General features: G+C 39.3%; 1 non-coding gene and 1 pseudogene across 1 annotated transcript; one reads left to right on the top strand and one right to left on the bottom strand.

The window, feature by feature from the left end:
- Positions 1–21,336: 21,336 nt before the first annotated feature.
- LOC138069490 (placental prolactin-related protein 3-like) lies at positions 21,337–62,728 on the top strand (annotated as a pseudogene).
- LOC138069856 (U6 spliceosomal RNA) lies at positions 28,290–28,400 on the bottom strand. Its single transcript, XR_011144123.1, has one exon. It is a non-coding gene; the product is annotated as a U6 spliceosomal RNA (small nuclear RNA).
- Positions 62,729–72,089: the final 9,361 nt, after the last annotated feature.

Raw genomic sequence — 72,089 nt, 5'->3', positions numbered from 1 at the left:
ATCTCTTATACCTCCTAGTGCATAGAAGAAACTAAAAAAATGAAAACGGCTATCTTTTGAGTGAAATAACAATTCACACTTCTTACAAGTGATGTGAGGTTGAATTTTTTTCTGAGTCAAATCCCTTATTTTGCACTCTACCATTGGATGCAAAGACTCCAGTTCACCAATGCAAATGGAAAAGAATGTGGCAGGAAGCTGTGTATGTGGAAAGAGTCTACACTGTGATCTCCAGATTATGAATGTTCCACCTTTAATGGTTGCAGCCAATGAAAAATGTTATTTGAAAATATATATCAGTCTGTTAGGTGAGATTTTTCTCTTAAATTTATGAAGATGATCAAGAGCATGATCTTGATCATGGTTTGCGTTCTCTTCCAGAGAGTCTGTTTTCACTCCTATGGGTTATACCTTTCTGATGAAACCCTTTGGGATGGAATAAAATCTTGAGACTCTGAAGTTTGCATCTCCAGTGGCCAAGACAAAGTTCTTGGCAGGGGTGCTATAGAACTGCGGTTGACAAACAGACAAAGTATGCATAGATGGTGATGGCCACACACAGACCTTTCTGATGGGCAGGGCACAGTAGAGCCATCCACAACAGAAGAAGCCTGTTTTACTTACCTAGCTATAGACACAATCATCACTATCACCAAGGAGGAGGGTGGTGTTTCTGTATTATAGGTTAACATACATACATTTAGACTTCATATCTACAACATAAGAAAGAGAGTTGAACAAGCTTTCTTTCTAAATTTGTAAGACCTCCATATTGATACAGAATTATTCCCTCTGAATATTCTGAAAGACTGGGAAGTCTGCGTGCTACAGTATGTAGAGTTGCGAATAGTGGGACACGACTTAGGAGTGAACAACAACAACTCTAAATATTCTGTTGTGCCATTACAATGGAGCTCTGTTATTCAGGAATTAAATAAGTGGGGACAATTTGTATGGAGAAAAACTTACTCTTGAACTTTCTTTAAATCACCCACAAAGAATGGTATATGTGGTTTTATACGTACTTTGTGGTCTTGCAATAAGCCTAACATGGTCAGACTTTCTCAAGCATTTAGACAAATTCCTACCTCTTTAGAGAAACCGGATGAAACACTAGGCCTCCATTTAGTGGTTAGTTTTTAAAAATAAATGTTTGTCTGTCTTCTGCTCTTTTAAAACAATATATATACAATGTTTAAAGTTTGCTTTCTACTTATATTTACTACAAAACGTTGGCTATATTACCCATGTTGTACAAAACATCCTTCAGCCTATCTTATATCCAATAGTTTGGACACTCCCCAGCATTAAATAACCCCCCACCCACTACTAACCACAAGTCCATTCTACACATTTGTGGGTCTACATTTCTGATTTATTTTCAAGCACACGTTAATTGAGTAAGTTCAGCTCATTTCAGTTCAGTCACTCAGTTGTTTCCGACTCTGTGACTCATTGAACTGCAGCACGCCAGGCCTCCCTGACCATCACCAACTTCCGGAGCTCACTCAAACCCACATCCATAAAGTTGGTGATGCCATCCAGCCAGCTCATCCTCTGTCGTCCCCTCCTCCTGCCCCCAATCCCTCCAGGCATCAGAGTCTTTTCCAATGAGTCAACTCTTTGCATGAGGTGGCCAAAGTACTGGAGTTTCAGCTTTACCATCATTCTTTCCAAAGAACACCCAGGACTGATCTCCTTCAGAATGGACTGGTTGGATCTCCTTGCAGTCCAAGGGACTCTCAAAAGTCTTCTCCTACACCACAGTTGAAAAGGATCAATTCTTTGGCAGTCAGCTTTCTTCACAGTCCAACTCTCACATCCATACGTGACTACTGGAAAAACAACAGCTTGACTAGAAAGACCTTTGTTGGCAAAGTACTATCTCTGCTTTTGAATATGCTATCTAGGTTGGGCATAACTTTTCTTCCAAGGAGTAAGCGTCTTTTAATTTCATGGCTGTAATCACCATCTGCAGTGATTTTGGAGCTAGAAAAATAAAGTATGACACTGTTTCCTCTGTTTCCCCATCTATTTTCCAAGAAGTGATTGGACCAGATTACATGATTTTCGTTTTCTGAATGTTGAGCTATAAACCAACTTTTTCACTCTCCTCTTTCACTGTCATCAAGAGGCTTTTTAGTTCCTCTTCATTTTCTGCCATAAGGGTGGTGTCATCTGCATATCTGAGGTTATTGATATTTTTCCCGGCAATCTTGATTCCAGCTGTGCTTCTTCCAGTCCAGCATTTCTCATGATGTACTCTGCATAGAAGTTAAATAAGCAGGGTGACAATATACAGCCTTGATGTACTCCTTTTCCTATTTGGAACCAGTCTGTTGTTCCATGTCCAGTTCTAACTGTTGCTTCCTGACCTGCATACAGATTTCTCAAGAGGCAGGTCAGGTGGTCTGGTATTCCCATCTCTTTCAGAATTTTCCTCAGTTTATTGTGATCCACATAGTCAAAGGCTTTGGAATAGTCAATAAAGCAGAAATAGATGTTTTTCTAGAACTCTCTTTCTTTTTTGATGATCCAGCGGATGTTGGCAATTTGATCTCTGGTTCCTCTGCCTTTTCTAAAACCAGCTTGAACATCTGGAAGTTCATGGTTCATGTATTGCTGAAGCCTGGCTTGGAGAATTTTGAGCATTAATTTACTAGCATGTGAGATGAGTGCAATTGTGTGGTAGTTTGAGCATTCTTTGGCATTGCCTTTCTTTGGAATTGGAGTGAAAACTGACCTTTTCCAGTCCTGTGGCCATTGCTGAGTTTTCCAGATTTGCTGGCATATTGAGTGCAGCACTTTCACAGCATCATCTTTCAGGATTTGAATTAGCTCTACTGAAATTCCATCACCTCCACTAGCTTTGTTCATAGTGATACTAAGGCCCACTTGACTTCACATTCCAGGATGTCTGGCTCTAGGTGAGTGATCACACCATTGTGATTATTTTGGTCATAAAGATCTTTTTTTACAGTTCTTCTGTGTATTCTTGTTCCCTCTTCTTAATATCTTCTGCTTCTGTTAGGCCCATACCATTTCTGTCTTTTATTGAGCCCATCTTTGCATGAAATGTTCCCTTGGTATCTCTAATTTTTTTGAAGAGATATCTAGTCTTTCCCATTCTATTGTTTTCCTCTATTTCTTTGCATTGATCTCTGAGGAAGGCTTTCCTATCTCTTCTTGCTATTCTTCGGAACTCTGCATTCAGATGCTTAAATCTTTCCTTTTCTCCTTTGCTTGGAGCTTCTCTTCTTTTCACAGCTATTTGTAAGGCCTCCTCAGACAGCCATTTTGCTTTTTTCGCATTTCTTTTCCATGGGGATGGTCTTGATCCCTGTCTCCTGTACAATGTCACAAACCTTCATCTATAGTTCATCAGGCACTCTATCTATCAGATCTAGGCCCTTAAATCTATTTCTCACTTCTACTGTATAATCATAAGGGATTTGATTTAGGTCATACTTGAATGGTCTAGTGTTTTTCCCTACTTTTTTCAATTTACATCTGAATTTGGCAATAAGGAGTTCATGATCTGAGCCACAGTCAGCTCCCGATGTTGTTTTTGCTGATTGTATAGAGCTTCTTCATCTTTGGCTGCAAAGAATATAATCTATCTGATTTTGGTGTTGACTATCTGGTTATGTTCATTTGTAGAGACTTCTCTTACATTGTTCGAAGAAGGTGTTTGCTATGACCAGTGCCTTTTCTTGGCAAGACTCTACCAGCCTTTGCCCTCCTTCATTCTGTATTCCAAGGCCAAATTTGCCTGCTACTCCCGGTGTTTCTTGACTTCCTACTTTTGTATTCCAGTCCCCTATAATGAAAAGAACATCATTTTTGGGTGTTAGTTCTAAAAGGTCTTGTAGGTCTTCATAGAACCATTCAACTTCAGCTTCTTCAGCAATACTGGTTGGGGCATAGACTTGGATTACTGTGATACTGCATGGTTTGCCTTGGAAACGAACAGAGATCATTCTGTCTTTTTTGAGATTACATCCAAGTACTGCATTTTGGACTCTTGTTGACCATGATGGCTACTCCATTTCTTTTAAGGGATTCCTGCCCACAGTAGTAGATACAGTGGTCATTCCAGTCCAGTTTAGTTTGCTGATTCCTAGAATGTCGACATTTACTCTTGCCATCTCCTGTTTGACCACTTCCAATTTCCTTGATTCATGGACCTGACATTCCAGGTTCCTATACAATATTGCTCTTTAGAGCATTGGACTTTGCTTCTGTCACCAGTCACATCCATAGCTGGGTATTGTTTTGCTTTGGCTCCATCCCTTCATTCTTTCTGGAGTTTTTTCTCTGCTGATCTCCAGTAGCATATTGGGCACCTACTGATCTGGGGAGTTCCTCTTTCAGTATCCTATCATTTTGCCTTTTCATACTGTTCATGGGGTTCTCAAGGGAAGAATACTGAAGTGGCTTGTCATTCCCTTCTCCAGTGGATCACATTCTGTCAGTCCTCTCCACCATGTCCCGCCTGTCTTGGGTGGCCCCACAGGGCATGGCTTAGTTTCATTGAGTTAGACCAGGCTGTGGTCCATGTGATTAGATTGACTAGTTTTCTGTGATTATGATTTCAGTGTGTCTCCCTCTGATGCCCTCTCGCAACACTTGCCATCTTACTTGGGTTTCTCTTACCTTGGATGTGTGGTATCTCTTCACGGCTGCTCCAGCAAAGAGCAGCCACTGCTCCCTACCTTGGACAAGGAGTATCTCCTCACCGCCGCCCCTCCTAACCTTGAACATGGAGTGGCTCCTCTTGGCCCTCCTGCAACCGCGCAGCAACTGCTCCTTGTATGTGGGGTTACCCCTTGGGCCACCGCCCCCGACCTTGGGCATAGGGTAGCTCCTTCCTGGCCTCTGCCCCTAGCCTCGGGCATGAGGTAGCTCCTCCTGGCCACCTCCCCTGGCCTTGGGCGTGGGGTAGCTCCTCCTAGCCGCTGCCTCTGACCTCGGATGTGGGGTAGCTCATTTGGGCCATGCTTCTGCAAGGTCTGTCAAAGCCGGCACACTTCTGCCGCGTGGTTAAAGCTATTCAACTTGGCTGCATAAAAAAGAAAAGGACTTTTCTAAATCTATTTTCAAAATCAACACTAAAAGTTGTATTCTATTTTTTTAAATCAGCTTTCAAGAATAATTTGAATTAATTTTCTGTCTAATTTAACTGGTAAGTTACCTAACTCTTTGCCATGTCATTGTAACAATAAAACATCATTGGCTTAATTAACCATCCTTTTAATGAACTGGAATATTAAATGTGCAGAAAACGGGGGGGGGGCAACGTAAGATTTTCCTCCTCTTTTCTCACTCATATGTGTACATTAATCCAAACGAATCCCAATGTCATGTCGTTCTAGATTTTTATTCATTCTCATTTAATTTTAGAACTGAAAGACAAGTCCAAGATTATCTGCCTTGCCAGATACCTTCTTTTTGCCCTTCTGGATATACTTTCTTCCTTCTCCACCATGTTTATGGCCTCTGTGGGATGGCCTAGGGACCACATCAACAGGCCCTCTTACTTTCTGTCTTCCTGTTGGGATCAAAAAATGGGAATCCCTGGCAAGAGATGGATGGAAGGAAACAGAATGAGATCCCTGAACTTATTCCCCTGGCTCCCTCCTCTTAAATTTTCCCAGATACAATCACAGTTTCTTCAAGGTGTCCTCCTCTGCAGGACTCTGCTTAAGTTCCACAGATGCTCCCTTCTCCCATTTCTTTGGATCTAGGCTGATAACAACTCATTTAATAGGACCCAACTTCCATAACTTGATAACACTCCTGAAATATTTTCACTTCTGTATACTGTTTGTTCGATTTCTAAATGCTGCAATTTAACTTTACACATGAAAACACTGAACCTGAGGAAACATGGCTTCCCAGTTCCAGGTAACACAACCACTAGGGAGCCAGTGAATGATGTGGGAAGAAAACAGAAAATTCCATTGCCAGGAACAGAAGCTTCTCTGAAGCAAATTAAACAGACAAAAAGATGGAGATGTTCTTTAGACCATAAAGCAGGGAGTTCAGTGAGACTGACTTAGAGAATGGGAGGAGGCAGAGTCCAGCCTTTATTATCAGGAATGTGTCTCTTTTATCCATCCCTCTCCTTAGCTCCTGGTTGACAGGCAGGCTGTCTCAACAGAACAGAAAATGCAACTACTAGATGCTGTATCTTTACTCATCCCAAAAGTTCTAGCAAATCCCAGAGGCAAGTATGGTTAAATTTGCACTACTCACAAACCCACCATGAACAAACTAAGTGAATCCTGAGTGGTCAGATCAAGACAGCTGGCCATCCCTGGAGTGAGGAAATAGGGTTAGCCCCATCCCCAAAACATAGACTCAGGTGGGGAATAGATTTCTAAGAGAAAGAAAGCAGAGGGAAGAAACAGTCCCTAGAAATACAAATAGAAGAGGTGTAGAACTACAGATAACTGGTATACCAAAGCAAGAAACGAATCAGTTATCTGAACCTAATTCAATTTATGTTTCACTATGACACACACAGAAACCAAATAATCTGACCTAACATAAATCTTATTCCATGGAACCTAAAAAAAATAATCAAACTGTACATACCAATGATCAACATTAGTCTTGTAGTTTACAAGTCACAGAGAATTATCACATACATTATCTCATTTAATTCAGTTATTCTGGATTCCAAATTCCATATAATTTGCCTGTGGCCTTTTTCAAGGTTAGACAAATGTTTGTGAACTTTGAGAATCCAAAGATTATTTATAAATGCTTCAGTGGTGTTCACATGTGGTTAAGAAACTACAGTATAAACATTTCAGAAAAACTCATGGTTGTCAGTTTTACTGTGCTAAGAATCACTGTGGAAATTCAGCCAGAGACCCATTAGGATATATTTCTGGGTCAAAGGCCAAAGTTCTTGGAATGGTCATGTCTTCTTTTCTGCAATCTGCATTTTGCCCAGGCCCCAGGGGTCACTCTAATACTAAAAATATAGCTTCCCCACTCCCTATGAAAACCACTGACCAAGGCTTTTGCCATAATATTGCAGAAAAGCATGGATATGTGTGGCTACCTACCCAGAAATGAGTGGTTAGTATAAAAATCTCACACAAATGATCAAGAGGCCAAGGCTGGCAGACTCTCACAATGGTTTTGAGGCAAACTGTGGGTTTGCTCTGGTGAAATTTAGAGGTCAGAAAATACATAAAGACGACCCATGATGAAGTATTTAGTAAGCTTAGGGAGAAAGCAAATTTGGTGTGGATTCCACTCAATTTAGAGTGAAAACTAGAACTTGATTCAGAAGGTTAAGAGGAAAGACCAAACACAATAACATGAAAGACTGAATTCGTTTTGCCCTTTCTTGATAAAGGTAAAAAGTATTTAATACAAATAACCTTTGCAGCATATATATATATATATATATGTATATATATATATACATATATATATATATATATATGCATATTCACAGAAAAGGCATTGGCACCCCAATCCAGTACTCTTGCCTGGAAAATCCTATGGATGAAGAAGTCTGGTAGGCTGCAGTCCATGGGGTCGCTAAGGGTCGACACGACTGAGTGACTTCACTTTCACTTTTCACTTTCATGTATTGGAGAAGGAAATGGCAACCCATTCCAGTGTTCTTTCCTGGAGAATCCCAGGGATGGGGAAGCCTGGTGGGCTGCCGTCTATGGGGTCACACAGATTCGGACACACTGAAGCAACTTAGCAGCATGCATATTTAAGTATATATGCATAAATTATATCGATATATAAAACAGTATATAAAATTGTATATATACAGTTTCAGACATTTTCTAAATTTTTCAGTTATGACAATAGATGGATTGAAGATTCCCAAAATTTGCAACTGAAACTCATATCATGTGATATTTTCAAATGTATTTTTCTAAATGGTGATGGCAACCATGGATCAACCTGTTGGCAGACATGAGGTTAGTAATCCCCATGTCAGAGTTTATTTGGTGTTGCTAGTTAGAAAAACTGAAGCTGAAATGTCTGTCAAGGTTCAAAACCATTTTCAGTGCATTTCACATCAGAGGCAGGTGGAAAGGCCCACTCTCTGGAGGAAACATCTCAGAAAACTGGTGACAGAAGTGATATGAGGATAGGAAAGGAGAAGTGAGTAAGCAAAAGGTGACTCTAAAATCTTGAGCCTCTAGCTGTGTATTCATTCAACTATGCTTACAGACCCCTTTGCTTTTCTACTGACTACAAAACAGTAGGAAAGAAAACAGCCCAAGTCAGCCTGCTTTCTTACACCAATCAGTCACTGAGCAATACAAGGAGGAACCATTTTAGGGGATGCAATTTCATTCTGCAAAGTGTTGGGAGGTTCCCCTTAGTCTATAAACTGTGTTTAAGAGGATTAACTAAAAGTAAATTCAAAAGAACCTGATCAAAATCTCCGAAGCACTTTCGGAGTTTAAATAGAAATGAAATGCACGTCTGGTAACCAAGATTCAGTCACAGATGAGTCAGATCCAGAACCAGTTTAGACAAATATCTGTGTATCATATCTGCTCAATCTGGAGTCTCTCCATTTTCCAAACAAATGACTGTGTAGTATCATTTAAGATCCACAATTCAGTTTTCATCTCAGTCTACATATGAACTTTGACATGTTAGCACTGTGTTGGAAAGAGAATGCAAACAAGTAGATTTATCAGAGGTTGGGAAGCAAAATAAGAGCTACTCTTGTGGAAGGAAACATATTGCCTTGCCTAACTGCTGACATAATGTCTAACGGGTTAAGGCAAAGTTGAGGAACAGATCAGACCTCAAGATTCAATCTCTGAGTCTCACGTTTTGAGCTTTACATTCTGAACATAGACTTCCACAATATTATAGTTCACCATCATCATTTCAGGAAAGAAGATGGGGAAAGAAAGAGCTGTCAGGAGAGTTAATTTTCATCACAAAATGGTTATTATTTAGTTTCTAGCAAATCAGATAATGTATGCAAGACACATATGTCAAGTAAGCACCAATATAATATGTTAAAACATTTGCATGTGTGGATGCACACAGAAGACTTTTTCTATTGTTATCATAAAGCATGTTGAACATGCAAAGAAAAAAATAAAGAGCCCTATCCCTAAAATGTTGGGAAATCTGAAGATACAATTATACTCTACCTAGGAGAATGACAGACACCCATAAAATGGGTACTCAACAAATACTATAACAACAACAGTAAAAAATCCTACAAATACAACTAATTTTCTGGGACTAAAGGTATCTAAAGGGTGAATCCACATTATCTCTGTTTCTCATTTTATATTCTTCCCTAAAATGATATTCCTTCAATAAAGTGTAACTAATTTGCATTCCAAAAGTGTGAAGTGGATAGAAGTTTGTCACCCTTGTAATCTAAATGTACAAGATTATCACAGGTACAGGCAATTAATAAGCAGATTGCCCTACACCCAGGGTCCTTGGGGACCCGTCACTAGCAGTAAAGGCATAGTTGAGATTTCAGCTCAGTTACAAATTGAATTAGGCAGAGAAAACTTATACACCCTGTTCTCATTTTGTCCATTTTCTTTTGAAATTGAGAACTAACTTGAGTCAGTTTGAGGTGATATTATTGACTTGCATAACATTTGCATTTGTTTGCTCTGCAATGTGAATGTGCATTTTTCAAATATCAAGCCTTTAATCTGAGTTGCTCCACTAGAACACTCTATAGAGGCTGGAAACCATTTCTATATAAGGGTTTGCTATGGTGAGAGGAAGACTACTCTAAGAAATATCCCATCTGAAAGTTTTCTTCAGTTCTCCTCAGCTTAAAGACTTTACTGAGAGGGGTCAAAGATCACCAACTGCTAAAACAAAACAAAAATTATGCAGTGCTTCCACAAGGAAGCTAAGTGGAAACTCAGAGGTCACCATCTGGACTCCTAAATGCAGCAAGGGTCACACAGTAAAAATGCTTTTAAAAAGCAACAGGTACCTTCTCCTAAATCCTACTGATTTTTACAAGTTGCCCAATAGTTTAAAAGACTAGCTTCATAAGTATTTATGTAGAAATTAAATTGAACTACTCAAGAAGGAGGGACTTGTAACAATAGTGGTGTGGTCAGTCCAAACTTTGAACTCTCAAAGCAACCGGCCTGGAAACTATGAAGCATCAGATGGTTTTATAAATATGAAAGTCCATAAATCTTTCCTTAAAATTTAAAAAAAAAAAAAAAAGGAAGAAGGTTTGTTTTCTTTGTGGGATTGGGGAAATTTTTTGACATTGTGTATCTGAGCCCCTCAAACCCTAATAGCTTTTAAAGTTTTCTTGCTCTGCATGCAGGAGACAAGCAGAACAGAGGCCAAGAGAACAAGCTCAGAGCACAGTGTCATCTGGCAGCTGTCTTGCTGTGGAGAAAAGGCTGAGCTTCTATTTCTCACTGTAGTCATCACAACTTAATGAAGTGCTAAGATTTTAAACATTTATGGACTGAGTTTACAGATTCCTCCTTCAGTTGGAAAAGTAATGTATGTTTCTGATTTTCAACTACAACTCCAAATCTCCTGTTTTTAAATCATGTTCAGTAGTGGTCAGAAGGAGGAAATGATGGGGAAAAGACTTCCTTGATTTTGTTATTTAGTCACTAATTTGTGTCTGATTCTTTTGCAACCCCATGGACGGTAACCAACCAGTCTCTTCTGTCTATGGGATTTCCCTGGCATGAATACTGGAGTGGGTTGCCATTTCCTTCTCCAGGGGATCTTCACTACTCAGGAAATTGAACCCATGTCCCCTGCATTGGCAGGTGGGTTCTTTACTGCTGAACCAGCAGTGTAACTTTAATTTGTAATGGAGTCAACTTTATCCCCACAACTTTTAATGTGTGTGTTGGAGTTACCCATTTCCCACATCCTACCTGGTAGAACATGCAAGAAGAGTACAGAAAATGGAGGGAAAGAGGGGCAGACCGAAGAGCAACTGGTAGCTAGAATGCAAATCGGCTCATTTCACCTGTCAAGGTCTGTGTACACACCTGTGTGCGGAGGAGTGTGTCAACTTTGTCAGGATGGGATTCAATCAGGCAAGAGTCTGCAAAAAATATGAGGCTTTGATCTTGCTACAAAAATTAGTGAATCAGAAAATGGCAACTGTTCTTGGCAGACTCATCTATCTTACATAGTTTGGCCACTGAAATATTATCATATTTATCCCGTTATATTATATATATTATAATATTATCATAAGCATCCCATTATTTCATGTTCTTACATCCATTTCCTGCTCTATTCAACCCTTCATTACACATCACATTAACTTTCTTCCTTCCCAGGTTTCTTTCTTCCTTAGGTGCATGAAACCCTTGTCTCCTTGTTTATCACAATGAGACTAAGACCAGCATGGGTAAAAAATTGCTTGGTAAATTATGAAGCTTTGAAACAATTTCAATCATGATTATTTATTCATATGCCAAAATATACAAAGGATTGAGTGGAAAGGAAGACATGAGAAATGCTAAATGCTGAAGATGGCTTACCCTTAGAAAATTATTATTTAAAAAAATTATTTAATAATCACATCAAAGTTATTAAGAATTATTAGATGGGAGATGTTTCAAATTCCATGGAAAATGGAAAAGAAAACACGGAATGACTTCATGCTTCAAGGTATGTATAACAAGAAATTTCAGCAACCTGGGCTGTTGAGTCCTGGGGTGGATCATTAAAGGAGACTGTGCACTGACTTCCCAGAAATTGTGTGAGGAGCAGAATGGTCACCACCTTATGTGGTTCACACTCTGTAACCAAGCATAAGGACTGAGAGAAATCAGGTCACCCCAATCTTATTTTCTAGTTCCAAATATTGATCAAAGCTTTAATTTTTTAAAACTTTTATGCAAAGTGAAAGTGAAGTCACTCAGCCATGCCCAGCTCTTTGCAACCCCATGGACACTAGCCTGCACCAAGCTCCTCTGTCCCTGAGATTTTCAAGGCAAGAGTACTGGAGTGGGTTGCTGTTTCCTTCTCAAGTCCCTATAAATTTATTATAAACACTCATACTTTAAAATGTAAAATTTCCTACAGAATGGAAAAGTAGTCAAAAATTCCAGCTTTATGGTAACAAATAATAAAAATATCTTTTCAAATGCAACACATGTTCATTTTAACAGCAGCCATTTCAGATGAGACTTCTGTTGATAAGACACCCCCAGAGGTTAAAAAATCAGAGGTGGTGATAGCAAAACAAGAGCAGGTTTCTTGGTTTTTGCTGTAGCCCACAAAGGCTTTATGATCTGAAGTGTCCAAAAGGAAAACAATATTCAGCCACAAGAAAAACATCAAACCTTTCGGTGACTGGTCATCATAACACTGTCAGAGACCTTCCACACCAAAGTTAATGACATTCTGGTTAGAAGATCCTTCAGCTACCCTTTATGTGTATCTGTATGAATATATGATATCTATGCATTTATATTTGTTGAATGTTTTTATTTTAAGATAATGAAGGAGGAACGTTAAAATTCTCTTCTGATTTGAAGATTTTGTGTGGGATTTTCATATTTTTTATTCACATTTTACTCTGAAGAGAAGAGAATTAGGGCATAAGATCAGTCTAAATTTTTTATCTTCAGTCACTGGAAAATGGGAACCTAACTTTCCTCTGTATTCCAGTCATTTATTATGTGTGTGTGTGCGTGTGTGTGTGTGTGATGGGCATATGTGTGCAAGCACAAGAGAGCCACTGCTGCTCAAGCAGCCTGAAAAATTTCACACACCACCAATCTAGTCCTGACAAGAGGATCCAGCTTGGAAAACAAAACCTCCCCCTCAGTGCTGCCCTCAGCCTCTTGGATCTCTTTAAAAACACGAATGATTCTGGGAGGCTTTTATTTCACACAGGCAGGTTCAAATATAAGGGACTTTGTCACCTCTGGGGACTAAGCACCCAGTTATAACATTTGTATGGAAGCTGACTTGTTAAATTTGCTCTCAAAGATAAGGAACTTACCAAAGCACTAGAAAGAGGAGAAGAGGGTCCAGTTAAAAGTGAGGCCAGAGGCTGAGGGGCTATTTTTCCACTGGTAACTATTTAATTATTAATCCTTTTGCTTAAGTGATATTTAAGCATTGAAAAAGTCTCCATTTTGCCATTCTCAGTAGATACTGCAAAGTTTTTCTTTTTCCTATGTAGACATTGACATATGCAAGCAGAGTATTTTTTGAGACAGAATTGGCAGATAAAACTGTAAGATATTTAAAGTATATAACATGATGATTTGATATATGTATATATTATTTTTTTAATTTACTTTTAATTGGAGTGTAATTTCTTTACAATGTGTTGGTTTGTGCTGTACAATGATGTGAATCAGCCATAAGTATACATGTATTCCCTCCCTCTTGAATCCCCCCACCACGCACCCCATCCCATTTCTCTTGGTTATCGCAGAGCACTGGGTAAGCTTCCTGTGTCCCACAGCCACTTCCCACTAGCTGTCTATTAATATTTTACATATGGTAATGTAGTCGGCAAAGTAACATCTCTGCTTTTGAATATGCTATCTAGGCTGGTTATAACTTTTTTTCCAAGGAGTAAGTGTCTTTTAATTTCATGGCTGCAGTCACCATCTGCAGTGATTTTGGAGCCCCCCAAAATAAAGTCTGACACTGTTTCCACTGTTTCCCCATCTATTTCCCATGAAGTGATGGGACCGGATGCCATGATCTTCATTTTCTGAATGTTGAGCTTTAAGCCAACTTTTTCACTCTCCTCTTTCACTATCATCAAGAGGCTTTTTAGTTCCTCTTCAGTTTCTGCCATAAGGGTGGTGTCATCTGCATATCCAAGGTTATTGATATTTCTCCCAGCAATCTTGACTCCAGCTTCTGTTTCTTCCAGTCCAGTGTTTCTCATGATGTACTCTACATATAGGTTAAATAAGTAGGGTGACAATATACAGCTTTGGAAGAAAAGTTATGACCTACCTAGATAGCATATTCAAAAGCAGAGACATTACTTTGCCGACTAAGGTCCGTCTAGTCAAGGCTAGGGTTTTTCCAGTAGTCATGTATGGATGTGAGAGTTGGACTGTGAAGAAGGTTGAGCGCTGAAGAATTGATGCTTTTGACTGTGGTGTTGGAGAAGACTCTTGAGAGTCCCTTGGACTGCAAGGAGATCCAACCAGTCCATTCTGAAGGAGATCAGCCCTGGGATTTCTTTGGAAGGAATGATGCTAAAGCTGAAACTCCAGTACTTTGGCCACCTCATGCGAACAGTTGAATCATTTGAAAAGACTCTGATGCTGGGAGGGATTGGGGGAAGGAGGAGAAAGGGACGACCGAGGATGAGATAGCTGGATGGCATCATGGACTCGATGGACGTTAGTCTGAGTGAACTCCAGGAGTTGGTGAGGGACAGGGAGGCCTGGCATGCTGCGATTCATGGGGTCGCAAAGAGTCAGACATGACTGAGTGACTGAACTGAACTAAACTGAACTGAAATGTACTATGTGTCAATGCTACTTTCTCCATTCAACTCACCCTCTCCTTCCGCGTTGTGTCCACAAACATGTTCATTGCCTGTCTCTCTCTTCCTGCCCTGAAAATAGGTTAACCAGTGCCATTTTTCTAGATTCCATATATACATTAATATACAATATTTGGTTTTCTCTTTCTGACTTACTTCACTCTATATAACAGGCTGTAGTGTCATCCACCTCAGCTCAAGTGGCCCAAATTCACTTCCTTTTAAGGTTAAATAAAATTCCCTTGCATAAATATACCACAACTTCTTTATCCATTCCTCTCTCAATGCACATCTAGATTTCTTCCATGTCCTAGCTATTGTAAACACTGTTGCAATGAATTTTGGGTACATGTGTCTTTATGGATTATGGTTTTCTCAGGGTATATGCCCAATAGTAGAATTTCTAGGACATATGATAGGTTTGTTAGGACTTCCCTGATGGCTCAGCAGCTAAAGAATCTGCTTGCAATGCAGGAGACACGGGAGACGGTTCAATCCCTAGGTCGGGAAGCTCCTCCGGAGAAGGAAATGGCAACCCACTCCAGTATACTTGCAATTTCCACCTACCCCTCGGCCATAGTGCTGACCCTCATTTACATATATATCAGAAAAGATTTTCCCTGTTTATTAATAAGTCACATTCCTGTCATCTGACATGTTTACCTTTTATTTTTTGAAGAGAACACAGGTAAGTCCACTCTCTTAGACAGCAACAATTATACAACACAATTTTATCAGTTATAGTCATCATGCTATTCATTAGATCCTCAGACCTTATAATTTTCATATGTTAAAATGTATGCCCTTTTATGAACCCATTCCGATTTCCCCCACTCTCCAAGCCTTGGCAATCACTTAACTACACTCTTTCTGAGTTCCACTTTTTCTTTTTTAGATACCTTAAAATTGAGATCATACAGTAACTGTCTTTCTCTAACATGTTTCACTTAGCATTAGGCCCTCTAATTTCATCCATGCTGCCACAAATGGAAGAATTTCTTTCTTTTTTAATGGCTAAATAAAATTTACATATATATATATATATATATATATATATATATATATATATATATATATATATATATATATATATCACATTGTATTGTTTTAATCTCTTCACCTCCTGACAGATACTTAGATTGTTCATATAATAGGTTGTTTCTAGGGTACTGTGAATACTGATGCAATGAACATGGGAGTACAGATTTCTCTTGGAGATGATTATTTCATTTCCTTTAAATATAAATACAGAAAAGAATAGATATCCAGAAGTGGGATTACTGGCCACATAACAGTTCTTTGTGAAATTTCGTAAGAAAATTCCAGGAAGTATTCCATGGGATTGCATCAATTTACATTCCTACCAATAATCCATTCAGTTCAGTTCACTTCATTCGCTCAGTCGTGTCTCACTCTTTACGATCCCATGAATTGCAGCACGCCAGGCCTCCCTGTCCATCACCAACTCCCGGAGTTCACCCAAACTCATGTCCATTGAGTCAGTGATGCCATCCAGCCATCTCATCCTCTGTTGTACCCTTCTCCTCCTGCCCCCAATCCCTCCCAGCATCAGGGTCTTTTCACATGAGATGGCCAAAGTATTGGAGTTTCAGCTTTAGCATCAGTCCTTCCAAAGAACACCCAGGACTGATCTCCTTTAGAATGGATTGTTTGGATCTCCTCGCAGTCCAAGGGACTCTCAAGGGTCTTCTCCAACAGCAGAGTTCAAAAACATCAGTTCTTTATTGCTCAGCTCTCTTCACAGTCCAACTCTCAGATCCATACATGACCACTGGAAAAACCATAGCCTTGACTTATCGGACCATTGGTGGCAAAGTAGTGTCTCTGCTTTTCAATATGCTATCTAGGTTGGTCATAACTTTCCTTCCAGTGAGTAAGTGTCTTTTAATTTCATGGCTGCAATCACCATCTGCAGTGATTTTGGAGCAAAAAAAAAAAAAAAAAAAAAAGTCTGACACTGTTTCCATTGTTTCCCCATCTATTTCCCATGAACTGATGAGGCCAGATGTCATGATCTTCATTTTGGGAATGTTGAGCTTTAAGCCAACTTTTTCACTCTCCTCTTTCACTATCATCAAGAGGCTTTTTAGTTCCTCTTCAGTTTCTGCCATACGGGTGGTGTCATCTGCATATCCGAGGTTATTGATATTTCTCCCGGCAGTCTTGATTCCAGCCTGTGCTTCTTCCAGCCCAGCGTTTCTCATGATGTATTCTGCATAGAAGTTAAATAAGCAGGATGACAATATACAGCCTTGATGTTCTCCTTTTCCTATTTGGAACCAGTCTGTTGTTCCATATCCAGTTCTAACTGTGGCTTCCTGACCTGCAGATAGGTTTCTCAAGAGGCAGGTCAGGTGCTCTGGTATTCCCATCTCTTTCAGAATTTTCCTCAGTTGGTTGTGATCCACACAGTCAAAGGCTTTGGCATAGTGAATAAAGCAGAAATAGATGTTTTTCTGGAACTCTCTTGCTTTTTCGATGATCCAGCTGTTGTTGGCAATTTGATCTCTGGTTCCTCTGCCTTTTCTAAAACCAGCTTGAACATCTGGATGTTCACGGTTCACATATTGCTGAAGCCTGGCTTGGAGAATATTGAGCATTGGTTTACTAGTGTGTGAGATGAGTGCAGTTGAGTAGTAGTTCAAGCATTCTTTGGCATTGCCTTTTTTGGGATTGGAATGAAAACTGACCTTTTCCAGTCCATTAAGACCTCCATTTTCTACACATCCTCAACCACACTTATTTCTTACTTTTTGGTAAAAGCCATTTAAAGAAGAATGAGGTGGTGTATGTTGTACTTTTGATTTCCACTTCCCTGATAGTGATGTTGAGCATTTTGTCGTATACTTCTTGGGCATTCTGTATGTCTTATTTGGGGGAAAATTTGTCTATTCTGTAAAAAGTAGCATGCATTTTGTATGCCGTATTTGAATATACAAAACTCAGTTACCTATCCATACACCAAAACAAATTACAGAAACACAAATAATTCCATTTAGAATTGCATAAAAATATAATACTTAGAAATATATTTAAGCAAGGTGTTGAAAGATCTATGTATGAAAACATTCAAGGCACACATGAAAGAAATGTTTAAAAGACACAAAAGGAAATATATTTCATATTTATTGACTGGAAGAATTAATATTGTTAATACATCCATACTACCCAAAGCTTTACATATTCACTGCAGTCTCTTTCAAAATTCCAAGGCATTTTTCACAAAACAGAAAAAAAAATTCTACAACTTGTATAAAAATGTTGTTGTTCAGTTGCCAGGTCATGTCTGACTTTTTGTGACTCCACAGACTATAACACACCAGACTTCCCTATCCCTTACCATGTCCTAGAATTTGCCCAAGTTCATGCCCGTTGAATTGATGATGGCATCCAACCATCTCATCCTCTGTCACCCTCTTTTTCTTCTGCCTCAATCTATCCCAGTGTCAGGGTCTTTTCCAATCAGACAGCTATTCACATTAGGTGGCCAAAGTATTGGAGCTTCAGCTTCAGCATCAGTCCTTCTGAAGAATATATGGGGTTGATTTCCTTTAATGTTGACTGGTTTGATCTCCTTGGTGCCCAGGGACTCTCAAGAGTCTTCTACAGCACCACAGTTCAAAAACATCAGTTCTTCAGCACTCTGCCTTCTTTATTGTCTGTCCAGCTTTTACATGCGTACATGACTACTGGAAAGAGCTTAGCCTTGACTATACAGACCTCTGTCAGCAAAGTGATGTTTTTGCTCTTAACACATTGTCTAGGTTTGTCACAGCTTTCCTGCCAAGAAGCAGTCGTCTTCTAATTTCATAGCTGCAGTCACCATCCACAGTGATTTTAGAGCCCAAGAAGAGGAAACCTGTCACTGCTTCCACCTTTTCCCCTTCTATTTTCATGTAAGTGATGGGACGAGATGCCATGATCTTAGATTTTTTGATATTGAGTTTTAAGCCAGCTTTTTCACTCTCCTTTTTCACCCTCATCAAGAGGCTCTTTAGTTCCTCTTCACTTTCTGCCATTATAGTTGTGTCATTCACATATCTGAGGTTGTTGATATTTCTCCCAGCAATCTTGATTCCAGCCTTTAAGTACCCATCGAGTCCAGCATTTCTCATGACATGGTCTGCATATGAGTTAAATAAGCAGAGTGACAATATTCAGCCTTGACGGACTCCTTCACTAATTCTGAACCAGTTTATTGTTCATTGTCTGCTTCTAACTGTTGCTTTTTGAACTGCATACAAGTTTCTCAGAAAATGGGTAAGGTTGGTCTGGTATGCCCATCTCCTAAAGAATTTTCCACTTTGTTGTGATGGACACAGTTTGGTGAGATCAATAAAGCAGATGTTTTTCTGGAATTCCCTTGCTTTCTCTATGTTCCAGCAAATGTTGGCAATTTGATCTCTGGTTCCTCTGACTTTTCTAAATGCAGCATGAACATCTGCAATTTCTGGGTTCACATAATGCTGAAGCATAGCCTGGAGGAATTGAGCATAATCTTACTAGCATGGGAGATGAGTGCAACTGTTCAGTGGCTTGAGCTTTCTTTAGTACTGCCCTTCTTGGGAACTGGGATGAGGATTGACCTCTTCCTATCCTCTGGCAACTGCTGGCTTTTCCAAATTTTCTGACACATTGTGTGCTGCACTTTCTTAGCATCATCTTTTAGGAATTTAAGTAGCTTTGCTGGCCTTCTATCACCTCCACTAGGTTATGGGCATCTGTGCTTCTTAAGACTCACTTGACTTCACATTGCAGATTGTCTGGCTCTGAGGGAGAAACTACACCATTGTCATTATCCAGGTCATTAAGATATTGTTTTGTATATTTTTTGTGTGTACTTTTTCCATCTCTTCTTGGTTTATTCTGCTGTATTAAATCACAAAGCACCAAAGAGTCAAAGTGATCTTGGGAAAAAAGAACAAAGTTTTATACTAGGGTTGCTGATTTCAGATTATATTAGAAAGCTATAGCAATCAAAACAGAATGATTTGCTGCTGGCATGAAAACAGATACATTGATCAACAGAGCAGAACAGAGAAGCTAGAAAGAAAAGCACACCCACATACTGTCGGTTAGCTTAGGAAAAAGGAGCCAAGAATATCCAGTGGGGAAAGGACAAGCTTTTCAAAAATGGCACTGGGAAAACTGGAGAGTCCTATGAAAAAATGAAACTGTGCCCCTGTGTTTTACCATACACAAAAATCAGCTAAAAAGGGATTAAAAAGTTGAACATAAGACTTTAAGCGATTAAACCCCTAGAAGAATACATTGAGATAAACTTCTTGCCATCTGTCTTTGCAATGAGTTTTTGGGTTTCAAACCAAAACAAAAGCAACAACTGCAAAAACAAACAAGTGGGACCACATCCAACTCCAAACAAAGAAACATCAACAAAATCAAATTGTAATTTACAGACTGACAAAAGATATTTCCAAGTCATATATTTGATAAGGGCTTAATATCCAAAAATACATGAGACATACAACTCAAGGGCAAAAATACCCAAAAAATCCAAATTTTTAATGGAGCATAAGAAAAGTAACACTTTCACAAAATCTGAAGATTAGACTGTAGACGAGAGATACAGCAAGGTTTTCTTTCTAGAACAACAAAAGCCTGTGCCTGCCTGGCATTACTTTCTTCATCTCCACTTACTTGTTTTACAATTACAGTTCACAGTGTACGTTCTTCAGTCAATAGCAATCATCCCACAGTGAGCTATAATATGTACTAAGAGCAGCCCCACTGGGGGCAAAAATACCCTAATATTTGCATACTTACTAATGAGACATATCAAAAGGAAGGTAATTTCTGGAGTTTACCTCTCCATTGTTTTCTATATTTCATATAGTATTCTGTACAACATATCAAATATGTTTATCACATAATATATATCAAATGTATAATATATAATAATATATTAATATATTATAATATACTATAATTTATCATATTATATATAATGTGTTAATTATATAATTAATATATAATATATAATATAATATATCAAATATATTCTAGTCTATATAATATATCAAATATATTTCTATATTTGATATTTCATTTCAAAATTGAGCCATCTGGTAAGGAAAATGAGTTAAGAGACCTCAATAATATATAGATAGAAAATCAGTTTTAAATGGGAGCATTAATGGATTATAATTTGGGGTAATTTATTACTACTGTTGTAACTGTAGTCGTTTTGATTCTCTACTGCATCAGGTTAATAATTTATTATAAAAATTAATAGCAACACAGAGACACATACTACTAAAGTTAAAGTGAATGGAGAAATACATAGAATATATTAGGCAAGAAGTCAAAGTATGGGAAGTCAGCAATGGCAGTAAACTAAAGGGCAGTATTACCTCGACAGGAAGGAAGGTTCTCAAAGTTTCTTGAAACACCAAGAATGAACCAGATGTGAGGAATTAGCTTAATTTGTAAACCAGAAACCCTACCAGAAGAAATTTAAGTTCATAAAAATATTACGATGCTAAAACCCAAAATTTAGACAGAGAATAGTGTAGGGTAGGGTATATATACATTCAAAATTCTCCATTGCTTAGTGCCTCATGCACTCAAGGACCACTCTCACTGAAATCTTTCTCTATTGCTCAACCTACAGGTACCCGCATTGAGAAAGAGATAGCTCTACTCCACAGGCAATTGAACCCTACTTTTATGGCCTCACAGCTTTAAGAAGCATTCCATGAAACAGATTTCCACCATCCCATCCCATCTGGCTGACTGCCCAAGGTCAGCAGGAGTCCTCACCCAGGGATCATTCTGCAATCCCCATGGGTCCAGCTCCCAGCTTCTTGGACACCAGCGGACTTACAACCATGTCCGAGGTATGCAAGGCTGCAGCATGGCTTGTCTGTGTGGTTCTCACTCCGTTGAGACTGTCACAGATTAGTGAGTTCACTCCCCAACTGCTTCAAATGCACCCCCCGTCCCAGTGGATGGCCATGGAGGCAGGGATCTCTCCCGTGCACTTTAGCTCCTCCTCCCCCAGGTGCAGGCTGGTCCCACTTGCTCTGCTCCTTCTTTCCCTTTCTTCCTTGTCCCATTTTTCCTTTGTCCTGCTGAATTCTATATGGATCCGGATATTCCTTCTCAGTAGTCAGGGAGTCCTGCCAGTATTCACCTGGTCTTCTGTGAGAATTGCTGTGTCTTTAGATGTTCTTGATGCATGGATGGAGATGGTGTACCCCACTTCCACCTACCCCTCTGTCATCTTGTCCACCCCCATTTGTGCATGTATTAGAAATGAGTTTCCCTTTCTGTTAAGTTAGAGAAGGCAGTGGCACCCCACTCCAATATTCCTGCCTGGAAAATCCCATGGATGGAGGAGCATGGTGGGCTGCAGTCCATGGGGTCACTAAGAGTTGGACACGACTGAGTGACTTCACTTTCACTTTTCACTTTCATACATTGGAGGAGGAAATGGCAACCCACTCCAGTGTTCTTGCCTGGAGAATCCCAGGGACAGGGGAGCCTGGTAGGCTGCCATCTATGGGGTAACACAGAGTTGGACATGACTGAAACAACTTAGCTGCAGCAGCAACAGTAGCACACATGTTTATCTTTGACTTTTTGAGGAGAACACAGGTAAGTTTGGAAAAGGCAATGGCAGCCCTGCTCCAGTACTCTTGCCTGGAAAATCCATGGACGGAGGAGCCTGGTTGGCTGCAGTCCAAGGGTTTGCTAAGAGTCGGACATGACTGAATGACTTCACTTTCACTTATCTCTTCCATGTATTGGAGAAGGAAATGGCAACCCACTCCAATATTCTTGCCTGGAGAATCCCAGGGCTGGGAGAGCCTGGTAGGCTGCCGTCTATGCGGTTGCACAGAGTCAGACATGACTGAAGCGACTTAGCAGTAGGAGGTAAGTTCCACTCTCTTTAGTTCAGTCATTCAGTGGTGTCCGACTGTTTGTGACCTTATGGATTGTGGCAACACAGGCTTTCCTGTCCATAACCAACTCCCAGAGCTTGTTCAATCTCATGATTAGATCTCCTGATTAGACCATGAAGCTTAAACTTAGATACTCAGACCTTATAAATTTTTTATACATGAAAATATTTAACCTTTAAAAATCTCTCCCTATTTGTCTTACCTTCCAGTCCTGGACAATCATTTTTCTAGTCTGAGTTCCATCATTTATTGGAAACTCCTTATAATTAAGATCAAATGGCATTTGTCTTTCTCTGAAGTCATTTATTTAGCGTAATGCCCTCAGGTTTCATCCATGTTGCCACAAATGGAAGGATTTCTTTCTTTTTCTAATGGCTTTATAACATTTACCTATAAATGTCACATCAGATTGTTTTCATCCATTCACCTGTTGAAAGATGGTTGTTTCTATACCAAGGCTACTGTGAATAATGCTGCAATAAACGCAGGAATACAGATCTCTCTTTGAGACAATGATTTCATTTCCTTTGACTACATATCCAGAAGTGGGATAATGGATCACATAACCGTTCTCTTTTAAATTTCTTAAGGATCCTCCACAGTACTTTTCCATGGTAGTTGCACTGGTATACATCCATACCAACAGTGCATAAGCACTCCTTTTTCTCCACATCCTCTATAACATTTGTCATTTCTTACATTTTTGGTACTAGCTTTTCAAACAGGTGTGAAGTGATATCTCTCATGCTTTTGATCAGAATTTCCTTTGAATCTTAGTCATGCTGAGCATCTTGTCATATATCTGTTGACCATCTATATGTCTCATTTGTGGGAAAATGTCTGTTCTTTAAAGATGTAGCATACATTATGTTTACTATATTCCAATATATGAAACTCAGTTGCCAATCTATATATCAACAATGAACTATTCAGTTTAGTTCAGTTCACTTCAGTCACTCAGTCATGTCTGACTCTTTGAGACCCCATGAATTGCAGCAACCAGGCCTCCCTGTTCATCACCATCTCCCATAGTTCACCCAGACTCTTGTCCATCGAGTCAGTGATGCCATCCAGCCATCTCATCCTCTGTCATCCACTTCTCCTCCTGCCCACAATCCCTCCCAGCATCAGAGTCTTTTCCAATGAGTAAAATCTTCACATGAGGTGGCCAAAGTATTGGAGTTTCAGCTTTAGCATCAGTCCTTCCAAAGAATACCCAAGACTGATTTCCTTTAGAATGGATTGGTTGAATCTCCTTGCAGTCCAAGAGACTCTCATGAGTCTTCTCCAACACCGCAGTTCAAAAGCATCAATTCTTTGGCGCTCAGCTTTCTTCACAGTCCAACTCTCACATCCATACATGACCACTGGAAAAACCATAGCCTTTGACGAGATGGAACTTTGTTGGCAAAGTAATGTCTCTGCTTTTGAATATACTATTTAGGTTGGTCATAACTTTTCTTCCAAGGAGTAAGCGTCTTTTCATTTCATGGCTGCAGTCACCATCTGCACTGATTTTGGAGCTCAAAAAAATAAAGTCTAACACTGTTTCCACTGTTTCCCAATCTATTTCCCATGAAGTGATGGGACCGGCTGCCATGATCTTTGTTTTCTGAATGTTGAACATTAAGCCAACTTTTTCACTCTCCACTTTCACTTTCATCAAGAGGCTTTTTAGTTCCTCTTCACTTTCTGCCATAAGGCTGGTGTCATCTGCATATCTGAGGTGATTGATATTTCTCCCGGCAATCTTGAATCCAGCTTGTGCTTCTTCCAGCCCAGCATTTCTCATGATGTACTCTGCATATAAGTTAAATGAGCAGGGTGACAATATACAGCCTTGATGTACTCTTTTTCCTATTTGGAACCAGTCTGTTGTTCCATGTCCAGTTCTAACTGTTGCTTCCTGACCTGCATACAGATTTCTCAAGAGGCAGGTTAGGTGGTCTGGTATTCCCATATCTTTCAGAATTTTCCACAGTTTATTGTGATCCACATAGTCAAAGGCTTTGGCATAGTCAATAAAGCAGAAATAGATGTTTTTCTGGAACTCTCTGGCTTTTTCCATGATCCATTAGATACTGGCAATTTGATCTCTGGTTCCTCTGCCTTTTCTAAAACCAGCTTGAACATCAGGAAGTTCAAGGTTCACGTGTTACTGAAACCTGGCTTGGAGAATTTTGAGCATTACCTTCTAGTGTGTGAGATGAGTGTAATTGTGCGGTAGTTAGAGCATTCTTTGGCATTGCCTTTCTTAGGGATTGGAATGAAAACTGACCTATTCCAGTCCTGTGGCCACTGCTGAGTTTTCCAAATTTGCTGGCATATTGAGTGCAACACTTTCACAGCATCATCTTTCAGGATTTGCAATAGCTCAACTGGAATTCCATAACTTCCACTAGCTTTGGTCGTACTGATGCTTTCTAAGGCCCACTAGACTTTACGACATTCCAGGATGTCTGGCTCTAGCTGAGTGATCAGACCATCATGATTATCTTGGTCGAGAAGATCTTTTTGTACAGTTCTTCTGTGTATTCTTGCCACCTCTTCTTAATATCTTCTGCTTCCGTTAGGGCCATACCATTTCTTTCCTTTATTGAGCCCATCTTTGCATGAAATGTTCCCTTGGTATCTCTAATTTTCTTGAAGAGATCTCTAGTCTTTTCTATTCTGTTGTTTTCCTCTACTTCTTTGCATTGATCACTAAGGAAGGCTTTCTTATCTCTCCTTGCTATTCTTTGGAACTCTGCATTCAGATGCTTATATCTTTCCTTTTCTTCTTTGCTTTTAACTTCTCTTCTCTTCACAGCTATTTGTAAGGCCTCCCCAGACAGCCATTTTGCTTTTTTACATTTCTTTTCCATGGGGATGGTCTTGATCCCTCCTGTACAATGTCACAAATCTCCATCCATAGTTCATCAGGCACTCTATCTATCAGATCTAGGCCCTTAAATCTATTTCTCACTTCCACTGTATAATCATAAGGAATGAAATATTAGAAAGCTGAATAAAGAAAACAATCTCATTTACTATTGCATCAAAAAAAGTTACAACACTTAGAAATAAACTTAAGCAAGGTGCTGAAAAATTTTATGCAAAATTTTTAAGACATTGATAAGAGAAATTTAAAAAGAGTTAAAGAAATGTAAAGCTAGGTTTTCAATTCAATGTGTTTCTTGAGATAGGATTTGTATTACTATAAATTCCCTCTTTGAACTGCTTTTGTTGCATCCTGTAGGTTTTAGAGCATCATGTTTTCATTGTTCTTTGTTTCTAGGAATGTTTTGATTTCCCTTATTTCTTCAGTAACCTGTTCATTATTTGGAAATGTGTTGTTTAATCACCATGTGTTTGTGTTCTTTAATTTTATTTTTCCCTATTATCGATATCTAGTCTCATAATGTTGTGGTCAGAGAAAATGCTTGATATAATTTCAGTTTCCAGAGGTTTGATTAGTGACCCAATATGAGGAAAATGTTCCATGTGCACTTGAGAAGGATGTGTATTCTTCTGCATTTGGATGGAATCTGCTGAAGATATCAGTTAGGTCTATTTGCTCTAATATTTCCTTTTGGGCTTATGTTTCCTTATTAATTCTCTGTTCTGTTGATCTGTCCATTGGTATAGGTGCGGTGTTAACATGCCCTACTATTATTGTGTTACGGTCAATTTCCCCTTTTTTGTCAGTGTTTACCTTATGTATTGAGGTGTTCTTATGTAGAGTACATAAATAGTTAAAGTTGTTATGTCTTTTTCTTGGACTGATCCCTTGATCATTTGGTAGTGTCCTTCTTTATCTTTCATAATAGTTTTGATTTTAAGGTCTATTTTTTCTGATATGGGAATTGCCAATCTGGATTTCTTTTGATTTCCATTTGCATGGAATATCTTTTTCCATCCTCTCACTTTCAGTCTGTATGTGTCTCTAGGACTGAAGTGGGTCTCTTGTAGACAGCATATATATGGGTCTTGTTTTTGTATACATTCAGCCAGTCTGTGTCTTTTGGTAAGAATGGGAGAAGATAATAGCAAATAAAACAACTGATAAAGGATTGCTTTCTGAAATACAAGCATCTCAAACAACTCAGTCATCAAAAGCAAAGGCAAGAACTGCAAAAATAAACTAGTGAGACCACATCAAACTCAAAACCTTCTACATAGTTTAAGAAGCCATCGATAAAATGAAATGACAACCTATTGAATCAATAAAATATATTTGCAAGTCACATATTTGGTTTTTGCTTCATATCCAAGAACATATAAGAGACTCATGCAACTCAGTAGGAAAAGAAATCAAACAACCCAAATTATTAAATGAGCAAAGGAAGAGTTAGTGTTTTGAAAAATCTGAAGAGTAGACAGTAGATGAGAGACACTGTAAGTTTTTCCTTCCAGAACAGAAGCCTGTGTCTTCCTGGCATTGCTTTCTTTATCTCCAATCATGTGTTTGGTGATTGCAGTTCACAGTATACATCCTTCACTTGATAGCAATCACCCTACAGTGAGCTATAAGTGCTAAAAATACCCTACTAACTATAAAAAACTAATAATTACATACTTAATCTTGCTGCTGCTACTGCTGCTAAGTCACTACAGTCGTGTCCGACTCTGTGCGACCCCATATGATTTTTAGGATTTTCCACTCCATTGTTTTCTACATTCTATTTCAAAATTGAAACACCTAATAAGGAAAAATGAGTAGGGGACATCAACAATACATGGATAGAAAGTCAGTTAAAACTGGGAGCATTACTGGATTATAATTTGGGGGAATGTATTCTTACTAATACTATTGTAATTTTATTCCCTTTACTTCTCAGGTATGCTAGGCTGATATTTATTTAAAATATTAATACCAACATAGAGACACATAGTACTAAAGTTACAGTAGGTTGAGAAAGACAAAGCTTATGAGGCAGAAAGTGAAAACATAGAAAATTAGCAATGATATTAAAACAAGGGGAAGTACTGCCTCAAAAGAAAGCAGAGTTCTCTAATTTTTGGAGACAACATGAACAAGTCAGATGGGAGCCAGCCAGCTTAAACTGTGTACCAAAAACTGCACCAGAAGGAAAATGAAGTTCATAAAATATGCTGATGCTAAACACCAAAATTCAGGCAGTAAGAGAATAGGGTAGGGTTTATGTAGATGCTGAAAACTACTCAGAGAGGTAGACATGAAAGCAAATACACTAATGAGCATCAGAAAAATCAAAGCACAAGAGGGTCTGAAAAATAAATTGTAAAGAGACTTAGTAGTCTGATCAAAAGAATAAGAGAATCAAATTAGAAAACCAAAATATAAAGACTTCTGCACGTGATAGACCCAGAGAATGCTCAGCAGAGAAAATGTGGGCCTTAGTGACCAGCGAACAGAAGCCTCCAGCGTCAGGAACAAAAACCCTGGGCAGGACTCATGACTTCTGGGAACAGGCTCAGTTTCAAAGTTTGGGCACTATACCACCTAAAAGCGAACACAGACAAGGATTATAGCTTGCTATGGCACTGAATCATGACAGTAGTGTTTGTTAGTTTACTTTTTTCATTCAATTATAAAGTTAATGAATCACTAACCAATGATAATTGACACCATCAGTTTCCAGTAAGATCCTCTTTAGTCATACAATGAATATCTGAACCTGTTATATGATCCTCAATAAAAGTTTTAATAATTAAATTTATTGATGTTTAATTGAAGGGTAATTGCTTTACAATAGTACTGCTTTCAGTGAAACATCAGCATGAATCAGCCGTAGGTATACCTATGTCCCCCCTGCTCTTGAATCTCCTTGCCACCTTCCTTCCTGTCCCACCCCTCGAAGTTGTTACAGAAAAATATGGAAGGCTTCACAGATTTGTGTGTCATCCTTGGGCAGGGGCCATGCTAATCTCCTCAGTATTATTCCCATTTTTAAATATATGTGCTACCAAAGCAAACACACAAATAACAATTTAACAGAAAAAAATCATATAGTCAGTCATCTACCAACAGAAGATCAATCCCATTAGAATTAGGATATTCTGCTATATTTAGTGACTCTTATAAAATTGAATTTTATAATGTCCAAGTTCCATGAAGGAATTAAGCATATATTTAGGCATAAGACATGTATAAATGCACAGAAATATATGGACACAAATACCTCTATGTTATACAAGCTATTCTCCTTGCCTGTCACAATAAGCTCTTTAGTTGATGAGAGAGATAGTCCCAAATTTCTCCAACTTCTATGTCTTCATTTTGAAAACCACTTCTTTTATTTTCATCACCTAATTTTAAATAACCATTTTATTCTTAGATACTATGTCCCTTTAAACTAAATAAGAACAGAGAAAATCTAGTAACTGTTGATATCTTATCCTTAATTAAATTACCACTCTTCTGGTATATTGGAAAAATAATCATGTTAAGGTCTCATTCAGAAGGATAAAATCTCTATTTTATCAGTTCTCTTGTCCAAACTCAACTTTTGCTCACTTTAGTCTTAAATTCTGCTTACTTACAAAGGATGGACAGGAAGAGTAATGTTAAAATCATGCTTGCAAGAGTCTATGATTTTATGCTTCTGTTGGCCAAAGGCAGGGCCAGGAATAATTTCTGAAATATTACAATACATCACGGCAGCAGGAAGGTCTGGTTCTACTATCAAAAAGGAGATGTTTGGAGACGGTTCAGAAACTAAGTTCTATGGGTTGTCAGGATGTACTCCACATCAGACAGATAAATTTTGTCCCTAAAAAGTCCAAGTCAGGAAAGGGTAGGCCTTGTTGGCAGAGTCAATGACGTTGTCTTGGGTGCTGACCAGGTAATATTCTTGTTTTACCATTTGGAGAGATATTTGCTATTTTCTTGAAGAAACAAACGTAATGAGAAGATTAAAGACGCATAAAAGTAGAAGAGCTGTCAAGGTGCCTAGAAGAAAGGCTAGCCAGGAGAACCAGGCTCCCACACTGATAATTGTCAGAGACTGTAACAGTGAGTGTTTTATAGACAGAGCAGAACAAGTGGATAAAACCAATGTTCTAGGGTCACTGCTGTTTTGCAGTCAAAGACAAAATATTTTTCTCTTTAAGCAGAGTCATCACAGCTCCGGATGTGGTCCTGGTTACACACATGCAGACCGAGAGCCCACAGGCATGTGTGATGTGACATCTGCCCAGTCACCTGCATCTGCTAATAATGGAACCTGGGGAAAATCACTTGCCCTCTCCAAGTCATCATATCTTCATTAACAGAACATGATGATCTTAGTGAAGATTAAGGCTATCTCACAGGGTTCTTGTGAAACACAAATTTTAAGATGTTTTAAAGCTTTTGGGAAAGTATCAAAGACATGCATGGGGTTACTGAGGTGAGTGAGCAGATCCAAGGTACAGTATCCTTTTCTCTTAGTATTCTCTTGGTACTCAAAAGTAGTGATCAGTCAGTCATATGTTTACTCTTACCCCAGCATGATGGTAAACCACACAGATCAACTGGACTTCTCTTGTCATTTCAGTGTCTAAAATTCAAGCATTAGTCAATGTAGAGTGAAAAAATTACAAACTCCTAGATGGCCCTGTTGCCAGAGTCTGCAGAGTCCCAACATTAAACTGTTTTAAAAAAATGGCCTAGACACTCTGGCTCAGAATTAAGTGCCAAATGTTTGCAGAGCACAGAAGTAGTTCTGGGAGCAATATAAAATTACAGGGAGTAACCTACTTCTCCAACTATCTATCTGTGCAAATATCATCATCTGTCTAAATTTACACAGAAGACACTCCTTTCCAATCCCAGCTACTACAGTACCAACTCCTGCTATGAGCTATAGGGAAAGAGAAGGCTTCCCTCCGCAGGATGGATTTGATAACCTCAGGTGACTAGATCATCTCAGAATGGCTCATGTTTTTATTTTAGCAGGGTCCTGCCTGCTCCATTTGCTGGTCATGTCAAATCTGCTCTTGTGCCAGGCAACTCATGCCTGTTCTGCTGTTCTGATGTGTTTGACATCCCCCTGGAATCCCTTGCTGCTGCTAAGTCACTTCAGTCATGTCCGACTCTGTGCAACCCCATAGACGGCAGCCTACCAGGCTCCCCCGTCCCTGGGATTCTCCAGGCAAGAACACTGGAGTGGGTTTCCATTTCCTTCTCCAAAGCATGAAAGTGAAAAGTGAAAGTGAAGTTGCTCAGTCATGTCTGACTTAGCGACCCCATGGACGGCAGCGCACCAGGCTCCTCCGTCCATGGGATTTTCCAGGCAAGAGTACTGGAGTGGGGTGCCATTGCCTTCTCCATATCAACTCATTAACCCTTCCTCATATAACAATTATTGAAAAAAAAAAAAAAAACTCTGGGTAAATTACAGACCTGTTTATTGATGCCGCCAGGCTGTCCCACGACTTCCATAACCTTTCCACCATAATGTTCAATGAGTTTGTAAGTACTGTGGTGGTGGTGGTTTAGTTGCTAAGTTGTGTCCAACTCTTGTGACCCCACGGACTGTGTAGCCCACCAGGCTCCCAGAAGGTACCTTCACTTAACTGACTGGGCTATACTATACTTTAAACAAGAAGGCTGCATCAGCCAAATTTCAAATAGCAGAGTCTCTAGGTCAAAGAAGCCGACAGCTCATAAGATGTGGAAACCGAAGGAAAGATCAGTTTTGTGAAATCTCTAAGATTCCTAAGAAGTAGGATAACTTTGTCAATTTCCATTCATTCATTTCCTTTTGTAAATTTCCAAAATAAATGATTTTGTATTTGTCAGCCAAGAATGCCATAAAAGAACACAATAGACTCAGTGGAATCAACCACAGAAATTTACTTCCTTACAGTTCTGGGGGCTAGAAGTCCCAGATTAGGGCACCAGGAAGGTGTGGTTCTGGTAAAAATTATTTCCTTCCAGGCTGGATTCTCTGTGAGTCCTCACAGGGTGGGGGGTGGGAAAGAGAGATAGAGGAAAAGACACAGAGACACAGAGGTAATTCTCTGGTGTTTCGCTTCATGAAGACACTAAACCTATTGGATCAGTGTTCCACCCTAAGGGCCGATTTAACCTTAAGGGGCTTCAGTGGTGGCTCAGATGGTAAAGAATCTTCCCACAATGTGAGAGACCTGGGTTCTATCCCTGGGTCTGGAAGATTCCCTGGAGAAGGGAATGGCAAGCCACTCCAGTATTCTTGCCTGAGAAATCCCATAGACAGAAGAGTCTGGTGGGCTGCAGTCCATGGGATCCCAAAAAGTTGCAACCCTTTCAAAACACAGTACTTTGGCAGTTAGGGCTCTAACACATGAATTTGAAGAACATGCATTCAGTCCACAATACGACCTGACATAAAGCACTTTTAGGTGGGACTGGGGAAAAGGAAGCATGTTGATTTTCTGGTCCTTCAATTCTCTTTGGGCTTTCTTCTCCAGGCTCAGAGTAAATAGCCAATAAATGAGAACTGCTCTGCAGTGAACTGTGTGGATGGAACATGTTAAACAAAGCTGAATCCTGGTCACAAAAACAAATAATGGTAGTTTTTTAATGCTACAAATTATTGTTTTATGATTTGCAGTGAATAACTTTAGAGCTACAGTAGAAGGGGTGTTTATTTTATTTTATTTTTTTTTAAATTTTATTTATTTATTTATTATTTTTTTTCCCACTTTTTTTTTTTAAATTTTAAAATCTTTAATTTTTACATGTGTTCCCAAACATGAACCCCCCTCCCACCTCCCTCCCCATAACATCTCAGTGAGTCATCCCCATGCACCAACCCCAAGCATGCTGTATCCTGCGTCAGACATAGACTGGCAATTCAATTCTTACATGATAGTATACATGATAGAATGCCATTCTCCAAAATCATCCCACCCTCTCCCTCTCCCTCTGAGTCCAAAAGTCCGTTATACACAGCTGTGTCTTTTTTCCTGTCTTGCATACAGGGTCATCATTGCCATCTTTCTAAATTCCATATATATGTGTTAGTATACTGTATTGGTGTTTTTCTTTCTGGCTTACTTCACTCTGTATAATCGGCTCCAGTTTCATCCATCTCGACAGAACTGATTCAAATGTATTCTTTGTAATGGCTGAGTAATACTCCATTGTGTATATGTACCACAGCTTTCTTATCCATTCATCTGCTGATGGACATCTAGGTTGTTTCCATGTCCTGGCTATTATAAACAGTGCTGCGATGAACATTGGGGTACATGTGTCTCTTTCAATTCTGGTTTCCTCCGTGTGTATGCCCAGCAGTGGGATTGCTGGGTCATAAGGTAGTTCTATTTGCAATTTTTTAAGGAATCTCCACACTGTTCTCCATAGTGGCTGTACTAGTTTGCATTCCCACCAACAGTGTAGGAGGGTTCCCTTTTCTCCACACCCTCTCCAGCATTTATTGCTTGCAGATTTTTGGATCGCAGCCATTCTGACTGGTGTGAAGTGGTACCTCATTGTGGTTTTGATTTGCATTTCTCTGATAATGAGTGATGTTGAGCATCTTTTCATGTGTTTGTTAGCCATCTGTATGTCTTCTTTGGAGAAATGTCTATTTAGTTCTTTGGCCCATTTTTTGATTGGGTCGTTTATTTTTCTGGAATTGAGCTGCATAAGTTGCTTGTATATTTTTGAGATTAGTTGTTTGTCAGTTGCTTCATTTGCTATTATTTTCTCCCATTCAGAAGGCTGTCTTTTCACCTTGCGTATATTTTCCTTTGTTGTGCAGAAGCTTTTAATTTTAATTAGATCCCATTTGTTTATTTTTGCTTTTATTTCCAGAATTCTGGGAGGTGGATCATAGAGGATCCTGCTGTGATGTATGTCTGAGAGTGTTTTGCCTATGTTCTCCTCTAGGAGTTTTATAGTTTCTGGTCTTACATTTAGATCTTTAATCCATTTTGAGTTTATTTTTGTGTGTGGTGTTAGAAAGTGATCTAGTTTCATTCTTTTACAAGTGGTTGACCAGTTTTCCCAGCACCACTTGTTAAAGAGATTGTCTTTACTCCATTGTATATTCTTGCCTCCTTTGTCAAAGATAAGGTGTCCATATGTGTGTGGATTTATCTCTGGGCTTTCTGTTTTGTTCCATTGATCTATATGTCTGTCTTTATGCCAGTACCATACTGTTTTGATGACTGTGGCTTTGTAGTATAGCCTGAAGTCTTAGGTCAATCAAGGAGCACACAGTAGAGCAGACAGCTATTAAAAAGCAGTGCTAGAGGTTTCTATTCAATTCACATAGTTCTTTTTAATCACTAGTTTTTGTTTCATCCTCCATTTTTGACTGTCCATTTTTTTTTCCAACTCTCCCAAGGAATCTCTTGAAATGTGCGTAACTTTCGCTAAAGATTAGTTTTTCTCTATCAATGTGTTAGTTAGATTTTTCTACTCTTACTATTCTCAGTCCATTGCTTAGTGTTTCTTATAACTTTATGCCATGTTTTTCTGCTGCACCATTTTGTCTCCATAAACAACATTGTATTCTGCACCTGGGATGAACACTAAAGTTTTTGGTAGGTGGATTCAGAGATAAGTCAGAGTCATAACTGTATTACTCCTTATAAGGGAATATATTGGCTCTAACCCACAGTAAACAAGAGATTAAATGATTAAATACAGGTTCATGCATGCATTCTAAGTCACCTCAGTTGTGTCCAACTCTTTGCAAGCCTATTGACTGTAGCCCAAGAGGCTCCTCTGTCCATAGGATTGGCCAGGCAAGAATACCAGAGTATGCTAATATACCCTCTTGCAAGGGATGCTCCTCACCTAGGGATCAAACCTGAGTCTTCTTATATCTCCTGCATTGGCAGGAATGTTCTTTACCACTGCTGTCACCTGGGAAGCACCAAGTATTGGTACAAAAGTACTATATGTGGTTCAAATACTAAAAAATGAAAAAAAAAAAAGATAATGATTAAATAGAGAAGGGAAAAGGTTAACTTAGAAAAGTTAGATGTAAAATCATTTTTATAGAGACAACGTATAGAAAAAGTAGGAAACAAATGACTTTCAAATTTTGTGATGCTCCCCATCAAGAAAATTACATGTCTATCACACAGGTTAATGTTCTGGTAATGGGTTCATCTACTGAATGTCCAACAACCCTAATTAATTGCCTTATCACTTTCAGGATGAACAATATGCCCAGGGAAAATAGTACTATATCAATGCCACCAAGAGCTGCCACACCAATTCCTTCCATACTCCCGAAGAAAGAGAAAAAGCCAAACAGATGAACATGAGATGAGACAGTATATAGATGAGACAGTATCAGATGAGACAGTATATAGCTTACCAGGCTTCAGATTATTAGAGGTAATGGTAACTGTACATGCAGAAAAAGGTGGAGGAACCGTAAGCAATTGAAGAGAAATTATATTATGCACTTGATGAAGCATGAGCAAAATCAAGGGATGACTAAAGATCTGTAGTAGCAAAATAAATAACAGATCTATAAATCATCCATGCAGACAACTTTAGTTCAACCAGTGCATTAGACACTATTCTGTAAGAAAACAGGAAATGAATGGGAACTTCCATGTATAAAATATGAGATTGCAAAATACATAAATATGTAAGAAACACACCCCAGTGTTGAGTACTCACTATTACTAGTGACTCCTACTTCGGAGTCCTATACTGCACCACCCGAGCCCCCACATCTGCCTTTCAAGGCTCTCTTGATTCTGCTTCTAATTCTCTGACACCTCCTTCATTCGTCATTCTCAATGACACTTCTGTCACCTTTTATTCTTAATTTGTAAGTCTCCCCCACAATGACCTATCTAACATTGCTTTGCTTCTCATGGCCACAACAATTACCTCTGTTCTGAGGGTAACACAGTTTACATATCAAGCTTCAATCATTTATGGCAGCTACAAATTTTCATCAATATGATCTCTCATTTCTGACTTCCTGCCTTATCCTTCATCCTAACAATATTTAAAATATATTCACATGCATCCCGCATTAAAACACTCTCTGTCTACAACTACTTAATGATACCAGCATTCTTTTCCTCTGTTAAGCTCATTAATATTGAGGATGATCAAGTAAAGGAAAAAGGCCAAAGAGGAAGCAGAGGAGGGTTTTTCAATAAGCATAAATTTAAAGTTTATTGAGAGTTACTACATGGCCTCACATTTTACTAAGCACTTTATGTGCATTACTATATTTAATCCTACTCAGTTCTCTGTTCTTTACCATAAAAACAGTTCATGGTTGTAAAGAAATCAAGCATATTAGTTAGAGATCTTCAGCCCCTGGGATTTTCAGGCTCAATTCTGCTAGTAGTAGTGAACTAGAGGGGAAAACCCTAAATTGTGAATCCCACTGATGCTGTTACTAAAGACAACGCGGTGCCATTTTCTGCCCGGACACATGTCAACAAAACAGACTGTTCTGGGATCAGCAGGAGGCTGGTGTGGGATCAACTGAGAAAAGAGTGCCTGTTAGGAATGTCATGTCTTCTTCCTCGTCTCTTTGTTGTAATATCATAAAACAAATATCAAAATATCAAAAATATCACAAATATAAAAAATCAATACAAATGACTCACCTGATTCATTAATACAAATGAATCACTGGGTGACAATGACGTGGGCACAGGTGGAATCCCTCTTTCCTGGGTCAGGCACTGCAGGCACGTACTGACTTGCTGTAAACACTTAGATTTTCTCACGCAAATATACAAACACAAAAGAACTCACTGAGTGGTGGTAGAATTTCAGAGGAAAAAAGAAAATTCTTCATGTTATAAATTATAACTCATCAGAAGAATTAGTTCCTAAAATAACTTAGATTTTTGATAGTTCTGTGAAGTGTGAACTAATAGCTTACATTTTATACTTTTGCAACTTTTACTACCTTCAGAAATCTCTGCATACACGTAGGAATAACCAAGCTTTATTAGGTCCGCTGCTCTGAGCAAAGATTGCATGTTACCAAAACCACTGAATTATGATTATTTTAATGAAACTGTTTCTTATGGTTGCTTAGAATGAAGACCTTAAAGTGGATACTCATGTTACTATACTCCTGGCATAGACTAGTGTATCATCTAGTTACGATACTGTGGAGTATGAAAGATGTCTCAGATGCTATCCTATGAAGTGGCAGAGACAATATTAAAAAATCATACAAACTTCATGCACTCCTAGAGAGGCAATTCAGCCAGGTGAGCATGCTGCAGAGGGCTTTCTCACTTTCTTCATGAATGAAAAAGGTGACCACTGTATTGCCTAAGGAGTTTGGAATTATCTCATTTTCTAAGAAAGATTCATGATTTCTATATTCTAGACTGCAACTACATAAAGCAGGAGCCTAGGCATTCATATGGAGAAGGAAATGGCAACCCACTCCAGTATTCTTGCCTGGAGAATCCCGGGGACTGGGGAGCCTGGTGGGCTGCCATCTATGGGATCGCACAGAGTCGGACATGACTGAGCAACTTAGCAGGAGCATCAGCGGGCATTCATAGTGATAGATTCTACTGTAAAGGAATCAAAATGTCACTGCAATTTTTGACATGGGCAGCCTTCCCTGCATTGCACACAATTCCACCAAAAGCTTGCCTCTTCCTGGCACAGGTGTTTGAAATATTTTCAAGAATAAGAGAACTAGAAAACAGAAATTCCAAGAGCAGAATTTTCTTCAAGTATTACAGGACAGCTGCTATTGAAGTTCCACTCGTCTTCTTTCTGTGTTCTTCTCAAATCAATGGATGGGAGTGGGAAGGAAGAAAAGAGAAAGTTAAAACTAAAGTTGACTTATGTTTCTATTTTTTAGATTCCTAATAGTTTTCTCATAGGCTGGCTCCAAAATCCATATCTAGAGAGTTTAATATTGGTGTGTCTTACCCAAATCTTAATTTGATAATTAGGAGCAAAAAACATAAGCAAATACTAATAAAACGCAGAAAAGGTCATTATCTTTTGGGTATTCAGATTATTTTTCCAGTAAGGTGGAAGATGTACAAGGCTTGCATTTACTGGTCAGGACTCCCATCCCTGATGTCCAGAGATGAAGATGTGAGTCATTCTGCATTTGATTAACCTGTTCAAATGCCTGTGCAGGGATTCACATAAACTTGAAATGTACACAAAGATCCTGGTGTCAAAATGTGCTAAATCCACATCCATCCCATCCACCTCTGAGGTGGCCATAATGATCTAACCCATAGCAAGCTTCTTTGAAATTTACAGCTTTTTAATGCATGCTCTGTGAAATGGGTCTCCTCTTAAAAAAATAAACACAGACTCTGTAGAGATGTCAAAATATAAGAGGGCAATTTGTTAACATTTCTTATCTTCATTTAATAGAAAATCAAAAGAAAATCCACCCCTACAATTGAGAGAATGAAGCAACTATTAAAATTAGTCAAAAATAGCAGAAGCTGGCATTACAAAGATCATAAAGAGATTCTGTAAGAATCACAGCCAATTATTTGGGTCAAGTTATTAGAATCAAAGAATTAGATAATTGTTCCTGGTTCTGGTCATGCTACCAAGAAAACTGAATTCTCAGGATTCTTTATGAAAGCCAGCCACGAACTGTCAGCCAACTATCACAATGTTTCACCTGACAAGATAAGTGCTTCGCAGCTTTGTATAAATAGCCTGAGGTTTACTGAACTGTCTAAGATTGTTACGATACTGTCTTAGTCCTTCTGGGTTGCTATAACAAAATATCACAGGCTTAAAAACAATGCAAATGGATTTCCACAGTGTGGTCATGCAGGGTCCTTTTTGGTCACACACTTCTCACTGTATCCTCACATGGGGGGGAGGGCTCGGGAGCTCTGTGTGTCTCTTACACATAAAAGCACTCATCTCATTGAAGAGGCTTCATCCTTATAACTCTATCACCTCACAAAGGCACCAGCTAGGGTAACCCTATAGGGTTACCAAAATCATGGGGATCAGGATTTCATCATATGAAATTTCTGGGGGACACAAAGGCTGAGACCATAGTAGATAGAAATGTGACCTGGCTCATCCTCCTCCAGGGGCTGTCGTCATCCACACTCCACTGCATCCTCATTTCCTGCATCACCGGGCAGCCATTCCACACATTCCATCACTCTGGGTTTCACAAGTCCCGGTCAGTCAAGTGTCAGCTCCATCTCATATTCAGCCTATTCAATGTTTCCCTCTCCCCTGCTGAGGCCCAGGGGACCTACCAGGAAGTGCAGATGTGTCCATTTCTGCAAGGTTCCTTCTCTCTCCCTCTCTGGATCTTCATTCCTCGGGCCATGTTGGAACAGGGTAGATGGTAACGATATGGGAAAGTTCTGACATCACTGACTTACATGGTGCTGTTGTAGCCTTCTCTTGGTCCAGATGGACTGATCTGAAATTCCGCCTGACTGACAAGTGTTTCTCTTGAGGGGTATCCTTGTGATTCTCCAGGACATTCACAAGTTGGGGATCCTCAAATTCATAGTTTCCTTTAATCAGGGGAAATGTTCTGGAACCCACAGCTCCCCACCTGCAATAGTCACCACAGCTTCTCTTTTTCTCTCACTCTGCAAGCACTGTATGGAGAAAATTAAGCAGCCCACAGTGAGCTGCCTACTAGCTGACCCACAGAGAACCCATGTATCATAAACACTCTAAATAATTGAATGGCAGAAATACTGGTGTGCATCTGTCCACCGCCTGGGGCCTCTGAAAAATTGTCCAACTGGTCACATAGACACCGAGTAGATGTAGATCACAAAGCCCGATTTAAATACCCATTTATCTGAGAAGTAAGATACCATTCTCTCTTCCTTTTAGAATAACGATCCTTGTCAGTAATTATATGGCCTTACAAACATGCCCTAGTAGGTCCCTGAATTATAAAATCCTCCAAATAGAGGATTTGGTCTCTACTGAGACTGGAGCAATGTGACTGGATTAGGGTTGCTCAGCTTGTCCAACAGCCTCCAAACAACCTGGGATGAGGGCCAGTCTCTTGACTGGCTCTGCTAAGAAGTCAGTGAGGTTGCTGGGCTGGTTTTGCAGCATCTTTAGGGCTCTAGCAGTAATTCTTGGTAAACAGAAAATGGGAAATCAGAAGGTAGAAGGGAAAGGGGGATGAATAAGAGAGAAGGAAGCGAAAGAAGGAAGGAAAAGCGGCAAAGGGAAAGTGAGTCTAGGACTTGGTTAGTGAAGGACGAAATGCTGTTAGAGGACGTTATTTTCAAGGACCCAAATTTATATGCTTTTTAAAATATCCTAAAAACAGACTGGTTCCAAATAAGAAAAGGAGTATGTCAAGGCTGTATATTGTCACCCCGCTTATTTAACTTTTATGCAGTGTACATCATGAGAAACGCTGGGCTGAAAGAAGCACAAGGTGGAATAAAGATTGCTGGGAGAAATATCAATAACCTCAGATATGCAGATGACACCACCCTTATGGCAGAAAGTGAAGAGGAACTAAAAAGCCTCTTGATGAAAGTGAAAGGAGAGTGAAAAAGTTGGCTTAAAGCTCAACATTCAGAAAACGAAGATCATGGCATTGGGTTGCGTCACTTCATGGGAAATTGATGGGGAAATTGGAAACAGTGTCAGACTTTATTTTGGGGGGCTCCAAAATCACTGCAGATCGTGATTGCAGCCATGAAATTAAAAGATGCTTACTCCTTGGAAGAAAAGTTTTGACCAAGGTAGATAGCATATTCAAAAGCAGAGACATTACTTTGCCAACAAAGGTTCGTCTAGTCAAGGCTATGGTTTCTCCAGTGGTCATGTATGGATGTGAGAGTTGGACTGTGAAGAAAGCTGAGTGCCAAAGAATTTCTGCTTTTGAACTGTGTTGTTGGAGAAGACTCTTGAGAGTCCCTTGGACTGCAAGGTGATCCAACCAGTCCATTCTAAAGGAGATCAGTCCTGGGTGATTTTTGGAACGAATGATGCTAAAGCTGAAACTCCAGTACTTTGGCCATCTCATGGGAAGAGTTGACCCATTGGAAAAAACCCTGATTCTGGGAGGGATTGGGGGAAGGAGGAGATGGGGACGACAGAGGATGAGATGGATGGATGGCATCCCAGACTCGATGGAGGTGAGTTTGGGTGAACACCAGAATTTTGTGATGGACAGGGAGGCCTGGTGTGCTGCAATTCATGGGGTTGCAAAGAGTGGGATAAGACTGAGTGAACTGAAGAGCAAATATCTCATATTCCCTTTTACTTCAATTTTCTTTTCAGGAACTGTCCTTTATATTAGGAGTATTCTTTTGTTGTTACTGAAGGCCATAGTTCTATAGATGAACAACAATTCGCAACTCTTCAGGGCAGAATCCATCCAAACTATTTTGTTACTTGCTTAACTTTCTTTCCTTCAATGTCTAGATATTTCTAGCAGAGAGGATGGTATTTATTAGAAGGAAAATTTGGCAATAAGAGAGACAATGCAGTTGGAGAAAACATGCATTCACCAACAGACCACACAAAGCTTCATGTATTTGTCTCATAAAATTTATTTCAAGCATAAATTTAGGACTTTAGATCAAGAACAGAGGTGGTGACATTGAGAGTGCTCCATGCTTGACTGACATATAAAGTGAATACTGTAGATTTCAGACAATACTGAACAGAGCCATAGATATTCTATAGAGTCAATCAGGGATAGCCGAAGCGGGGATATTTGGACATGATTTAACAATCACTCCCTTACTATCCCGAAAGTATCCATTTCCCTCTCTTTTACAGATTTCCTTGTAAGATTACATTTGAAGAAATGGCTATGCTATATCAAGAATAGTAGCAGTGGTTAGTGGATGGTAACAAACAAATGAAGAACCTTTGAAATTCACTGACCTTATAGATTAGTAAGTCATATGTCATGGATACAGTGTGCAATTAACTGAGGTTTAAAAAAGTCTCTATTGTCCAGAAGTAGGCCCTCATGTTGTGGAAAAGGAGAGGGTGATATAAACACACAAATTACTATATTGCATGTAGCATGAAGAAGAACAAGATATTATGCCAACACGGTGCTACAGCAGATTGAAGTAAAACTACGAGCCATCTGAATAGTCATAGGAGTGACACAAATAAGTTGGCTTTATTATGGAGTTTTGAAAGGTTGATGGGATATTGATGTGCAAAAAGAGTAAAAGGTATATCTGTCAATTCATTTAGGATTATCTTATGAAGTAACAATGTCTGACATCCTATATCAAGGCAACTGAGATATTAATATGTATATCATTGTAAGGTATCAGTGAATAATCATGTCTGACAAAAACATTAAAAAAGTTCATTTCTTACCATGCATGTTGCATCTCTCATGATTATGCTCCAATGATATACTATATATACTATTGTAGGGTTAGAATGGAGAAATACTTGTATGGATTTTTATGCATTAGGGAGAATCATGCCAGTTTGGAGAGTTTGTCTTTACTCTACAAAGAAACAGGAAACCAAGAAAATTTAGTCCAAGAGAGCAGAATGTCCAGAGTTAGAAAAGAGAAACTTTAATGGAGTTGTGGCTGTTGGGGCTGGTAGAGGAAAAGAAAGAGACTAGAAAGAGCTGGGAATATTATGACACTAAAAATCGAGAGGGCTCTGCCAAGTGAAAAGACTCTAAGGATTTGGGAGGTAAAGGAAATGAAATGGACCTGACCACATGCAAGGAATGAGGCAGATGTAAGAGTCAAAAAAGACATCCAACAGTATGGGACTAGTTGAGTCAATAAATGACTGAAAAGTCAGAGAGAAGGGAGGAGATAAATTAAGGTTTCATCCAAAAGCATCTGAGCTCTGTTTTTCTGTATTTCATCAACTTAGTCCCAGAAATCACCAAAAACTGTTAAGGTTCTGCAACAAATGATAGAAATAAGTACTCTAAGGAGCCAAACAATTGCACTCATCTCACACACTAGTAAAGTAATGCTCAAAATTCTCCAAGCCAGGCTTCAGCAATATGTGAACCATGAACTCCCTGATATTCAAGCTGGTTTTAGAAAAGGCAGAGGAACCAGAGATCAAATTGCCAACATCTGCTGGATCATGGAAAAAGCAAGAGAGTTCCAGAAAACATCTATTTCTGCTTTATTGACTATGCCAAAGCCTTTGAATGTGTGGATCACAATAAACTGTGGAAAATTCTGAAAGAGATAGGATTACCAGACCACCTGACCTGCCTCTTGAGAAATCTGTATGCAGGTCAGGAAGCAACAGTTAGAACTGGACATGGAACGACAGAGTGGTTCCAAATAGAATAAGGAGTATGTCAAGGCTGTATATTGTCACCCTGCTTTTTTAACTTATATGCAGAGTACATCATGAGAAACGCTGGACTGGAAGAAGCACAAGTTGGAATCAAGATTGCAGGGAGAAACATCAATAACCTCAGATATGCAGATGACACCACTCTTATGGCAGAAAGTGAAGAGGAACTAAAAAGCCTCTTGATGAAAGTGAAAGAGGAGAGTGAAAAAGTTGGCTTAAAACTCAATGTTCAGAAAACGAAGATCATGACATCTGGTCCTATGACTTCATGGGAAATACATGGGGAAACAGTGGAGACAGTGTCAAACTTTATTTTTTGGGGGCTCCAAAATCACTGCACATGGTGATTGCAGCCATGAAATTAAAAGACGTTTACTCCTTGAAAGGAAAATTATGACCAACCTAGATACTAGATAGCATATTCAAAAGCAGATATACTACTTTACCACCAAAGGTCCGTCTAGTCAAGGCTTTGATTTCTCCAGTGGTCATGTATGGATGAGAAAGTTGGACTGTGAAGAAAGCTGAGCACCAAGAAATTGATGCTTTTGAACTGTGGTGTTGGAGAAGACTCTTGAGAGTCCCTTGGACTGTAAGGAGATCCAAGCAGTCCATCCTAAAGGAGATCAGTCCTGGGTGTTCATTGGAAGAACTGATGCTGAAGCTGAAACTCCAATACTTTGGCCACTTCATGAGAAGAGTTGACTCATTGGAAAAGACCCTGATGCTGGGAGGGATTGGGGGAAGGAGGAGATGGGGACGACAGAGGATATGATGGCTGGCTGGCATCACGGACTCGATGGACATGAGTTTGGATAAACTCCGGGAGTTGGTGATGGACAGGGATACCTGGTGTGCTGCAATTCATGGTGTTGCAAAGAGTAGACAAGACTGAGTGACCGAACTGAACTGAACTGAAGAAATCTTTTAAGTTCTCATCACAAGAAGAAAATTGTAACTATTTCTAGTAACAGATGTTCACCAGACTTATTGTGGGGATCATTTTGCAATATACATCAAATAATTACGTTGTACACCTGAAACCAAAGTTTCATTATATGTCAATATTATCTATGTGTAATGATACCTGAAACAAAATAGCATTATTTGTCAATGTGACCAATGTATAATGATCATATAATCATTATGTTATATACATAACACATATGCATACCTTCAGTAAAGTTCAGTCACTCAGTCATATTCAACTCTTTGAGACCCCATGGACCCAGCATCTTCACCATCTTCTGGAGCTTGCTCAAACTCATGTCCATCGAATCAGCGATACCATCCAACCATTTCATCCTCTGCCATCTCCTTTCCTTCTGCCTTCAATCTTTCCCACATCAGAGCCTTTTCCAATTAGTCAGTTCTTTGCATCAGATGGAAAAAGTATTGGAGCTTCAGCTTCAGTATCAGTCCTTTCAATGAATATTCAGGGCTGATTTCCTTTAGTATTGACTGGTTTGATCTCCTTGCAGTCCAAGGGACTATCAAGAATCTTCTCCAACACCTCAGTTCAAAAGCTTCAATTCCTCCTTACTCAGTTTTCTTATGGTCCAGCTCTCACATCCATACTGACTAATGGAAAAATCATAGCTTTGACTAGATGGAATTGTATTTATATATATAAACATATATGTACACACACCTATGTAAGAAACAGTTTTTGAAAAGGAATATAATTATATTTTGGATAAAGAAAACAGTTCAACTAGTACATATATATTTTCCAAATGTGCATTTTAGCTATCATGTTGGGTCTAAAACCTTATCTTCAAATGTAGTTTTAAGTTTATGCTGATAAAAGATACAGAAACACATCTTAACCTTGTAACATTAACTGTAGAACAGCTTATTTATAATAGCTAATTAAAATCAAATAATTTTGAAACCTATAGCCTGCCCAGTACTCTGCTATTGGTCATTTAACCAATTGATCATTGACTTAATTCCTCCCTGACTCAGATAGTCTCATAGGCGCTTAGTCTACATCAATAAACTAAGCAGGCAGACACTTATCCTCAGGGAACTGATATTCCAGCTGGTGGAAGACAGATAATCTGCAATAAACATGAATCCAAGTATATTATATTATGTGTTAACAGGTGGTCTGTACTATGGGAAAAGAAATAGTAAAGCAGAGGACAGGGTTTAGGGAATAAAGGTGAAGAAAGGGAGGTGATTCAAAGAAAAACAACTTAGACCACACTGAGGGGAGCAAACATGCTCACTTGCATTCAAGATTCAAGTTTTCCCCTGTCCAGTCAGGTCTCTTGGTCTTCTACCCAACTTCAAAAACATTTCCGTCTCTGAGGCTCTATGCAAACTCATACCAACATGGATGTTCTGAACATTCTGCCTCTCTTCAGTTGAACTGGTTTCATAAAAACTTATTGGTAAACTCCCCCAAATTAAGTAACATTTTATGCAGCAAATTTTGATAATTTTCTGTTTCCTAAAGAACTAATCTCCAAAGTATTTTCCATTTTTCAACACACTGTCAGTGACCTAATTATATTATGTAAAAATATTATATATGCATTGTTATTCTAATATATTATGACATTTAAAAATATACACAAAGTAGAAATTAAATGACAGTGAGATAAAAATAAATAGAAATGGAATTGCTATCATTTTCTTCCCTAGGGGATGAAGACACTCATCTTTATGGCCACTGGCCTATGGATTTTGAATATGGACATATAATTATACCAGTAGTTTAAGTATCATAATAAAGTAATTTCTTTTATATATAGCTTCAGTCAAAGTTCTCAGAATACCACAAGGGGCCAAGAATAAAATTATATGTGAATAACTCTCTTCATATGCATATATAAAATTTTGTGAGCTCAATAAAGTAAACATCTTTAGTTCTTTTGTATATCATCAATTCATCTACTGGTAAAAAATTCAAAGTCTACAATAGATTTATTTTTTTCAGGGTTTAAATCTCAAATCCTAATAAAAGCAGAGCAATGGCTTTGAAACAAATGGACTAGTGAAAAAGTTGGCTTAAAGCTCATCATTCAGAAAACTAAAATCATGGCATGCATTCCCATAATTTCATGGCAAATACGTGGGGAGACAGTGGCTGACGTTTTTTTCTGGGCTCTAAAATCAGTGCTGAAACTCCAGTACTTTGGCCACCTCATGCAAAGAGTTGACTCATTGGAAAAGACTCTGATGCTGGGAGCGATTGGGGGCAGGAAGAGAAGGGGACGACCAAGGATGAGATGGCTGAATGGTATCACTGACTCAATGGACGTGAGTGTGAGTGAACTCGGAGTTGGTGATGGACAGGGAGGCCTGGCGTGCTGTGATTCCTGGGGTCGCAAAGAGTCGGACATGACTGAGCAACTGAACTGAACTGAAGATCAGTGCAGATAGTGATTGCAGCCGTGAAAGTAAAAGACGCTTACTCCTTGGAAAGAAAGTTATGACCAACCTAGACAGCATATTAAAACGCAAAGACATTACTTTGTCAGAGTTCTGTCCAGTGATCACGTATGGATGTGAGAGTTGGACTATAAAGAAAGCTGAGTCAGCACCAAAGAACTGAAGCTTTTGAACTGTGGTGTTGGAGAAGACTCTTGAGAGTCTCTTGGACTGCAAGGAGATCCAACCAGTCCATCCTAAAGGAGATAAGTCCTCGGTCTTCATTGGAAGGACTGATGTTGAAGCTGAAACTCCAATACTTTGGCCACCTGATGTAAAGAGACTCATTTGAAAAGACCCTGATGCTGGCAAAGATTGAGGACAGGAGGAGAAAGGGGCAACAGAGGATGAGATGGTTGGATGGGATCAACGACTCAATAGACATGGGGTTGGACTGTGGGAGTTGGTGATGGACAGGGAGGCCTGGCCTGCTGCAGTTCATGGGGTCACAGAGTTGGACATGCCTGAGCAACTGAACTGAACTGAACTGAAATGGCCTAGAAGAATAAATAAAATGTCTTATGGATATCATTATATATGCATTTGTAAAGAAAATTAATGAAAAAATACAGAAGACTTACAATTTGCTGAACCAGAAAGTGTACTCACTTAGAGCTGAATATACACTCACCTAGAAAAAATACTTTCTCAGCTTCTGATGACTTCTAAAGAAAGGGACTCCATGACTTTCATCTCCAGCCTGCACTGGAATCCTTTCCACTTCCCTCTTCCACTTCCCTCCATGAAATCTCTTCCCTAGGTTATAAAACACACCTTGGGCTTCTGGTTCAGACAAGATGGTCTTGATCTCTTTGTGCCCACTCCTCTGTTCTGGAAATAAGAAGAGACCACTATAGGAGACCTTTTATATTTGGCAAGAAGACGTTGAGCTAGATTAGGGCCTGAAGAATGGAAGATAAACACAGCAGCACCTAAGAGAAGACAAGTCAGGCCCAGCATTCCTGACCTTCAACCTAGATCAGAAGGCAGCCTGAATAGGGCTGTTCCTCCCAAGGATTAAATGTGAAGGAACACCAGGTGGCGCTTTAGTTGCTAAGCTGTACCTTACTCTTTATGACCCCATGGACTGTAGCCCACCAGGTTCCTCTGTCCATGGAATTCTCCAGCCAAGAATACGGATTCCCATGACCTCCTCCAGGGGATCTTCCCAACCCAGGGATTGAATCCGGGTCTTCACAAGGCAAGTGGATTCCTTACTGTCTGAGCTACCAGGAAAGCCCAAGAAATTCAATAATGGCATGGATATTTGGAAAATAAAAGGATAAAAACAGATGTTAATATTAGATGAAGTAGACTTTAGAGCAAAGAAAATATCTAACGACAAAGGAATACAAGGACATTACATAAGGAAAAAAGAGTCAATCCAGCAGGAATACATAACAATCCTGGTGAGTCAGTGGAGAAAGAGGTCAGTGGAGAAAGAGATCAGTGGATTGATTTTTTCCTCTGACTCCTTTCTTGATGAGAAGTGGCCAAGTTTTTCCACTGAAGCCCAGAGCTCTGGTCAGAGGCCCTTGCTTTTAGCTGCAGCTATGTACAAGACTCTTTAGAGACTGCAATATCCATTCTCTTCCTTTGCCCTGTTGGCCTAAAAGTGTTCATGCATCCATGTTCTGGCCTGTCTCAAAGAGTTTTGCTTTTCTTTTTAAGGTATCCTTAGCTCTGATACAGGTTCCAAATCTTTAATGTTCATCGTGTGCTAGTCGCTCAGGCATGTCTGACTTTTTGTGATACCCATGGACTTTAACCTATGAGGCTTCTCTGTCCAAAGGATTCTTCAGACAAGAATGCTAGAGTGGGTAACCATTCCCTTCTGAATGGATCTTCCCTGACCCAGGGGTGCAACCCAGGTCTCCCAAATTGCAGGTAGATTCTCTACCATTTGAGCCACCAGGGAAGCCAGTTTTCTTTGTTTTCCTTAGCTGTGTAAATTATCTCAATTTCTGACAATGATAGGGGTGGGTATGGAGCTGCTAGATAAAGATGGTCCCTCAAAGATGTAATGCTAAACTGCTTATAACAGGAGGGGGACATCTTTTCTCCTGACTCCAAAATCATAAATGCAAGAACATGTCACAGGTCATGTAAAAATAAGTGCTGAGAAATCAATGATTTAAGAATGAATTTTTATTTTTTTATTTTTTATTTTATTTTATTTTTTTCTCTTTTTTTATTTTTTATTTTTTAATTTTAAAATCTTTAATTCTTACATGTGTTCCCAAACATGAACCCCCCTCCCACCTCCCTCTCCATAACATCTCTGTGGGTCATCCCCATGCACCAGCCCCAAGCATGCTGTATTCTGCGTCAGACATAGACTGGCGATTCAATTCTTACATGATAGTATACATGATAGAATGCCATTCTCCCAAATCATCCCACCATCTCCAAACTTTAAGCTGTAAGATGATAAATAAGGTCTGAGGATCTAATGTGTAACATGGTGATTATGGTTTGTAATGTGTTATTGAGATTTGTGGGGCTTCCCAGGTGGTGTTAGTGGTAAAGAATCCTCCTGCCAGTGTAGGATGCATAAGAGATGTGGGTTGAATCCCTGGGTCAGGAAGATCCCCTGGAGGAGGGCATGGCAATCCACTCTATTATTCTTTCCTGGAGGATCCCCATAGACAGAGGAGCCTGGCAGGCTATAAAGTCCATGCGGTCACAAAGAGCTGGACATGACTGAAGTCACTTAGCACACATGTAAGAGAGGAAAATTTAAAAGTTCTTACCAAAAGATCTTGGAAGGTAAATATGTGAGGTGATATTAATAGATGTGTTAATTAAATCAATGAGGGAATCTATTAATCATGTATGCCTATTTAAATTGTCACATATACTTTAAACATCTCACCATTTAATCTGGAAATTATATTCTAAAAAACTGAAAAAGGAGACAAACTAAGAATTTCAATGCTTTTTATATAATATTATAGATATTTCAGCCATTACTCTTGGTATGTAGAAGAATTTTTTAAATTCCAGAAAATCACCAGTGGGATTCACTAGATATCCATAAAAGGAAGAAATCTTGGACAATCCTCCCAATTAAGGATATATAAGTAAATCCAAGAATGATTAAGTCACTTATCTAAACTTATAAAACTCGATGCAAAAGTAGCAATAGAAACCAGGTTTCCTAGGTTTAGGTGAATCTTTACCGAATTACCCAGCAAATGGAAATATCGCCTATGCTCTGCAAAACTTGATTCTTATCTCTTTCACAGACTGATCATATTCCACCTTGTATTCACTGTCCAGTTTGCATAAGTTTTACCAGGTAAATTGAATTCCTTGAAGGTTCAATCCTGTCATGTCTGATCTTCTCACTCTATATTCTCACATATGGCTAAAGCTCTTTATAAATGCCATTCCTTCTCCTTGGAAGATCCTTGCTCTTTTACCTCATGACTTCCCCCACATCTTTAAGATCTCAGTATAAACCACTTCCCCAAAGCAGCCTTTTTTGATTCTGACAGAGCTCAGGTCTCCTTGTTATGTGGACATATGGCATTCTGTACTTTTCCCTCTTGACTCATGTCCCAATTGTGGTGCAACATTTAACTTTGAAATTTACCTCTGTTTTTCTAAAATTTAAGTCCTAATTTACAAAGTCCACATGTGTGCTCTTCACTTCTATCCATTCTTTGCATCCAGCAGGCCTTCCTTAGGTGTTTGTTTGATGAAACACTTTCATTGGTGCAGAGTAAAATTCCAGTGAATTATTGATGCTGCTCTCACAGCATACAGTGAACTAAAACCATGGAGGACTTCTCTCCCCACCCAAACCCTTATATCCTGGTTATTTGGACATATTTACAGAACTAGAACTGTGGGGGCTTCCCTTGTGGCTCAGCTGGTAAACAATCTGCCCACAATGTGGGAGGTCTGGGTTTGATCCCTGGGTTGGGAAGATTCCCTGAAGAAGGGAAGGGCTACCCAGTCCAGTATTCTGGCTTGGAGAATTCCATGAACTGTATAGTCCACGGGGCCACAAAGATTTGGACACAACTGAGTGACTTTCACTTTCACAGAACTGTGGATGCATCATCTTTTGTTACCCTATTAGATGGAAAGCACTGGATGTTCAGTCTTTTATTCCACATACACTAGCCCTCACAGTTCATGTCCTAAGATAATGTGATAATTGAATCACTGACTAAAAGCCTGAATAGGGCAGAACTAGACACAGTGCCAGAGAAGGTGACAGCACCCCACTCCAGTACTCTTGCCTGGAAAATCCCTTGGATGGAGGAGCCTGGTAGGCCGCAGTCCACAGGCTCGTGAAGAGTTGGAAACCACTGTGCGACTTCAGTTTCCCTTTTCACTTTCAGGCATTGGAGAAGGAAATGGCAACCCAGTCCAGTATTTTTGCCTGGAGAATCCCAGGGACGGGGGAGCCTGGTGGGCTGCGGTCTGTGGGGGTCACAAAGAGTCGGACATGACCGAAGCGACTTAGTAGCAGCAGCAGCAGCAGAGACAGTGATCGGAACCTGCCACTTGAGTCTACTTTTTGCCATAGGATTCTCAACTTCACTAAAGGAGTTCAATTTCTTAGCTGTACTCTCTGATCATGGCAGATAAAAATACTTTAAGCAGAGCCTACAAATTAAATATTCTTACATTGTACACAAACACCTAATCTCTCTTTGCAGGTTCAAAAGAAATTTACTTCCTTGATGAATTGTTACCTACCTTTCCTAGATGAAAGTGCCATCTTCCTCCTTATGGCTTCCTAATGTCATTCTCACCATTTTCATCTCACTCACCACTTTCTGACTTATATTATAGCTAATTATCTGAACAATATCAATTCCCACTCCTTTCATTCAGTTCCACTAGGGCTACAGGGGTATGCCAACTGCCGTGAAGTTACTATTTATTGAGTATCAAACATGGCGGAAACTGGACAGCCATTTGTTCTTTCTGAGGTAAATACTATAATTAAAAGCAAATACCCAGCCTCTGGTATTTTGGATGAATTGACAACGGGACAAAAAAAAAAACCTTAACTGCTATTCCAGATAAAAGTTCCTTTAGTGTTAAATTTTTTCTTTTAGAGAGAGCCTCATTCTAGATAATGTTCAGGTAAATAGAAAAGGGACTGATAATTAGAGAAAAAAAAAAACACTGTCGCAGGATACAAAAGTAGACAAATCATGCATCTTCTGTATACTTCAAGACCCATTTTATTGGGAGCTGGCATCTCAGACAGTAAAGTAACTGTCTGCGGTATGGGAGAACTGGGTTCCATCCCTGGTCAGGAAGATCCCTGGAAGAAGGCATGTCAAACCACTCCAGTATGCTTGCCTAGAGAATCCCCATGGACAGCGAAGCCTGGCGGGCTGTAGTCCAAAGGGTAGTCAGTCCAGGGGATTGTAAAGTGTTGGACACGACTCAGCAACTACGCACAGCAAACTTTTCAAGGTGACATCCTGACATTTAGAGACAGTTTCTCTCACTAGTGTGCTTAAGTACAACTCCTGCTTTTCAATGGAAGATCAAAGATAAAAGTAATATTCCATAACAGCCAAGTAATTATTTCTATCAAGGATTTTTTCTTAAAGCTAAGCTAGAGAAATACACTGTGGGATAGAGCAGATAATGAGAAGTATAAGAGATCCAAACAGGTAAGCTGCACAACCAATCGATAATTTTCCTTTCAGGAAAAAGAATAAAACCTCAGTTTGGAATCCTGTTTTATTTAGAGACTTGTATAATATTTGGAAATGTAAAGGATTTTCTACTCTAATTTTCCTTTTCCGGGTGAGAAAACCAAGGCCTAGAGAAGTGAAGATAAGTTTCGAAGTCAAAGAGCAGTTATGTTAGGATTCTGATGAGAGCCCAGTGATAGGCCTTAGGGTCCAGTTTAGGCTGACAGGCTGGAGATTGGGATACCAGTTAATGGTGCTGTCTTCAGGCTGAATTGCTTTGATTTTGGGAAACCTCTATCTTTACACTTAGGTCCTCAACTGATTGCATAAAATCCAGTCTATTGGTTTAAATGTTAATTACCTCTAAGAAAATATCTTCCCAAGTGGGCATGTCAAGGAACTACAATTGGAAAGAAATGTACAATTCTATGGAGTATGTTATCATGTGCCAGTTTATTTGGAATTGTTTATATCTATGTTACCTGTTCCACATTCTTGATCTTGGAAGGGAAAAACAAGACTGACAATTTTTTTTTTCCTGTTTAGTCATATCCAGTGTTTTAGTGCATGCAGGCTGCTATTACAAAATGCGAGAGGCTGGGTGGTTTATAAACCACGTTACTTATCACAGTTCTGGAGGCTAGAAGTCCAAGATCAGGGTGCCAGCATAGTCAAATGAGTGAAGGCCTCTTCCAGGACATGTTCTTAAATAAAAGGGATGAGCAAGTATTTCAGGCCTCTTTCACAAGAGCCCTAATCTCATTCATGTGGGCTCTGCCCTCATGACCTAATCATTTTTCAACGGTCCTCCCTCCTAACATCATCACTTTGGGGATTAGATTTTCAACATATGAGTTTTGGGAGAACACAAGCATTTAGATTGTGGCACCCAGTGAGGAGACTTACTTGTCTAAGGTAGCTCAAAGCTTCATCCATACTGAATGCTCTGTGGTGCTGATAGGAAGCCAAGGACTAACGAAGCTGAGTAAGGACCAGCAGCCCCATGTGGAGGGTCTGAGATGACAAACTCTTTGATGGATTTCACAACAGTATATGAGTAACTTCAGTCTTCCTTGGTTATCACTAACTGAGCAATCCCCTCCCTCCTATATATGTTCCTATTTGAAATGTGAGTTAATAACTGATTTCTTAGACAAGTACCAGTTAAACAACATGGAAACATCGCAGCTATGCATATGAAAAGAAGGGCCTTAGAGGGATGCAAATTTCATTATGGAAAGTCCTCAAGACTTCATTCACTTCAGACAGCAATTACAAGTTTGAGGATCTCCCAAGACCATTCTTGGGTTCCATAATCAGTTAGAACTCCAAGAGCTCACTGAAAGCTGTTATGCATGTGGTTATGGCTTATTCCAGATCTTTGATATATTTTTAATTCATATTTTATTTTTCAGTTCAGTTCAGTCTCTCATTCATGTCTGACTCTTTGCGACCCCATAAACTGCAGCACGCCAGGCCTCCCTGTCCATCACCAACTCCTGGAATTTACCCAAACTCATATCCATTGAGTCGGTGATGCCATCCAGCCATCTCTTCCTCTGTCACCCCCTTCTCCTCCAGCGCCCAATCCCTCCCAGCATTAGGATCTTTTCCAATGAGTCACCTCTTCGCATGAGGTGGCCAAAGTATTGGAGTTTCAGCTTTAGCATCAGTCCTTCCAATGAACACCCAAGACTGATCTCCTTTAGGATGGGCTGGTTGGACCTCCTTGCAGTCCAAGGGACTCTCATGAGTCTTCTCCAACACCACAGTTCAAAAGCATCAATTCTTTGGTGTTCACTTTTCTTCACAGTCCAACTCTCACATTCATACATGACCATTGGAAAAAGCATAGCCTTGACTAGATGGACCTTTGGTGGTGAAGTAATATCTCTGCTTTTGAATATGCTATCCAGGTTGGTCATAACTTTCCTTCCAAGGAGTAAGCATCTTTTAATTTCATGGCTGCAATCACCATCTGCAGTGATTTTGGAGCCCAAAGAAATAAAGTCTAACACTGTTTTCACTGTTTCCCATTTATTTCCCATGAGGTGATGGGACCAGATGCCATAATTTTAGTTTTCTGAATGTTGAGCTTTAAGCTAACCTTTTCACTCTCCTCTTTCATTTTCATCAAGAGGCTTTTCAGTTCCTCTTCACTTTCTGCCATAAGAGTGGTGTCATCTGCATATCTGAGGTTATTGATATTTCTCCCAGGAATCTTGATTCCAGCTTGTGTTTCTTCCAGTCCAGCGTTTCTCATGATGTACTCTGCATAGAAGTTAAATAAGCAGGATGACAATATACAGCCTTGACGTCCTCCTTTTCCTATTTGGAAAGTCTGTTGTTCCATGTCCAGTTCTAACTGTTGCTTCCTGACCTGTATATAGGTTTCTCAAAGGCAGGTCAGCTGGTCTGGTATTCCCGTCTCTTTCATAATTTTCCACAGTTTATTGTGATCCACACAGTCAAAGGCTTTGGCATAGTCAATAAAGCAGAAATAGATGTTTTTCTGGAACTCTCTGGCTTTTACGATGACCCAGCAGATGTTGGCAATTTGATCTCTGTTTCCTCTGCCTTTTCTAAAACCAGTTTGAACATCTGGAAGTTCACGGTTCACATATTGCTGAAGCCTGGCTTGGAGAATTTTGAGCATTAATTTACTAGCGAGTGAGATGAGTCCAATTTTGTGGTAGTTGAATAGGGTAGGGATGGCTATGGCACCCTACTCCAGTACTCTTTCCTGGGAAATCCCATGGACAGAGGAGCCTGGTAGGCTACAGTCCATGGGGTTGCAAAGAGTCGGACACGACTGAATGACTTCATTTTCACTTTTCACTTTCATGCATTTGAGAAGGAAATGGCAACCCACTCCAGTGTTCATGCCTTGAAAATCTCAGGGATGGGGGAGCCTGGTAGGCTGCCATTTATGGGGTTGCACAGAGTCAGACACGACTGAAGCGTCTTAGCAGCAGCAGCAGCAGCAGGGTATATAGACATTCAAAATTCTCCATTGCTTAGTGCTTCAGGCACTCAAGGACCACACTCACTGAAGTCTTTTTCTATTGCTCAACCTACAGGTACCAGCATGGAGAAAGAGATAACTCTACTCCACAGGCAGTGGAACCCTAATTTTATGGCCTTATAGTTTTCCTTAAGAAGCATTCCATGCAGCAGATTTCCTCCATCCCATCCCATTGGGCTGACTCCCTTCGGTCCATAGGAGTCTTCATCCTGGGATCATTATGCAATCCCCATGGTTCCATCTCCCAGCATCTGTGGACACCAGTGGATTTACAACCCTGTCCAAGGTATGAAAGGCTGCAGCATGGCTTGTCTATGTGGTTCTCACTCCATTCAGAATCTCACAGATTAGTTAGTTCATTCCCCAACAGCTTCAAATGCCTCCCCCGTCCCAGTGGACTGCCATGGACACGGGGATCTCTCCCTTGCACTTTAGCTCCCTCTCCCGCAGGTGCAGGCTGGTCCCACTTGCTCTGCTCCTTCTTTCCCCTTCCTCCTTGTCCCTTCTTTCCTTTGTCCTACTGAGTTCTGTATGGATCCAGATATTCCTTCTCAGCAGTCAGGGAGTCCTGCCAGCATTCACCTGGTCTTCTGTGAGAACTGCTGCGTCTTTAAACGTTCTTGATGCATGGGTGGAGAGAGGTGTACCCCACTTCTACCTATCCCTCCATCATCTTGTCCACCCCCATTTGTGCATATATTAGAAATGAGTTTCCCTTTCTATTAAGTAGCCTTGCCATCATCACACATGTTTAACTTTCGCTTTTTGAGGAGAACACAGGTAAGTTCCACTCTCTTCAGTTGAGTTAGTCATTCTGTAGCATCCAACTCTTTGAGACCCAATGGACTGCAGCATGCCGGGCTTCCCTGTCCACTCCAACTCCCAGAGCTTACTCAAACTCATGTCCATTGAGCTTGTATGCCACCAGATAATGTCCACTCTCTCAGAGATTTTTTTTTTTTGAGACTGCTTATAATTGAGATCTTGTGATATTTGTCTTTCTCTGACTTAGTTTATTTAGCTTAATGCCCTCTACTTTCATCCATGTTGCCACAAATTGAAGGATTTCTCTTTTTTTTCTAATGGATAAATAATATTTACCAATATATCTGTCACATCAGATTGTTTTAATCCATTCACCTCTTGAAAGATACCCATGTTGTTCCATCAAGGCTACTGTGAATAATGCTGCAATGAACATGGGAATAAAGATCTCTCTTTGAGACAAGGATTTCATTTCCTTTGACTATATATCTAGAAGTGGGATAATGGATCACATAACATTTCTCTTCTAAATTTCTTGAGGAACCTCAACAATATTTTTCCATGGGAGTTGCACCGGTATACATCCCCACCAACAGTGCATAAGCACTCCTTTTTCTCCACATCCTCAATAACATGTCATTTCTTACATTTTTGATACCTGCCATTCAAATAGGTGTGAGGTGATATCCCTTGTGCTTTTGATCTGCATTTCCTTTTATTATTAATGATGCTGAGCATCTTGTCATATACTGGTTGATCATCTATATGTCTTATTTGTGGGAAAATGTCTATTCTTTAAAAATGTAGCATACATTATGTTTACTATATTCCAATATACAAAACTCAATTGCCGACCTATATATCAACAATGAACTATAAGAAAGTGGAATAAAGAAAACAATCCCATTTACTATTGTATCAAAAAAAGATAAAACATTTAGAAATAAACAAGCAAGGTGTTGAAAGATTTTATGCAAAACCTCTAAGACATTGATAAGAGAAATTTAAAAAGAGTTAAAGATATGTAAAGTTAGGTTGTCTATTCAATGCGTTTCTTGAGGTAGGATTTCTATTACTTTAAACTTCGTTCTTAGAACTGCTTTTGTTGCATCCTATAGGTTTTAGATCATCGTGTTTTCATTGTTCTTTGTTTCTAGGAATGTTTTTATTTCCCTTATTTCTTCAGTAACCTTTTCATTATTTAAAAATGTGTTGTTTAGTCACCACGTGTTTGTGTTTGTTAAAGTTGTTTTTTTTTTTTCCTATAATCGATATCTAGTCTCATAGTGTTGTGGTCAGAGAAAATGCTTGAAATAATTTCAATTTCCTTAAATCTACTGAGGTTTGATTTGTGACTCAAGATGAGGAAAACATTCCATGTGCACTTGAGAAGAAAATATATTCTGCATTTGTATGGAATGTGCTCTAGATATCAGTTAGGTCTGTTTGCACTAATATTTCCTTTTAGGCTTGCATTTCATTATTAATTTTCTGTTCTGTTGATCTTTCCATTATTATAGGTGTGGTGTTAACATGACCTACTATTATCGTGTTACTATCAATTTCCCCTTTTGGTCAGTTATTGTGTAACTTATGTATTGAGGTGCCCCTATATTGGGTACATAAATAGTTAAAATTGTTATGTCTTTTTCTTGGAGTGATCCCTTGATCATTTGGTAGTGTCCTTCTTTATCTTTCATAATAGTTTTGATTTTAAGGTCTATTTTTTTCTGATATGAGAATTGCTAATTCAGCTTTCTTTTGATTTCCATTTGCATGGAATATCTTTTTCCATCCTCTCACTTTCAGTCTGTATGTGTCTCCAAGACTGAAGTGGGTCTCTTGTAGACAGCATATATATGGGTCTTGTTTTTGTATACATTCAGCCAGTCTGTGTCTTTTGGTAAAAATGAGAGAAGATAATAGCAAATAAAACAACTGATAAAGGATTGCTTTCCAAAATACAAGCAGCTCAAACAACTCAGTCATCAAAAGCAAAGGCAAGAACTGCAAAAATCAACTAGTGAGACCACATTGAACTCAAAACCTTCTGCATAGTAAAAGAAGCCATCAATAAAATGAAATGGCAACATATGGAATGAAAAAAAGATATTTGCAATTCACATATTTGGTAAGGGTTTCATATCCAAGTTTATAAGAGACTCATGCAACTAGTCGGAAAGAAATCAAGCAACTCAAATTATTAAATGAGCAAAGGAAGAGTAAGTATTTGAAAAATCTGAAGATTAGACTGTAGATGACAGACACTGTATGTTTTTCCTTCCAGAACGAAAGCCTGTGTCTTCTTGGCATTGCATTCTTTATCTCCAATCATCCGTTTGGTGATTGCACTTCACAGTATACATCCTTCACTCAATAGCAATCACCCTACACTGAGGTATATGTGCTAAGAATAGCCCTGCTGTTATTGCTAAGTCATGTCAGTCATGTTCAACTCTGTGCAACACCATAGATAGGAGCCCACCAGGCTCCCATCCCTGAGATTCTCCAGGCAAGAAAACTGGAGTGGGTTGCCATTTCCTTCTCCAGTGCATGAAAGTGAAAAGTGAAAGTGAAATCACTCAGTCGTCTCCGACTCATCACCACCCCATGGACTGTAGCCACCAGGCTCCTCCGTACATGGGATTTTCCAGGCAAGAGTACTGGAGTGGGTTGCCATTGCCTTCTCTGAAGAATAGCCCTACTAACTGTAAATAACTAATAATTACATACTTAATCTTGACGTATCTAAAATCCAAGGTGATTTTCAAAATTTTCCACTCAATTGTTTTCTACATTCTATTTCAAAATTGAAACACCTAGTAAAGAAAAATGAGTAGGGGACCTCAATTATACATGGATAGAAAGTCAGTTAAAACTGGGAGCATTATTGGATTATAATTTGGGGGAATGTATCATTACTAATACTATTGTAATTTTATTCCCTTTAATTCTCTGGTATACTAGGGTTGATATTTATTAAAATAGTAATAGAGCCACTGTGGAGAACAGGGTGGAGATTCAGTAAAAACTGGAAATAGAACTGCCATATGACCCAGCGATCCCACAGCTGGGCATACACACTGAGAAAACCTGAACTGAAAGAGACACATGCACCCCAGTGTTTTTCGCAGCACTGTTTATAATAGCCAGGACATGGATGCAACGTAGATGCCCGTTAGCAGACGAATGGACAAGAAAGCTCTGGTACATATACACAACGGAGTATTACTCAGCCATTAAAAAGAATACATGTGAATCAGTTCTAATGAGATAGATGAAACTGGAACCTATTACACAATAAAGTAAGCCAGAAACAAAAACACCAATACAGTATGCTAATTGGAAACAATTATTCTCTTTCTGAGGAAAATATTTGAAAGTTGTATGTTAATTCTTTTAGGTCAATCAAGAAGCACACAGTAGAGCAGACAGCTAATAAAAAGTGGTGCTGAAGGTTTCTATTGAATTCACGTAGTTCTTTTTAATCACTAGTTTTTGCTTCATTCTCCATTTTTGACTGTCCATTTTTTTCCAACTCTTCCAAGGAATCTCTTGAAATGTTCATGACTTTCACTAAAGATTAGTTTTTCTCTATCAATGTGTTAGCTAGATTTTTCTACTCTTATTTTTCTCAGTCCATTGCTTAGTATTTCCTATAACTTTATACCATGTTTTTCTGATGCACCATTTTCCCACCATAAACAAGATTGTATTCTACACGTGGGATGAACACTAAGGTTTTTGGTGTTGGATTTAGAGATAAGTCAGCATCACAACTGTATTACTCCTTATAAGGCAATATATTGGCTCTAACCCACAGTAAACAAGAGACTAAATGGTTAAATATAGGTGCATGCATTCTGTCACTTCAGTTGTGTCCAACTTTTTGCAACCTTACTAACTGTAGCCCAACAGGCTCCTCTGTTCATAGAATTGGCCAGGCAAGAATACTGGAGTATGCTGCTGTACCCTCCTGCAAGGGATGCTCCTCACCTAGGGATCAAACCTGAGTCTTCTTATATCTCTGTCTCCTGGGAAGCACCAAATGTACAAATGCACTATATCTGATTCAAATACAAAAAAATTTTAAAAAAGATAATGGTTAAATAGAGAAGGGAAAAGACTGAACTTAGAAAAGTTAGATGTAAAATCATTTTTATAGAGACAATGTATAGAAAAAGTAGGAAAAGAATGACTTTCAAATTTTGTGACGCTCTCCCCTGCCCCGTTAAAAAAATTCCAGTCTATCAAACATGTTAATGTTCTGGTAATGGGTTCATCTACTGAATACCCAGCAACCCTAACTAATTGCCTGATCACTTTCAGGATGAAAAATTGCCCAGGGCAAACCGGAGTATATCAATGCAACCAACAACTGCCACACCAATTCCCTCCACACTCCTGAAGAAAGAGAAAAAGCCCAACAGATGAACGTGAGTTTCACCTGGGTTTTTCACCAGATCAAATGAGACAGTATGTAGTTTACCAGGCTTCAGATTATTAGAGGTAATGGTAACTGTACATGCAGAAAAAGGTGGAGGATCTGTAAGCAGTTGAAGAGAAATTATATTATGCAGTTGATGAAGCATGAGCAAAATCAAGGGATGACTAAAGATCTGTAGTAGCAAGATAAATAACAGATCTGTAAATTGTCCATGCAGACAACTTTAGTTCAACTGATGAGTTAGACACAGGATTGCAGCCATTATACTGTACAAAAACAAAAAGTGAATAGGAACTTCCATGTGTAAAATATAAGATTGCAAAATTCATGAATATGTAAGAAACACACCCCAGTTTTGAGTACTCCCTGTTACTAGTGACTGCAACGTGGGAGTCCTATACTGCACCACCCGAGCCACTGCATCTGCCTTTAAAGGCTCTCCTGATTCTTCTACTTCTCTGACACCTCCTTCATTTGTCATTCTCAATGACTCTTCTGTCACCTTTTATTCTTAACTTGTAAGTCTCTCCCACATTGGCCTATAAAACATCGCTTTGCTTCTCATGGCCACAACAATTGCCTCTGTTTTGAGGCAATTTATATATATCAAGCCTCAATCATTTATTTCCAAATTTTCACCGTTATAATCTCTCCTTTCTGATTTCCTGCATTATCCTTCATCCTAACATTATTTAAAATATTTTCACATGCATCCCCCATTAAAGTACTCTCTTCTGTCTCTACAACTTTCTTAATGATACCAGCATTCTTTCCCTCTGTTAAGCTCATTAGTAATGAAGATAAGGTCAAAAAGGAGGAGGAGGTTGGATTTTTCAATAAGCTTAAATTTAAAGTTTATTGAGAGTTACTACATGGCCATACATTTTACTAACCACTTTATGTGCATTACTATATTTAATCCTACTCAGTTCTCTGTTCTTTACCAGTAAAACAGTTCATGGCTGTAAAGAAATCAAGCATATTAACTATAGATTTTCAGCCCTCTGGATTTTCATGCTCAATTCTGCTAGTAGTAGTGAACTAGGGGGGAACCCTCCATTGTGAATCCCACTGATGCTGTTACTAAAGACAATGCTGTGCCATTTTCTGCACGGAGACATGTCAACAAAACAGACTCTTCTGATGTCAGCAGAGGGTTCGTGTGGGATCAGCTGAGGAGAGAAGCTTGTTTAGAAATGTCATGTCTTTTCATTGTCTCTTTGTTGTAATATCATAAAACATATTACTGATCAAAAATCAATACGAATGACTCACCTAATTCATTAATGTGAATGAATCACTGGGTGTCAATGATGTGGGCACAGGTGGAATCCCTCTTTCCTGGGTCAGACACTGCAGGCACATACTGCCTTGCCATAAAATACTTAGATTTCTCTCACACAAATATACAACATAAAAGAACTCACTGAGTGGGTGGTAAAATTTCAGAGGAAAAAAGAAAATTCTTCATGTTATAGATTAGAACTCATCAGAAGAATTAGTTCCTAAACTAACCCAGATTTTTAATAATTCCGTGAAGTGTGAACTAATAGCTTACATTTTATACTTTTGCAACTTTTACTACCTTCAGAAATCTCTGCATACACATAGGAATAACCAAAATTTTTTTGGGTCAGCTGCTCTGAGCAAAGATCACATGTTACCAAAACCGCTGAATTATGATTATTTTAATGAGACGGTTTCTTATGGTTGCTTAGAATGAAGACCTTAATAAGTGGATACTCATGTTACTGTACTCCTGGCATAGACCTGTGTATCATCTAGTCACGATACTGTGGAGTATGAAAGATGTCTCAGAGGCTATCCTATGAAGCGCCAGAGACAATATTAAAAAATCATACAAACTTCAAGCACTCATAGAGAGGCAGTTTAGCCAGGTGAGCATGCTGCAGAGGGCTTTCTCGCTTTGTTCATGAAAGAAAGAGGTGACCTCTGTAATGAATAATGAGTTTGGAAATATCGAATTGTGTAAGAAAACAATTCATGACTTCTATATGCTAGACTGCTACTACATAAAGCAGGAGCCTAGTCATTAATAGTGATAGATTCTATTGCAAAGGAATCAGAATTTCACTGCAATTTTTGACATGGGCAGCCTTCCCTGAATTGCACACAATTCCACCAAAAGCTTGCCTCTTCCTGGGCACAGGTTGTTGAAATGTTTTCAAGAGTAAGAACTAGAGAACAGAATTTCCAAGGTCAGCATTTTCTTCAAAGTAACCCAGGACATCTGCTATTGAAGTTCCACTTGTCTTCTTTCTGTGTTCTCCTCAAATCAACGGATGGGAGTGGGAAGGAAGAAAAGAGAAAGTTAAAACTAGACTTGAGTTATGTTTCTACTTTTTAGATTTCTAATAGTTTTCTTATAGGTTGGCTCCAAAATCCATATCTAGAGAGTTTAATTATTCATATGTTTTCCCCAAATTTTAATTTGATAATGAGAAGGGACAAAAATAAGCAAATACTTACAAAATGCATTAAGAGGTCATTATCTATTGAGTATTCAGGTTATTTTTCCAGTCAAGTGAAAGATGTTGGAAGCTCTCAGTTACTGGGCAAAACTTCCAGTCCTGAATTTCAGAAATGAAGAAAGGCATCCTTTTGTATTTTATATCCTGTTCTGGTGCCTGTGAGGGGATACACGTAAAATTGACATTTACACCAGGATCCTGATGTGCCGAATCACCAACACATGCTAAATCCACATCCATCCCATTCACCTCCTAGGTGGTCATAATGATCTAACCCATAGCAAACTTCTTTGAAATTTATAGCTTTTTAATGCATGCTCTGTGAAATGGGTCTCCTCTTAAAAAAATAAACACAGACTCTGTAGAGATGTCAAAATCTAAGAGGGCAATTTGTTAACATTTCTTATCTTCATTTAATAGAAAATCAAAAGAAAATCCACCCCTACAATTGAGAGAATGAAGCTCCTATTAAAGTTAGTCACTAATAGCAGAACCTGGTATTTCAAAGAAGACCATGAAGAGATTCTGTAAGAATCACAGCCAATTATTCTGGGTCAAATTATTAGAATCAAAGATTTAAACAATTGTTCATGGTTCTGGTCATGCCACCAAGAAGACTGAATACTCAGGATTCTTTATGAAAGCCAGCCACGAACTGTCAGCCAACTATCACCGTGTTACACCAGACAAGATAAGTGCTTTGCAGCTTTGTATAAATAGCATGAGGTTTACTGAACTGTGTAAAGATTGTTAGGATGCTGTCTTAGTCCTTCTGGGTTGCTATAACAAAACATCACAGACTTAAAAACAGTGGAAATGGATTTCCAAGGCGTGGTCATGCAGGGTCCTTTCTGGTCACACACTTCTTACTGTATCCTCACATGGGGGGAGGGTTCGGGAGCTCTGAGTGTCTCATATATAAAAGCACTCATCTCATTGAAGAGGCTCCATTCTTATAACTCCATCACCTCACAAAAGCACCACCTGTGGATGCCATAACCATGGGAATCAGGATTACATCATATGAAGTTTCTGGGGGACACAAATGTTGAGAACATAGAAGATACAAATGTGATCTGGCTCATCCTCCTCCAGTGGCTGACTTCACCCACACTCCGCTGCACCCTGATTTTCTGCATCACCTTGCAGCCGTTCCATACATTCTATCACTCTGGGTTTCACAAGTCCCGGTCAGTCAAGTGTCAGCTCCATCTCATATTCAGCCTATTCAATGTTTCCCTCTCCCCTGCTGAGGCCCAGGGGACCTACCAGGAAGTGCAGATATGTCCATTTCTGCAAGGTTCCTTCTCTCTCCCTCTCTGGATCTTCATTTCTCGGGCCATGTTGGAACAGGGTAGATGGTAACGAGATGGGAAAGTTCTGACATCACTGACTTACATGGTGCTGTTGTTGCCTTCTCTTGGTCCAGATGAACTGATCTGAAATTCCCCCTGACTGACAAGCGTTTTGCTTGAGGGGAACCCTGGTGATTTTCCAAGACATTAACAAGTTGGGGATCCCCAAATTCATAGTTTCCTTTTTAATCAAGGGAAATGTTCTGGAACCCACAGCACCCCACCTGCAGTATTCACCAGAGCCTGTTTCCCTCACTCTGCAAGCACCATCTGGAGAAATTAAGCAGCCCATAGTCAGCTGCCTACTAGCTGACCCACAGGAAACCCATGTATCATAAACACTCTGAACAATTGAATGGAAGAAATACTGGTGTGCATCTGTCCCCCACCTGAGGCCTCTGGATAACTGTCCAACTGATCACATAGACACCGAGTAGATCAGAAAGCTGTATTTAAAAACACATGTATCTGAGGAGTGAGATACCATTTTCTCTTCCTTTTAGAGTAACTATACTTGTCATTAATTATATGGCCTTACAAACATGCCCTAGTAGGTCCCTGAATTATAAAGTCCTCCAAATAGACTGAGTCTCTACTGAGACTGGAGCAATGTGACTGGATTAGGGTTGCTCAGCTTGTTCAACAGCCTCCAAACAACCTGGGATGAGGGCCAGTCTCTTGACTGGCTCTCCTAAGAAGTCAGTGAGGTTGCTGGGCTGGTTTTGCAGCATCTTTAGGGCTCTAGCAGTAATTCCTGGTAAACAGAAAATGGGAAATCAGAAGGTAGAAGGGAAAGGGGGATGAATAAGAGAGAAGGAAGCAAAAGACAGAAGGAAGGAAAAGCGGCAAAGGGAAAGTGAGTCTAGGACTTGGGTAGTGAAGGACGAAATGCTGTTAGAGGACGTTATTTTTAAGAACCCTAATATATAATGCTTTTTTATTATCCTAAGAGCAAATATCTCATATTCCCTTTTATTTCTATTTTCCCTTCTCTCTTCTTTTTTCTGAAATTGTTATTTATATTAGGAGTATTCCTTTGTTTGTACTAAAGGGCATAGTTCTAGAGATGAACAAAGCTTGGCAACTCTTCAGGGCAGAATCCAGCCAAATTTTCTTCTTTTAGGCAAGGACACCTTTCACCCACATACAGGAACATTGTCCAGCAAAACCAATCTCTTCCCTCATAGCCAGGGTTATTCTTGCCTGAGTCCTGCCCCTGCCTCTACCTGGGATGACCCAAACCTTTCAGAACATGACAGAATACTCTGCCCCAAAGCAATCTATCAATCCCTCCATAGGCTCCTTCATGCATGTAAAGTGTCAGCTTTCTTGCATTTTCTCTTTCTTCTTCCAGAAGGTAAAAGAACATGAAAAAACTCTGTAAGCACTTTGTAAGTCATTTACTGCCCAAAACATCTAATTCTATTTTGTTATTTGCTTAACTTTATTTCCGTCAATGTCTAGATATTTCCAGGAGAGGATGGTATTTATTAGAGGGAAAATTTGGCAATAATGGGGACAATGCAATTTGAGGAAACATACACTCACCAATAGATCATATACATCTTCATGTATTTGTCTCAGAGAATTTATTTCAACCATTTATTTAAGACTTACAACAAGAACAGAGATGGTGACATTGAGAGCTCTCTACTTGCTTGACTGTGACATATAAATTGAATACTGTAGGGCTTCAGACAATATTGAACAGAGCCATAAATATTCTATAGAGTCAATCAGGGATAGCCAAAGCGGGGATATTTGGACAGGATTTAACAATCACTGCCTTGCCATCCAGAAAGCATCCATTTCCCCGTCTTTTACAGATTTCCATGTAAGATTACATTTGAAGAAATGGCCCTGCTATACAAAGAATAGTAGCAGTGGTTACCGAATGAAGAACAAATGAAGAACCTTTGAAGTTCACTGACCTTATAGATTAGTAAATCACATGTCATGGATACAGTGAGGACTTAAACTGAGGTTTAAAAAAATCTTTATTTTCCAGAAATAGGCCCTCATGTTGTGGAGAAGGAGAGGGTGATATAAAAGCACAAATTGCTATATTACGTGGTAGACTGAAAAAGAATAATATGTGAGGTCAACATTGTGCTACAGTAGATTGAAGTAAAGCTAGGAGCCATCTGAGTGTGTCATAGGAGTGACGCAAATGGGATAGTTTCATGATGGAGTTTTGAAAAGTTGATGGGATGCTGAGTGCAAAAAATAGGAAAACAGTATATCTGTCAGTTCAGTTAGGATTATCTTATGAAGTAAGGATCTCTGACATCCTAGATTAAGGCAATTGAGATATTAATATGTATAACATTATAAGGTATCAGTGAATAATCGAGTCTGACAAAAACACGAGAAATGTTCATTTCTTACCATTCATATTGTATCTCTCATTATTATGCTCCCATGATATACTGTAAATATTGTTGTAGGGCTAGAATGGAGAAATATTTGTATGGATTTTTTTGCATTATGGAGAATCATATATTTCAATTTGGAGAGTTTGTCTTTATTCTACAAAACAACAGGAAACCAAGAATATTTAGTCCAAGAGAACAGAATGTCCAGAATTAGAAAAGAGAAACTTTAATGTGGGTTGAGGAGTTGTGGCTGTTGGGGCTGATAGAGAAAAAGAAAGGGACGAGAAAGAGCTGGGAATATTATGACACTGAAAATCAAAGAGGGCTCTGCCAAGTGGAAAGATGCAAAGGATGTGAGAGATACAGGAAATGAAATAGACCTTGATCACATGCAAGGAATGAGGCAGACATAAGAGTCAAAAAGACATCCAACAATATGGAAAGAGTTGAGTGAATAAATAACTGAAAAGTCAGAGAGAAGGGAAGAGATAAATTAAGGTTTTATCCAAAAGCATCTGAGCTCTATTTTCCTGTATTTCATCAACTTAGTACCAGAAATCACCAAAAAATGTTAAGGTTCTGCAGCAAATGATCGAAATAAATATTGTACGGAGCCTCTGCTAGACCCTATGGAATACCAGATCTAAAGCACGACTACCCAGTGATAACAAGCAGCAAGTCACTAGTCACTTTCAACACTTAAATAAGACATACATTGTAAAGCTAGAGGATGAATGAAATAAAATGGAAACAACCCATACCTTTACAGAGCCATCCTAAACAATACCGACCTAGTTCAGCTCAGTTCAGTTCAGTCGCTCGGTCGTGTCCGACTCTCTGCGACACCATGAACTGCAGCACGCCAGGCCTCCCTGTTCATCACCAACTCCCGGAGTTCACTCAGACTCATGTCCATCGAGTCAGTGATGCCATCTAGCCATCTCATCCCCTGTCGTCCCCTTCTCCTCCTGTCCCCAATCCCTCTCAGCATCAGAGTCTTTTTCAATGAGTCAACTCTTTGCATGAGGTGGCCGAAGTACTGGAGTTTCAGCTTCAGTATCATTCCTTTCAAAGTACTGGAGTTTCAGCTTCAATATCATTCCTTCCAAACAAACTAGAGGTAATGGTCTCCTTAATCATGTGTCCACTTTCTCCAAGAGGTTCTCATCCTTTTGTCTGAATCCTCCCTTGTTTACTAACCTTTCATTGCCTTACTCTAAGAAGATGGTCAGCTAATCTCTAATCAAATAAACAATTAAACAGTGTTAACTACTGATAGATATTTGTATTGATGGACTCTTCAAACTGAAAGGCTTTCTAATCCCCTGAAAGTAAAACTCCAAAACTGGAAGGATTCCTTCCCAGCCTCTTTCCAAAATGCCCAGTGGGCAGCAATTCTGAGTCTAGCTACTTAGATGTCTTCTGCTGTAATTATAAGCTGTTTGGATAGTGAAGACAGGAGATGGATGAGGCACTGAACGATGTCAAGAAAGAAATGCATGGAAAAGTGGAAAAGATACCATAAGCCTTAAACACAGATCTCTGCCTGTACACCATACCATTTGTGATGGGAGCCAGGTGGGCCTAATGAGGGATGGATTTTTCAAGAAAGCTCTATATGAGTTGGCACTGAGAAGTTTGATTCAACTCAACTGTTTCAACATGATTCTTTGATTCTAAGACTCAAAGCCACTTGTCTCATTTAACTGCACTAAGTCAAAAAGGGAATATACTTATTGCCTATTTGAACACTGCTGCTGCTGCTGCTGCTAGGTTGCTTCAGTCATGTCCGACTCTGTGTGACCCCATAGATGGCAGCCCACCAGGCTCCCCCATCCCTAGAATTCTCCAGGAAAGAACACTGGAGTGGGTTGCCATTTCCTCCTCCAATGCATCAAAGTGAAAAGTGAAAGTGAAGTCGCTCAGTCACGACCCCATGGACTGCAGCCCACCAGGCTCTTCCATCCATGGGATTTTCCAGGCAAAAGTACTGGAGTGGGGTGCCATTGCCTTCTCCGTTCAACACTGCTAAGAGATCTTTAAAAAAGTTCTCATCACAAGAAGAAAATTGTAACTATTTCTAGTGACAGATGTTCACCAGACTTACTGTGGTGATCATTTTGCAATATATATCAAATAATTATGTTGTACACCTGAAACCAAAATAACATTATATTCAATATTATCTATGTATAATGATACCTGAAACTAAAATAGCATTATATGTCAGTGTGACCTATGTATAATGATCATATAATCATTATGTTATATACATAACACATATGCATACCTTCAATTGACTTCAGTCACTCTGTCATTTCCAATTGTTTGAGACCCCACCAACTGTAGCACATCAGACTCCCCTGTCCTCCACCATGTCCTAGAGCTTGCTCAAACTCATGTCCTTCGAGTTGGTGATGCCATCCAACCATCTCATCCTCTTCTATCTCCTTCTCCTCCTGCCTTCAATCTTTCCCAGCATCAGGGTGTTTTCCAATGAGTTAGTATTTTGCATCAGGTGGGAAAAGTATTCAAGCTTTAGCTTCAGTATCAGTCCTTTCAATGAATATTCAGGGCTGATTTCCTTTAGTATTGACCGGTTTGATCTCCTTGCAGTCCAAGGGACTTTCAAGAGTCTTCTCCAATACTGCAGTTCAAAAGCATCAGTTCCTCGGTGCTCAATTTCCTTATGGTCCGGTTCTCACATCCATACATAACTACTGGAAAAACCACAGCTTTGACTAGATAGAATTTTATTTATATATATAAACATATATGTACACACACCTATGTAAGGAAAAGTTTTTGAAATGGAATATGATTATATTTTGGAAAAGAAAACAAATAGAGTATAATTTTGTTTTCCAAATGTGCATTTTAGCTATCATTTTGGGTCAAAACCTTATCTTCAAATGTTGTTTATGTTTATGCTGATAAAAGAAACAGAAATGTGTCTTAGCCTTGTAACATTAACTGCAGAACAGCTTATTTACAATAGCTAATCGAAACCACAAAAATTTGAAACCTATAGCCTTCCCAGTACTCTGCTATTGGTCATTTAACCAACTGATCATTGACTTAATTCCTCCCTGACTCAGAAACTCTTATAGGTGCTTAGTTTACATCAATAAACAAAGCAGGCAGACACTTATTCTGATGTGACTGATATTCCAGTGGGGGGAAGACAGATAATCTGCAATAAACCTGAGTCCAAGTACATTATATGGTATGTTAACAGGTAATCTATACTATGGGAAAAGAAATAGTAATCGGAGGATGGGGTTCAGGGAATAAAGGTGAAGAAAGGGAGGTGATTTAGAGAAAAACAACTTAGAATAAACTGAGGGGAGCAAACATGCTCTCTTGCATTCAAGATTCAAGTTTTCCCCTGTGCAGGCAGGCTTCTGACCTCCAACCTAGATCAGAAGCAGCCTGAGTAGGGCTGTTCCTCCCAAGGAATACATGTGAAAGAATGCCAGGTGGTGGTTTAGTTGCTAAGCTGTGCCTGACTCTTTGTGACTCCATGGAATGTAGCCTACCAGGTTCCCCTGTCCATGGAATTCTCCAGGCAAGAATATGGATTCCCATGACCTCCTCCAAGGGATCTTCGCAACCCAGGAATTGAATCAGGGTCTTCACAAGGCAAGTGAATTCCTTACTGTCTGAGCCACCAGGAAAGCCCAAGAAACTCAATAATGGCATGGATATTTGGAAAATAAAAAGATAAAAACATATATTAATAATAGATAAAGTGGATTTTAGAGCAAAGAAAATTTTGAAAGACAAAGGAAGACAAGGACATTACATAAGGAAAAAACAGTCAATCCAGCAGGAATACATAATAATCCTAAATATGTATACATCAAACAATATAATCTCATAATACTTGAAGCAAAAATAGTTACATCATCTGAATACTCCTATAAACTTTAATGAGATTGAAACTGTGAGATAAAACTTTTGAAAAAGAAATCATCAATCCAAGATACTTTGACCAGACCAGAGAATTCTAACAAATAGTTAAAAAATTAAGATCAATTTGACATAATCTCTTCAAGAAAATGAAAGAGTAGGAAATCATTCCCTACTAATGAGATGGGGCCAATATTGCTCTATATCAAAATCAAATAAAGGCCGTACAAAAGGAAATTTCAGACTAAACGTCTCTCACAAATTTGGAATTAAAATTTTCACTCTCACACATACAAATCAACCAAATGAATTCAACAATGTATAAAAAATATCTCTTGATAGTTTCTGGTCCCTTCCTAAGTCTGGTCCCATTACCTATCTCTCCAAAGGGTGTAAGTGAATCAAGGATATAGCCTGTTATGGTCCCAGTAATAATATTATGATATCAGAAATACAGTGACAAATACTCGAGTCTAGGTCAAATCAGAAACTGACCTCTCCCATTAAAGTTAATCCTACCCAGTCATCCTAAATGTCTAGCAAGATAACTACGAAAAGATTCATAAGATAAAGAAAACATATCTACTACATAGAAATGGTGGGTGTATTTGATATTCTTTATATGCCCCTCAGGAACCCTGTTGATCATTTTCTATTATGTTATGAACCTTTGGAGGCTGAGAAGACCAGACTTTATACCTCCAGCTCTTCTGGCCTCTGACTTCTACTTGAGTTTGGCCAGGGATGGCCAAAAGAGATTGGTGAGTCAGTGGAGAAAGAGATTAGTCGATTGATTATTTCCTCTGGCTCCTTTCTTGCTGGGAAGTGGTCAGGTTTCTCCACTGAGCCCAGAGCTCTGGTCACAGGCCCTCACTTTTAGCTGTAGCTATGTACAAGACTCTTTAGAGACTGTAATATCCATTGTCTTCTTTGCCATGTGGGCCTAAAAGTGTTCATGTACCCCTGTTCTTGCCTGTCTCAAAGAGTTTTGCTCTTCCTTTTAAGCTATCCTTAGTGCTGATACAACTTCCAAATCCCTAAGTTCATTGTGTGTTAGTCACTCAGGCATGTCTGACTTTTTGTGAACCCCATGGACTGTAGCCCTACCAGGCATCTCTGTCCAAAGGATTCTTCAGACAAGAATACTAGAGTGGGTAACGAATTCCTTCTGCATGGGTCTTCCCTGAACCAAGGGTGCAACCCAGGTCTCTCACGTTGCAGGCAAATTCTCTAACATCTGAGCCACCAGGGAAACCACTTTTCCCTATTATCCTTATCTGTATAAATCATCTTGATTTCTGACAATGATAGGGAGATGGAGCTGCTAGATAAATATTGTCCCTCAAAGATCTAATGCTAAACTGCTTACAACAGGAGGGGGACATCTTTTTTCCTGACTCCAAAACCATAAATACAAGAACATGTCACAGGTCATGTAAAAATAAGTGCTGAGAAATCAATGATTCAAGAATGAATTTTTAAAAGAGCACAAATTTTAAGTTGTAAGATAATGAATAAGGTCTGAGAATCTAATGTGTAATGTGATTATGGTTTATAATGTGTTATTGAGATTTGTGGGGCTTCCCAGGTGGTGTTAGTGGTAAAGACCCCTCCTGCCAGTGCAGGATGCATGAGAGACATGGGTTGAATCCCTGGGTCAGGAAGATCTCCTGGAAGAGGGCATGGCAACCCACTCTAGTATTATTTCATGGAGAATCCCCATGGACAGAGGAGCCTGGCAGGCTATAAAGTCCATGGGGTCACAAAGAGTTGGACATGACTGAAGTCACATAGCACACATGTAAGAGAAGAAAACTTATAAGTTCTCACCAAAAAGATCTTTAAAGGTAAATATGTGAGGTGATATTAATAGATGTGTTAATTAAATCAATGAGGGAATCCATTTATCATGTTTACCAATTAATGTATTTATTTGAAATATAAGCT

This window comes from Capricornis sumatraensis, chromosome 22, assembly GCF_032405125.1.
Source record: "Capricornis sumatraensis isolate serow.1 chromosome 22, serow.2, whole genome shotgun sequence".
NCBI classification, from domain to species: Eukaryota; Metazoa; Chordata; class Mammalia; order Artiodactyla; family Bovidae; genus Capricornis; species Capricornis sumatraensis.
This window is presented reverse-complemented; position numbering and strand designations above follow the sequence as displayed.